Source organism: Pelobates fuscus, chromosome 3 (assembly GCF_036172605.1).
Source record: "Pelobates fuscus isolate aPelFus1 chromosome 3, aPelFus1.pri, whole genome shotgun sequence".
NCBI classification, from domain to species: domain Eukaryota; kingdom Metazoa; phylum Chordata; class Amphibia; order Anura; family Pelobatidae; genus Pelobates; species Pelobates fuscus.
Window position 1 is genome coordinate 199,381,715 of NC_086319.1, and position 72,089 is coordinate 199,453,803.

General features: G+C 38.5%; 1 protein-coding gene across 1 annotated transcript; it reads right to left on the reverse strand.

Moving 5' to 3' along the window:
* Window positions 1-2,973: 2,973 nt before the first annotated feature.
* On the reverse strand, window positions 2,974-48,065 carry CDX1 (caudal type homeobox 1). The gene is made up of 3 exons (XM_063445408.1): window positions 47,579-48,065; window positions 4,306-4,451; window positions 2,974-3,186 (listed from the first exon to the last, which is right to left on the reverse strand). Exons 1-3 carry the CDS (start codon window positions 48,012-48,014, stop codon window positions 2,974-2,976), a joined length of 795 nt encoding a protein of 264 aa, XP_063301478.1. The 5' UTR covers window positions 48,015-48,065.
* Between the last annotated feature and the right edge of the window lie 24,024 nt (window positions 48,066-72,089).

Sequence of the window (72,089 nt, forward strand, 5' to 3'; positions counted from 1 at the left end):
ATTTGTGATCAAAAGTTCCGCACGTTGTCCCAAAAAACAGATGATTCGAAATAAGATAATTGATGGTTAGGGAACAGCCACTACTTGTTGATTTTATTCACAGATCAAGTGAGATGTGGCCAAAAGACGGAAGAACAGTAGGAACAGTAAAAATTATTTTATATATATTATATATGTATTAAATATATAATATGTAAATATATAGTATTTTTACTGCTTATCCTCTTTTTTTCCCTCTATTGCTCACTTTTCTCACCTGACTTGTGAACCAAATGGCACAAAAATGCGTGCACAAGTCTACTGGGTAATATGGCCTGAAAAATGGAATGCAAATGCCGTTCTATTTAGTGGCATCGTGCAAATACATGCACATGCACTTACCCTTTCTAACGAAGATTCTTCAAATAATAGTTCTCTAACCATTCTTCAAATGCCAGTTTTAGGATTTACTCCACTCTGCTTCCATAGTGATAACAATAATTTAATTTACATGCTTTGCCGTATAGATGGAGTACCACTGGTTTAAGGTATACTGCTCACACATGTAAAGGAAAAAAAATTCTCACAATTGCTCAAAAAAGATGAAAAAAATTCTGAATCTTAAAAATAATTATATAATATTTTAATATATCTCTTTGTCATTTTTAATTAGATCAGTCTGAGATCCCTGAACATACTGTGTGTAATGGCAGTGATTGAGCACCATTCAATGTGCATGTCCATAGCAATCAGGTATCTAGAATTGAATTGGACAAAACAAAAATATATCCACCAAAATAGGATACAATAGGGAAACTGTTTGAGAGAAATAACCTATTACCGGGAGCATATTTACCCGTAGGCTGACTAGGCTTATTATATCTAGGGCGGCAGGACACTGACATTACTTTTTAAAACAATATAATTTACTTGCATTTTTTGGTCTGCTGCTTCTTAATACAGTGGAATGTATGCATATTACATTGCTATGCCTCTGTTGTGCATAGTACCTTACCATTACCAAAATTCCAAATAATTACAAAACACACAGGACAGGTGAGTTGCAATTTATACCTCAGTATATTTCTTTTGTTATTTGCTTCTATGGTAATACTGTGCTTTTATTATGAGGTGATTCACTTTAAGGGTGTTGTATAGTGCGGCACCATATAAACATCATCTCATGACAGAGGTCATTGGTGAATTTGTGGACCCATACTACACAGACTGTGGAACTCCTGCTTCTTACAACAACAACAACCATTGACTTTACCATGCTGAGCAGTCTATCTTACTATATAGTAGTGCCATCCCTTTTAAGTAAAGCTGGCCACATTTAATGTTTTCCCGTGGGCACACATAGACATAGGAGGGTATGAAGGATTGCAGAAATGTCTTTGTCAACCCTGCCATCCCAATGGGTTAGCCAGCCATTCAACCAACACACCATTATATACTCCTTCCCCAGCTCTCCTGACGGCTGCAACACATCTGAAATATGAGTCCATTTGCAAGGATTACACTCGTATATATGTGCAGAGAAACACATATACATTTACACAGACATAAATATGCACTTATACAAGATACACCCATATTACATATATTATGTACATTATGTGTGGGCATTATGAAGTGAAGGTGATTTGATGGGATTAGATACATTTAGCTACAACCAGAGCAGTAAAACCTAGACTCTTAAAACAACCAGTGCACATAAAACATGGAAAATAAATGTATTCCTGTTGTTTTTTTGTTGTTGAGGTTTATCCTCCCAAGAGAAATGTGTGTGGTTGTCTGCAAAGGCAAAAACAGGAGCTTTTATGGAATAGTGTGTATTTCCTCACTTAGCACTTTACACCCAGAATAACAACAGTCTTGCCTTGATACATCTTGCCACATCTTGATTCATCATGTCATTTGTTTAGTGTGGTGAACATGAATATGTGGATGTCCTAAAACCATACAGTAACATGTGAAAACATCTAATTTATCTCAAGATCCTCAAAAAAAAAACAAAAAAAAAACACACTGTTCCTCTAGAACATATCCCACATAAGGGTGGAATCATTTTTTTTTTTTTTTTTTTAAAGTTTGAAAGACTGTGGAACCTGACAAGGCTAAGCCTGGTAAATGATGACCATGAATAGTATTTGGGGAAAATTAATGGGAATTATTTCAATGCCTGCCTAGGACAAAGTCGACTCATGTACCCGACTATCTACAGGGGCTAGTTATTATTTAATAGGCTATAGACCACCAGTGTATACATAAAAAAAGATAATATTAATTCTGCGTTCACTTCATATACAAGCAGGGCTAATAATAATACAAATGTTTCTAGTACTGGCATGGTGCTAAGGCTACCTACATCCACATCCTGCACTTAAATAGTTTCATGGTAACATCGGAATAGACCTTCCTGTAAAGAACTTCAACACTTATGTTGCAGGCAGTAAAAAAAATATATTTGTTGTTGTTGTTGTTGGAGGGGGGGGGGGGCAGGGGGAGGTATTACTTTATTTGTAATGGAGATATAAGATTAATTTACGTAAAAAGTGAACTTGCCTACTACGTTCTTTAACCAAGAGGTCAATTAATTCAACTCATCATAAAGATGACATACTAGAAAAAAGTATAAAGAAAAAAATAGTGATTATTTAAAATACAAATATCCCACTGCATGTAAAATATCTCTAGATTTCAACTTTCATTTTAAATATACAATAACACACATCACGTAATACAGAGTCCAATTAGTGTCCGTAAAGCAAACTTTTTCTCTATGAAGAGAGAGATTCATGTTGTATCACCAGTTCTGAAGTGGCTTAATTTCCAGAAAAATGGATAGATCTGCTAATCCTTTAAAAAAAATGTTGCCGTCACCTTTATAACAGTTGCCCCTTCAGAAATCTAAAGATGGTATGGTCCATTCTGGGTAGACTGGTGAGATGTATTTAATATTAAGGTCATATTAACACTCAATTGATGCTCTTAAGGAAGATATTCCTCCTTGATAGTCAGTGCCGACGGTGATACAAGGTTGCTGTTGCTACTACTGCTGGAGCAAATCCCCCCCATCACACCAGTGGTTCCTACAGCAGGAGGTGTCGGTGTTGTGGTGCTTGCCTGTTGACTTTGTTGTTGCATTTTTTTCTTGTTTACTTTCCTCTCTTTTGCTCTTCTGTTTTGGAACCAGATTTTTACCTGTGAAGTGAACAACATCTTTTACAGATTTGCTAAAACAATAAATGTAGCATTTTTTTCAACTTTATTTTTACTTTTTCTATATTTTTAATTCTCTTCTTTTTACTTTGTTTCCTGTATTTGTATATTTCAGTCAGTCAGTATATACCCTTAGTCCATAATAATTTGCTTACCAAGATGTTTTTGTAGGGAAAAAAAAAAGAACTAACATAGGCATCATAGGAAAAGTAAGCAAACTTGTTGATAAAGAAGGAGCTTAGATAAACCGGCAGACCTCATTACCTGGTTCAGTTGATTTTTACATAGATGACTCCTTCCTATTTGACCAAATTATAATTCACATTTCAATGTCAACTTTACAAATAATCAATGGGAAGGGGTGCAGCAGTGTACCCTGTGCTGCAGGTTTAGGGTTGATACAATTTGAAAGGCGTAAGGATTGGGAGGCTACAAGGGCTCAGCTTGGTATGGATGAGGATAAAGGAAGCTACAGTCCACAACAAGTACCCAATAACCCTAAGCCCTGTACTCTAAATTCCCCTAATGTTATAGACTCTCCCAAACCTAGCCAACTACCAGAGCTAACCTTATCCTCTCCTCATTCTAAAGCTCTACTTTAGCTTCATCATTCTTAACATTACTGTTAATAGCCATGTACTGATCATTTGTTCTTATCAACACGTATTGTTACATGAATATGTACAGTTCCTTTATCAAAAGGTGTACATTTTAATATATAGTTATAGTATACAATAATAGTAAATATAAGATATTATTTGAATCTAGATAAGCCATACTTTTCAAGTGTGAAGAATTCATACATTTGCCACACATACTATCAACATCAACACTAAGATCAATAATTACATGAAAGCGTAGTCTGTAAAAAACACCATATGGTAACATACAGTGCTACTGCAAATGGTTAGTAACTACATTTGCCATGATGCTCAGTATGCATCTGCAGTGCCAAGGATAGTAATTACTGCATGTGTAAACCTTTCTTTTCAGTAAAGACCAGGAAAGAACTCTATATTTAAATAGAATAATAATCTCTGACAGTTATGTATCTGATATAAATTTTGGGATTTGCCATGGCATATGATGGCAATTAGTTACCTGTCGTTCTGTTAATGCCAATGTGGCTGCCAGCTCTGCTTTTCTGCGGATTGTAATGTAGCGACTATAGTGAAATTCCTTCTCCAGTTCTAGGCGCTGATGATCTGTGTACACCACGCGGTATTTATCTTTTGTTCTGGTTTTTCCTAGAGAAAATATGTGAAATTGTTTTATTCAGTCTGTACATCTCGGATAATCGACTACCTTGTAAAAATATATTTGTGCTCTGCAAGTTGACAATATACTTAATATAAGGCTTTAACTTCAATGGCATATCTTGTCAGCCCTCTAATATATATATATATTTAGACACAATTAGATTTCACTATATTACTGATACTTACCTTACAGATAACGACATGTAGAAATGTATTTGCTAACACAACATTGGTTTTTACACTTTTAAAAAAATAATTTGTCACACAGTACTGAAAGCAGTAATGTGCCTCTTTCAGGACTAAGGTACATTTAAATGTGTGTGTCTTTTACTAAGTGTGAGTTTTTTTATTGCCATCAGTGATTTATATTTTCAACACTTAAAGTATCTTTGTCAGTTTGCAGATTTTGCTTTTAAATTAAGGCTTTTTCTCCATGTTTGCATTTTTTTTAAATTAACCTTAGTTTTTAAATTATATATAAGAAAATGTAGGGACTCCGTTTTCTTCTGTGGATCCCGATCTTTGTCAATGTTCAGAAATTGGTGGGACTTAAGCAAAGTTTTTCAATTGCTATGCTAATCTACTCACAATCCATCACTTTATAGCAATCCCACATGGCAAACCATAGACAAATGAGGATAAAAAGTGCTTAGGTATTGATTTCCATAATAGGCAAGAAAAGACAGTAAATGTAAATAGAGGCAACTGGCAATGGCAGAGTATAATCCGATTCAAGTGGCATAAGGAAAAAACAAAACAAAACATGAAAGTGCCGCCTTAAAGGAGGCATGTAAAAAGAGTGTGTCCTCTTTTTTTATTTTACAAAAAGTGCAGATTTAAAAATAAATTGGAAATTTTATAAATTAACCATATTACACCCCCTGGATGGCAAGCAGACACCGGGTCATGTTACTTCCTGGTTTGCTTAGCTCAGTGGAACTAAACTTAGCCCCTTAAGGACACAGCTTCAAAAGCGTGTCCTACCCTTAAGAACACAAGCCATTTTTGCATTTTTTGCTGTTTGTGTTCAAACACAATTTTCATCTCTGCCATTTATTGCACCAACACGTATTATATGCCGTTTTTTAGAGAGCAAACAGGGCTTTAATTTTATGTCACATATACATAGATACATTCTCACTAATTATAAAAAAAAATGCCAATAAACGGGGGCAAAAACAAAAAAACACACACAATTTTTTTGTCACAGTTTTGGCAATAATAGCGTGTGCATAAAATGTCCAGCTTAAAAAAAGTAATTCAAAGTAAATTCATTTATGTGTCTTGATTTATAGACTACATAATATGTATAGGATTTCATCTTATTTTGAAAGTTACAGGTCACAAAATACAAGGACTAAAATAAAATTTTAATGTGAAACAATTTTAGAAGTTGGTATGTTTGTCTTACAGGTTTAGTAGCCACCACAGAAAAAAATGGCACACAAATGTATATATTTATATAAAGTAGACATTACAGGCTATTTACCTATGGTTAGTTTGACACTTTTTACATAGCCATTTCATCGCCAATCTCTGCTAAATATTGGAGAAAAATTTAGTTTTTTCTCTATTTTGGCATATACACATATAACAAGGTTTTTGTAATGAGTATTTTGTAAAGCTGGTGTGTGCTATTCCTGCATCCAATATTGTGTTCAGCTACATCTTCTGAGTATAACGATACCCCTATTGTATGCCTTTGGCATTATTCTGTGAAGCTACAATGCCATATAAGAGACAAGGCTATTTCAGTTTCTATAGTTAGAATTTTCATAGATGGATTTGGCAGGCCTATGTCTCATTTTAGGGTATTAAAGCAGTGTGACTGTTCAAATAACCCTGCAAAGGGCTTTCATTTGATAAACACACCCCAGGTGTATATTGTGTCTTAACTTGTCACCATTTTCCACCAAAATTATGTCAATGTTTGTGGTGAGGGGGGGGAAATGGCATTTTTACATATATGTTGCATTTTTGCTGGGTATTTTTTACACTTAATATGTACCACTGTCATAAAACCCTCCAAATTATGCTTAGTTACACCTTCTGAGTAAAACAATATGCCCAATGTATGACCTAGATACTATTTTGTGAAGTTAAAGTGCTGTAAAAGAGACGTTACAAGTGCAGGTTTTTAAGTGTGAATTTTCATGGAGGGTTTTGATGCATCCGTGTCCCACTTTGGAGCACTTGAGCATTTTGAACCTTAGCGTGGGATCATTTTTCCGCTAGCTTGTACCAAGTGTAGTGGTAATAAGCATTTTTTCTTCCTTTTTGACCGACAAAGTTAGTTTGCACAGTATATTTTGGACGACTGTATAATACTTCATATGTTGCTAAGCTATGTCATCTGAGTACAGCAATACCCCCATATGTACCTTTGCCAGGTATATGTGGATGTTAAAGGGGCACATTTGAGACGCAGTCCTTTTTTTTCTATCTTTGAAGTTTTACGCTGTGTCCATGTTCCATTTTGGAATAGTTTAGCTGGTTGGTTATTCAAATTTCCCCACAAACACATACTATTTATTAAAGAATACAACCTGTGGTAATTCAAAAGGCATATTTTGAACCTTAGCGTGGGATCATTTTTTATCTAGTTTGTTCCAGGTGTAGTGGTAATAAGCATTTTTTTATGTATTTTTTTTTTACTTTTTAAAACTTTCTTTACTTTTTAAAACTAGTTTTTAAACTTTTTTACTTATTACATTTTTTAAACTTTTTTAAACTTTCTTAACTTTTTTTACACTTTTAATTTTTTTCTAAACTTTTCTTACCGTTAACCCCCTAACTAGCAGTAAGCAGCACTAACAATACATTCCCTAATTTCCCATAACTCCCACCCACCCTAGCTAGTAAAATGTATAATTTTAAAATATTTAAATTAATTAATGAAATAAAATGAACCCCTTAGGTTTAAAAAAGCAAATAAAAGTTAGTCCTCAGGGGTTAATAATACTGTGTATAATACTGTGATCTGTATTTTGATCACTGTAGACAGTGATCAACTGGCAGGGAAGGGGTTAATTTTTATTCGGACTGGGTAAAAGGGGTGGGATTTTTTTACTTTTTTTAACGTTATTAAAACATTTTTTTAAACTTTTTAAAACTTTTTTTTTTTTAAACTTTTTTAACGTTAACCCCTAGCCAGCCTAAAACCAAATTCCCTAATTACCGACTAACTTCCACCCACCCCAGCTAGCTAAATATATAATTTTTAAATATCTAAATGTATTAATAAAATAAATGTAACCCCTGAGGGTTAAAAAAACAAAACAAAAAAAAAACAGCCCGTCAGAGCGATCACAGGTGCAGGGACAGCGCGATCGGGTGCTCCCGGTCTGCCTTGAATACCGAGAAAGTTTCCATCTTTGGTCAGGAAGAGGTTAAGAGACTGCAATTGCCCAGAGCACCTGCCTTGCAAAGACATCTCATTAAGCTGTATTGGGAAGTCTGTGATTGGACAGTCACAGAAAGTCTGGGTGGGGATAAAAGAGGGGGGGGGTTGAAAAGTCAGCAGACAAGAGATCTGGCTTTTTGTCAAAATGCAACCATTAAATTGATGCATGATCTCATTGGAGGTATATCCATAAATTAGCATTAAAAAAAAATGGGAGGGGGAGGGGGGCAGTGGAGTGTCCCTTTAAGAATATTGATCCATCACAGAGTGCAAGATGGCTAATTCTTCTAGAAACATAATGACTTCTGGAACACCCTTGCAGATCAATATTATTATTATTGGCATTTATATAGCGCCAACAAATTCCGTAGTGCTTTACAATAATATAAGAGGGGGGATTTAACAATAAACTAGACAATTACGACTACTTACAGGAACAATAAGCTGAAGAGGACCCTGCTCAAATGAACTTACAGTCTAGAGGAGGTGGCGTATAAAACACAATAGGACAGGACCCTATTCGTTTAACATTAGATGGTGATGGTACATAAGACATCCTATAAAGACATCTTTAAAGTGTATAACGGAATAAGCCTGGCATATTTACATAGCCTGGTTTTATTTAACAGAATCGTAATTATATAAGGATATGTGTCAATTTCACACTGTATTTTAGTGAAAACAATCACAAGCGATAATTTCACAGAAAAGATTGAGTGCTAGATTAGGTACTTGTTCAGAGTAAATCTTCTCAAACCGTGGTTCATGCTTCCCCTAAATATTTTAATATTAGGAGTGCATGCTACAAGGACTTGGTTAATTCATTCTAGAAATACGCAGAAAACACTGTCCACAAACACTGAACTAAACCCTTAACAGTCTTAGTAACCACAAAGGTAAACCTAACAAAATATCTTCCCACTTCCAACTGAACCTTGTCCATTTCTTCCCATATCCTGTATGCTTTAATGTGTTTTTCACTTGGGTTCCAATTATGCCACGTGCATAAAGTCTTTTCAGTATTAAATGTAGAAATTCACAAATCTTTACCCTGCAAATTGGCACATCCATTTTAGCTCCCTGTCGACCATTGTTATAACCTCTGTCCTTAGCACCTGGCAGTCAGCATGGAGGAGGCATACAGAGAAGAGAATACATTAATTCTATTTTTCCTCTTAATTTGCAATGTTTGCTTTGCCTTTGATATGTGTGAGCTGGATTATGATGTAATTTGCTAAATCTTTAATATAAATTTGAAAGAAATGCATCTCATGAAACATATTAACACAAGTTATAGGTGATTTTCAATTATTTATTCTATTGTTTAAATTCAAGACAAGTGAAATACCCTCTTTAAGCCTTTGCTTTGTCATGCTAGCATCTTTTAGTAGACTAAGAGTCAGTTTCTGCAGAATCATGATTCTGAAGAATTTGGGCTGAAAATGGAATTCAAGGCTCTAAATACTCTAGTCCGAAGTAACGGCCCAGTCAATGGTCAAGCCTTTTGGTTACTATGGGATTTGGGGTTAACTATTTGCCTGCTGGCTGCTATTGCAAATAGTTTAAAACTGCCTTTGGGTGTCACAATAACCCCACATTTGTACAAGGAAGTTTGTACACCTCCTCCATGCCCCCATTTACCATGTTGCGAGTAGGGGCATGTCTCCTACATAACAAGCAGCCAGTGGCTAGTTGCTGTACTAAAAGACTAGCGAATGGTTAGCTACTACTGCCCAGTTGCTAGTAATATACACCAATCATGAATCCACCTGTGGACAGCTATGTAGGCAGGTAACTAGGGCCTAGGGGTTTGACACGGCTGTGGAACCATCAATATGCTTGGCTACGTTAATCATCCCTATGGGAGGGTGTCAAACAAGTCAGTCTTCTCTGGGTATGGGAAGTGAAGCTGAGCTTTGCCTACGTCCATCTTGTTCTATGCACTATTTATATAAAATGAAATTATCCCACCCCCTGACCCCCCCAGAATCCTTAGTACCCTGGATGAGAATAATAAAAAGTTCAGTTTTAATCTATTTTTCTGTTACATGCAAATGAAGCAAACAGATCTACATAGCATCTACACGTTTATATATATATATCCTCATTTGTATGTTTAAGTTCACTTTAAAGACCAAGAAAGGGCAAAACTGAACAAGATTAAAAGGCAACAATATTACAATTACGCAAACTAATAGTTAAATCAATATCATATGGAGAACCTGCCATTCAGCAACTTTGTTCATTTTCCACATTAATCAATTTGATAATTTGGTTTGTACATGTATTCTAGACAGGTGAGACATTTAGGGATTACAAATCCATGACATTACTTATACAAGTGCAGTCTATGTCACATTATGTAGGCGTTTCCATTGTGTTGACATTGATCATGGGTTTTCCAGTTTATGCTGTTCATTCAAGGTGAAAGGGTTAATTACCAGCTTCTGAGATCAAAAGACTATGTTTTAAAGTTTACTCAGTAATTAATTACAGATTTATCTTTCTTCAGCTGCATGCCCTGTTAGTTTACATCAGACTGTCCCTCTTAGTCCTGGAGTCTACCTGTCTGAAGTAAGATCTAAAACATACTATTCCACATATATAAATAACACCTGCAATCAGCATTACTACTTGTTCTGTGTATTATTTCAAAACCTTTAAAAATTATTTTACTTAATCCACCGCAGCCTCATTTGACTCTAAAGATTTTTCATGTCCCTCATATTGACTCTCATACCCCCATATCTTCCCACTCACGTTACCACCCAACCTTCTATTCTAGTAATGCTTTGGTCTCCACCCCTTTTTCTATTAATTTATTGTCCCCACTCTTACATTCCAGTTAATCCTTATTCCACACTCTCTCATCCTCAGTAATTTTTAGATATTAACTTTCATAATCATGTCAATTCCGGGTCTCCATTTTCTGCCTCTTTCTTTCAAATTAAATAGTAGGTACCAAATATCACTCTTTCATCCAAAGCCTCCGATTTATGTAGCATCAAAGCCAATTTGTGATCCTCATTCTCCTTTCCCCAGCCAGTTTTAGGATACCACACTCACTAGTAACTTAACTTCCCCAATACCCATTCTCGGGTATATCCAATAATTCATTTCATCATTTTCATTGACATCCTGATTTCTTCGTAGAGTGCCAGGTGTATGTTTTTTTGTTGTTGTTTTTTTGTAATAACAAAATTCAAACAACATGATATATAGCAATGCTAGGAGAGATACATACATAACAAACCTTTTCAAAGAGAAAGCCTTTATTAACTTACACAAGAAGTTTAATTTATTTTATCATGAAGGAAACCAAAGCGAATGGGCCTGCAAACTTCTGTAGAATGCTGTATTACATCAGGGAACTCAGGGAATCCCTACCTGATGCATTCTGCGAATGACCTATCTTCATGGTGAAGGTTGTATAGTGACATAATTCCTGTCAGATGAAGTAAGAACATATGGTCCTACATAGAAATTTGTGTGCAGCAAGGATTTGCAAGGTTCCCAGGTCTTGTGGATGCAAAACAAGCCCAAATCATCACCCCTCCACCACACATGGTATGAGGGGTTTGGACAACTTTAGTCTCGTCTGTCCAAAGGACATTGTTTCAGAAGTATTGTGGTTTATTCAGATGCAACTTAAACCTAAGCCGTGCTGCCATGTTCTTTTTAGAGAGAAGAGGCTTTCTCCTGGCAACCCTTCTAAACAAACCATTCTTGTTCAGGCTTTATCTAACTGTACTGTCATGAACATTAACATTTAGCATTCTATCTGAGGCCTGTAGAGTCTGAGCTATAACTCTTTTTTTTTTGTTGCAATTTCTCTGAGCATTGCATGGTCTGACCTGGGAGTCAATTTGCTCGGACGTCCACTCCTTGGAAGATTTGCAACTGTTTTGAATGTTATCCACTTCAACTTTTATAGAGTTGGTCACACTTGCTGATGATCAATTAATCAAGGGCATTTGATTAGCAGCACCAGTCTGCTACTTAGACTTTTCATTCCTACAGAAGCAGTAAGGGTATACTTAGTTTTTTACACATGGCTTTGTGTTAAATAAATCATGACACTGTGTAGTATGTCATGTGTAGTTGTTCATCTGAGTATGTATTTACATCATTTTAAGATAATATATATGAAGAAAATCTACATCTTTGAGTAGTTTTCACATCCAGGAGTCAGATTAAGGCAACTGTTTATTTATGCACACTAATGACCCACTCGATGGCAGTCCTCTGATGTTTAATGATTTATAGCTAGCCACCTGATAAGCACAAATATTAATTTCCTATCCCAGCTGCTGACAGCTAGTTATTTAGGACTAGCTTTAGAGAATCGTCCTTAATTGATTTCCACAGAAGTTATAAAAGTGTTGGATGTTACCCTAGCCGTATTGGCTATGGCATGATAGCCAAATAATGCATGGTTAATATCGAGCAAATGGTCTCCAAATTTGGCCCTCCAGATTATACTAATCTTGGGAACTGTAATGTAGACCAACAACTGATTGAAGGCCAAAGGCACAACTGGATTCCACAAGTGGAAAAAGAGTATTGGTAATATAATAAAGAGACAAGACATCCCCTTACAGTGGTTACAGAAAATTATAGGACTGCTTTGAAAAATACAAACTGCACTGTACTCTGCACAATTTTTGTAGGATGCAAACTGACAATGGGTGAATTAGTTCTGGAATATGTTAAGGTGACTTCATGACTTGCTGATTGTCATTTAATCAGGGCTTAAAATTTGAGTCTATACTAATGTTCGAATGGCCCAAATGTTGCCAAATGCTGCAAACCACTTGGCTCTGAACGGGGACAGTCAGACAACAGAATCAGGACTTTGTTCAGTGAACATCACACTATTTAACATTGTCCATATTTCAAACTTCTATCTTCAAACGAACCAGAATAGTGTCTGGAGTTTAGCCTGTCCAACCAAACACTGCTGGACAGTTGACATTCTGGCCCAGATTGTAAATGTCCAAACTATTTGCACACTGGCAGTTCAAGATGGGTGGGGGATGAAGAGGATATATTAATATACCCGCCCACCTTCCACCCTTTTATATTTCAGAGCCAACATCCATGATGGATGGTGCAACATTTTTGTTTATTAGCAGATGCATTCAGTCCCAATTTTGTAATATCTGTGTTATGTAAATGTCTGTATCCTATATAGTTTGTATGTGAAAGTACCGATTTTAAAGCTGACATCAAATGCATCTGGCCAAATGATGCAGATTTAGTCAGGATGACAGAACAACATAATGACTGTAGTAAGTATGAGAAATGGCAAACTGGTTAGAATGTGTTATTTTTTACCAAACTTTGTCCATTCGGACAACATACAGAGTTTAGTAAACAGACCCAATAGTTTTGTGTCCTCAAGTCAGCAATGTTCACAACACCACCTGTTTCTCTGTTTTCAAGATATCACCACTTTGCTTGTTTTGTTCACCATCAGAACTGAATTAAGAGCCAATTGGGCCTGGTGCTGACAATTACAATGGGCTTGATTACAAAATGTTATTGACAGAAAACACTAAAATAGTCATACCTCCCAAGCATCATGTAATTGATTGAGATGGTGCTAGAGGAAACTCACATGATGCAGCTATAAGAAAACACATACCCTATGATGATAACTCGCTTTCATCTCTCAAACAAATCCATACCCCTAACAGCAGGTATTTGTACTATGCAGACAGTACCCTTAACTTGGCGCAAATGCGTCTAATGATGTGCTCGCACTACGCTTTCTCTGGACTGTTACCTAGCACTCACTTGCCCAGTCCTCTCCTTACCTTCTTACTAGCAGCCAAATGCTCCTGGTATGTAGTCTGGGACAGATAAAAGGTGTATGTTGTGAGTTTATAATAAAAGGTACACGCCACAGTACTATAGAGACCGAAGCAGCAAGTACATTTGCGTTAGCTTTACCTTAACTAATTTATAGTCAGCCAGTCCACACAAGTTTTGTTCCATACTTAATTCTCTCTATACAAAGCGCAAAGCACAAAGAGCATGTAAAGAGTAGTTTAAATTTTTTTCATTTATTTTATCAGTGGGCCTATTCCATGAGCATGGGCCTGGAACTTCAGCTCCATTAGCCCCTATGTAAATATGGCCCTACAATGAAGAGGAATTTGTTGGCACTATATAAACTAATAATAATAAACCATTGTGGCACAATGACTTATATGCATGTTCACACATCTAAAAATATTGAAAATGTATCTTTATGTTGTTAAAAAGAGACAGACATGGGAGACTTGACTGTCATGATGAGCAGATGCATCGAAAGAGGGCCTTCACCTAAATTGCCCCCAATTCCTTCTAAAAGTACCTCTGGAAACGACTTCTAAAGTTACTTAGCTGTGTCTAGGAAACCTTGGGCACCTATTAAGTGACTCTCTACAGCAGAGCTCCGATTCTGTGTGATTGTGTGTGAACTGGGAGTGAAGGCCAACCTCCTCAACCTGTCCCGTATCCTAGCCCCTTTGGACTGGTGGGTGTTGTCCTGGTCTACACCTATACTGTAGCCAACACTCACCTATACTCTGGCTCATTTTACTCAGTCAGTGTGCTGAATGTCTCAAGATGGAGGTGGACCTCATGCTTTCACAGGGGTCAGTGACAGATCTGCTAGAGAGATGGAGGGAGACCTTCTGTTCAAAATTTGACCAAGTCTGTGCAAAGTTCTGGCTCTGCTGCCAGATGGGACACAAGCCTACGTACCTGCTCAGCAGCTGATCCCTGGCTATGCTGCTCTCTGGCCCACACATTCTGGGCCGGGAATCCAGAAGGGGCTTTGCCCTGAACACTGTCCTCACACCCAGGAGAACTTCCCTCAACAGGGTCCTGCCTAGGGTTTCGCCCCAGTTATATGGGTCAGTGGATACTGCGCCAAGGTTCTCCTAACTGTCTGGTGCTGACAGGGTGTCTGGTGCTGACATATGTGGTGCATATTCGGCCAATCCGTTCTTAAAGCTATGCATGAAGGCCTATTGCAGTGTATGCATTGGTTGACTTTGACTCTTTGGTGGGCATTCTCACCCTCTTGCTCAATATGTTATATTTCAAATCATTTACACCGCTGCAGATTCGATTATTTATTCCTTTATTTTATTCCATTTTACATATCAGTGCTTGATGCAGTTGCATGTATGCTGAGAGTATTCTATAAATCTATACTTGAATTAGTGAGCTCCTGCTGGGTGCAGCGATGTATTAAGCGCAAGGCTGACAAGGCATTTGCGTTGGGCGGCACTTTTAGGGGAGCGGCAAAAAAAGCTGCCCCCCTAAATGCCTTGTCAGCCTTTTACCCTGGGGGCCCCAAGAGCTGGCTGGCCACCTCAGGCCCCCAGAGGCTGGCATCTGCTGATGTTGGAGGCAGGTGGCGAGGGAGTACTCTCCCCTGAGCTCTCCCTGCTCAGCTCCCTCATGCACACCGCAGTGATGTCGGAGCCGGAATGTGACATCACTCTGTCCCGGCATCACTAAGAGACGCGCAAGGGAGCTGAGCAGGTAGATCAGAGCTCCCTCGCCGCCTAAATTGACCGCCTGCTTGTCAGTCCCGCAATTAAAGGATCCCCACTGGACCCCAGGGAAATAGAGAATCCATTGAAATAAAAAATAAAAAAAATTGTTAGTGTGTGTGTGTCTGTTGGTGAGTGTGTTAGTGTGTCTGTTAGTGAGTGTGTATGTGTGTGTGTCAGTGACAGTGTGTGTCAGTGAGTGTGTGTGTGTGTTTGTCAGTGAATGGGTATGTCTGTCACCGAGAGTGTGTGTCTGCCAGTGAGTTTGTGTGCCTGTCAGTCAATGTGTATGTCTGTTAGTGAATATGTGTGTCTGTCAGTCAGTGAGTGTGTGTGTGTGTTTGTCAGTGTGTGTCCGTCAGTGAGCATATTTGCCACAGTGTGTGTGTGTCTGACACTGAGTGAGTGTGCGTCTGTCAGTGAGAGTGTATGTGTCTTGTCAGTGAGAGTGTATGTGTATCTGTCAGTGAATGCATGTCTATCAGTTAGTGTGTATGTGTGTCTGTTGGTGAATGTGTGTGTCTGTTGGTGGACGTGTGTGTCTATCAGTGAGTGTGTGTAACTGTGAGTGAGTGTAACTACGAATGAGTGAGTGTGTGTTGGTTAAACAGTGTGTGTGACAATGACTGTGTATCTGTCAGTGAGTGTATGTCAGTTTATGCATGATACACAGTGTGTCTGTGAAACAAAGAGTGTGTTGGTTTTTAACAGGAAGCTAAATTTTGAATGCGTTGGGGGGACTTAGTTTTGTCATGCCTAAAGCAGCACAATACCAGAATACACCACTGGCTGGTGGGGGTTCACCTTTATTTTTCTGCTGAAGATATGGCTAAACACTATTTATTATTTTGTTTTTCACATCCTGATTTACCACTCTTGGCCGTTGATTCCTTGCTAGTTTAATTTCTTTACTTTAAATTAAAATGAGGCCTACGAGTTCATTGTGTGACATGCTAGATAATACTATATTCATTGCATAATTGTAGCTTAATTCAAGATAAGTCAGGCTTGTTATACCTATCATTCACGCATCAGTGTCTGACAAGGTCATGTGGCTTTGCTATGTGACTATGCTTTTTTTTCGCTGTGCGACATGCTAGATAGTACTAAATTGTATAATTGTGGCTCAGTTATGTCATGCCTGTCTTGTTTATCACTCAGAAATCGCTGTCTGGAAATGTCACACATGTATGCAGTTTAACTAAATGCCTCAATATAAAATTGACATGTCAATTGATTAATTAAGTATTAACGATTTGGGAAAAAATTAGGTCATTAGTTAAGATATGTTCATGACTGCTTAATAATTTTGTAGTAATTAATACTTAATTAACTTTCCTGGCTATTTTAATCATATTCTGTTGAGCAGATTATTATGGTAATGGTCACCAGCTGGGCAACGTTTAAGGATGGTGGGGCTCCACCTACCTAATCTAAATCCACCTCCTCTCTATGGAAACCCCACCTCCTGATATATCGGACACAGTGAATGTCAAACTTGCTTTAAAAAAAAACTTTATTAGTTTAACCCTTTGAGATAGGGTTAAACTAGGAGATAGGACCTGCACACTATAAACAAATTTGAGTAGCACTAAAATAGATAAAACATATAATTATGTATGAGCTGCTGTAATTTATATTTATTTCTGACTTTAGCACCATATTGGACACACATTCTTCCCAAAAGGAGGTACACTTCACATATAATTATGTATTGCTTAATGTGCATGGAATTGCTTAGGCTAGTGATTTGCACTATTCCATCTCTGATACAATAAAATATGCGAAAATATGAAACTATTACAATTATCATCACAGAAAAAGAAACAAATATATAAAAGAAAACTTGAGGATACAGAGCAATCCAATAATAGTACTGTACCTGGAAACATGGGGTAGTCTGGCAGCATGCTTCAACAGACATACAATGTGGTGGGTCTGGGGGAATAGTTCTACAAGCACACAATTTGAGGAACATTTTCATCAGACACACACAAAGCTGAATGGAGGGAGACATTTCTAGAAGGCACACAGTGTTCCTATTGGATGACACACAACAGCAGACACACATTGCTAGTATTAAAACTATTAAAACTAAGCTCTGCTAACTTCTTCCTAAATAGCCTAGTTCAGGGGTAGGCAACATTTTTGTTTTACTGTACAAAACCAAGATCAAGAAGTCCCTTGGCGTGCCAGTCCTGTTTTTTTAAATTGAGGTCCGTATGTTGCCATATTGTGCTTGTGTTATTTATAAGTGTTGCGGTTGCTTTGTAGCATTGAATTTGTGTGTATATATTGTATATGTTCATGAGTAGTTTGTGGTATTATGCATGATACCTATGAACGTAGGCTGTGTATGAGGGCTGCTTGTGGAATTGTGTCTCTGTATGGCATTCTGTATTTGGCGGTGTGTGTATGTGTGGGGCTGCTTGTGATGCTGTGATGCTTGTGTATTGCATGTGAGAATTTGCTTGTGGAGTTGTATGCATGTATGTGTATTGTCAGTGGTGTTGTATTTGTGGGGATTGTGTGTCTGTTTGTGTGTGGGCTGTTTGTATTATTTGTATGAAAAGGAGGCTTTTTCAGCAGCTTTGTGTCTATTTAGCAGTGTGGTTGACTTCACTGGGGTCCAGTGGGTACCGGGCCGGCCAAGTACAGGTCAACAAGAATAGATGCAATAGCTGCTGCAGGCTACACTTAGAGGACGTGATCTGAGATCTGTTGCAATGCGTAAATAGAGGATTCTCCCTCACCACCCGCAATCACCGCTCGGGTTGTAATAGCAGATATCTGAACTTCCACTTGGACTCCTGGTAGGCCAGAGCCAAACAACCTTGAGTGCCGTGTAAAGGCACCTTGAGTGCCATGCATGGCACACGTGCAATAGGTTGCTGACCCCTGGCCTAGTTGATAAGGTTTCCTTGTTTTGTGCTTATCAATCTGGGTTTGATTCCTGTTGCTTATGCTTTTTTAAAATTGTATTATTACTTTGGCTAAATCAGATAAAAACAAATATTGATTCAGATATTACATGTAGTGAATACAATATTTTACATGGATCAACACATAACATAGTAAACATATTCAATTTTGCATGTTCCCTCTGCAGAAACCCAGTAAGTGAAATTAATGTAGTTTGTCCAATTTTCAATAAGGACATTTATTAAATATATTATTATTGATTATATTTGATAACTGCATGACACTAGTGGAAACATGAGCAGTAAAAATCACAGTGCAGGGATTAAAATCACAGTCCCTACATCTGATGTGAACTGGGAATTGCACATTTACATTACAAGCTCAGTGCCCTACCCGCTCTAGGCCTAGGGTATCTCAAAAGAATGGTTTCCCTTGAGATTTTAAGACTTTTAAGCTATCATATACTGTTTGTCCAATTCAGATGCCCCCTGTTGCGGGTTAAATGGGGCACTTCAAAACTCACCTCTAGGGTCATATAGAGCATGACTGAGGTACTCTCAGATTAAACAAATTACAAGAATGACCTAAATTCTATATATGTCCAGTTGCCCTCAACAGCTTATCCAGACAGCCACCATTCATTGTCAGTTAATCAGTAATCGCTGTAGTAGAAGAAGGGGAGGGGAAATTATAGCATTGCAGTACTGTATGGTGTATGTTTACCATTTATAATGGAAATTTGCAAGTTAGCATTTTGCCAAAAGGAAACAAAGTAATTCATTCTTTTACAACTGGGAATAGATTTTTTTTTTTTACTATTTTGACAACAATTATTTGGTGGGGCGCTGCCCTAAGTACCCCTACGAACGAACCTCCACTGGTTACGGGTCAACTGTCCAAGGCTCAAAGGAAAGGATATTTCACAACACAACAGATCACTACGGTCTGTGCAGCACCAGTTGACCACCACCATGTGTCCACAGCCACCATCCCATAAACACAGGAGCTTAACAGCTGGAGCCTACAACACAAGGTTCCATCAGCATTGACTCTGGAAAATTCCCTGGTTACGGTAGTTCTCATACTGAGATTAGTTCAAGTGCCTAGGTTTCATATAGCCTACTTCAAAACAAATATAATCAAGGTGACCAAACTTTTAGTTACCAAAGTCAATGGTTACAATTCATTATATAGTAAATGATCCCCAAAATGTGTACATTTGTCAACTGCCAGCTGCGCTCTCATTGTTGGATTCATTCATTGAATTAAAGCCCCCTCCAAAGCTTGCCTGGGATGTCTGTTCCTTGTTCTCTGTCTTGGCTCAGCCTGCCTGCGACACCTGCTCCTCTCTGTATGAATGGCTGTCTTGGTCCTGGTGAGAAGGAGTTGGGGAAAAAGAAGGTAAGATATGCAGGTAACATGGATAAAGGGAAAGGGTGTGTGCAAAAGAAGTGTTGCACACTCAGGGTTGGCGGCTAAGCTCACCACAATGGAATAGCAATTTTCTTGCATTTAAAAATATACACTTCTACATGCCACCTACCCCAATACATTAACAATGAGCACAAATGAACAAAACATTTACTACGAGCAGATAAAGAATACAGCTAATGAAATGGCTCCATGATATTTGAGATGCCCAAAAGCAGAGAAACATGACGTTTGGGATGGGAGGGAATTTGGTCAGCATATGGTTATTTCCAGATGCACATCTGTGGGTTGCATGAGAGAAAAAAAGAGACATACAGCACACAGTGCATATAGATCTTGGTCTTTCAGCTTAAAAAGAAACCGTAGAAATATATATATTAGAACCACCAAGAAATATTTGCATACTACCAAGCTGGCATTTAGGACGCCTCTTCCAACTACCACTGCATTATAGAGCTCCAACACTTTAATTATTATTATTATTATTATTGCCATTTATATAGCGCCAACAGATTCCGCAGAGCTTTACAATATTATGAGAGGTGGTTTTAACTATAAATAGGACAATTACAAGAAAACTTACATGAACGATAGGTTGAAGAGGACTCTGCTCAAACAAGCTTACAGCCTATATCAGATTATTCTGTATACATACTACTTATTTTACTTGTTTTCCCTTCCTGCTGCTACTAGGGTATCTATCATCCACAAGCAGGTAGATGCCAAGGTTAGCTTCAGGTAGGGAAAAGCTGTATTTAGTACATCTAGCAGATGTACATATTAAAATATATACTCAGCTGAAGATCACCTCAACATCTTTGAAGATGGCTGTATACAGGGAGTGCAGAATTATTAGGCAAATGAGTATTTTGACCACATCATCCTCTTTATGCATGTTGTCTTACTCCAAGCTGTATAGGCTCGAAAGCCTACTACCAATTAAGCATATTAGGTGATGTGCATCTCTGTAATGAGAAGGGGTGTGGTCTAATGACATCAACACCCTATATCAGGTGTGCATAATTATTAGGCAACTTCCTTTCCTTTGGCAAAATGGGTCAAAAGAAGGACTTGACAGGCTCAGAAAAGTCAAAAATAGTGAGATATCTTGCAGAGGGATGCAGCACTCTTAAAATTGCAAAGCTTCTGAAGCGTGATCATCGAACAATCAAGCGTTTCATTCAAAATAGTCAACAGGGTCGCAAGTAGCGTGTGGAGAAACCAAGGAGCAAAATAACTGCCCATGAACTGAGAAAAGTCAAGCGTGCAGCTGCCAAGATGCCACTTGCCACCAGTTTGGCCATATTTCAGAGCTGCAACATCACTGGAGTGCCCAAAAGCACAAGGTGTGCAATACTCAGAGACATGGCCAAGGTAAGAAAGGCTGAAAGACGACCACCACTGAACAAGACACACAAGCTGAAACGTCAAGACTGGGCCAAGAAATATCTCTAGACTGATTTTTCTAAGGTTTTATGGACTGATGAAATGAGAGTGAGTCTTGATGGGCCAGATGGATGGATTGGTAAAGGGCAGAGAGCTCCAGTCCGACTCAGACGCCAGCAAGGTGGAGGTGGAGTACTGGTTTGGGCTGGTATCATCAAAGATGAGCTTGTGGGGCCTTTTCGGTTGAGGATGGAGTCAAGCTCAACTCCCAGTCCTACTGCCAGTTTCTGGAAGACACCTTCTTCAAGCAGTGGTACAGGAAGAAGTCTGCATCCTTCAAGAAAAACATGATTTTCATGCAGGACAATGCTCCATCACACGCGTCCAAGTTCTCCACAGCGTGGCTGGCAAGAAAGGGTATAAAAGAAGAAAATCTAATGACATGGCCTCCTTGTTCACCTGATCTGAACCCCATTGAGAACCTGTGGTCCATCATCAAATGTGAGATTTACAAGGAGGGAAAACAGTACACCTCTCTGAAAAGTGTCTGGGAGGCTGTGGTTGCTGCTGCACGCAATGTTGATGGTGAACAGATCAAAACACTGACAGAATCCATGGATGGCAGGCTTTTGAGTGTCCTTGCAAAGAACTATATTGGTCACTGATTTGTTTTTGTTATGTTTTTGAATGTCAGAAATGTATATTTGTGAATGTTGAGATGTTATATTGGTTTTACTGGTAAAAATAAATAATTGAAATGGGTATATATTTGTTTTTTGTTAAGTTGCCTAATAATTATGCACAGTAATAGTCACCTGCACACACAGATATCCCCCTAAAATAGCTATAACTAAAGACAAACTAAAAACTACTTCCAAAAATATTCAGCTTTGATATTAATGAGTTTTTTGGGTTCATTGAGAACATGGTTGTTGTTCAATAATAAAATTAATCCTCAAAAATACAACTTGCCTAATAATTCTGCACTCCCTGTATGTGTATATGAGCAGATATGAGCACATGTGCCCCTATGTTTTTTTTGTGTGTGTGTGCGTGTGTGCATGCGTGCGTGCACGCCCAAGAGTAGAGCGAAGCCACCCTTCTCCAAAATAAGGTGATCATCATCCCATAATTTTTACTGTGAGGGTGCCGTAAGTGCTGCTGGTCTGGACCTCTTGTAGTTTGCATTTGCTGATGGCATTGCAGTAAATCCTGAGATAAACCATATTAAATATTTTAAATAAATTTCACCTATATATTAGCTACCAATTAGTCTAGCACAATGTAAATATGGAATGGTATAAGTTTTAAAGTGCCACCAAGTCATTTCAATCATTCCAGGTTCACTTTACAAAGCATTCTCCTCATAGATGCATTATTTCACCGCCCTATAATCCTTATAAACAATATTCCAGTAAACTAAAACTTGGAGATATGCGGTTATCCATCCTGGTGCACAGGTGCCTGAATGACAATGACTAAGACACTGGTTAAACCAACTTTTCTGAAGCATGGTTGGTGGGCCCTTGTTTTAAGGGTTTATTTTTATTGATATTGATAAAATTTGAATAAAAAGGATTTCCATCACCTTTCAACCAGTTTCTAAACCTGCAGCGCAACTTTATCAACAATTTCTAATTTTATGTATTGTACAGAGTTAAGATATGTCAATTCTTTATAAACATTGCATCATTTAGCCTACTATAAAACAAGAACATGAGATTGTTTTAAAGGAACACCGTATTATTATATAAAAAAAAAACTATTTTTTTTAAATATCCATTGTGCTCTTCATCTCTTTAGATTTATGGAAACTTCCTTAAAAAAACAAAAAAAAAGTTTCAACTTGAATTTGAACTTACTGTATTATGCCATGTATAAGACTATGTTTTTTTTCAAAAAAAAATGTTAGTCTTAAATTGGTGGTCGTCTTATACACAGAATGTTACTGCAGGGGTTAAAAAAAAACCTTGTGCACGGGGCCTAAGTTAAGATGGCGCCTGCCGCACTTCAGTGTGCCATGGCCAACACACATACCTGGCCTCCCTCCCTCCGATCCACTTCTGAATGCTGTGGCAAGGAGGAAGCGGTCACTATATGAAGGAGAGCTGCAGCAGGCATCAGCACTTACCACCAACGGAGCTCCAGAGACATGTCACACCATAAAAGCAGCTATATTAAGGTTTGCTCCACCTCGGGTAGATCTTGCTTTATGATTTATATTTATAGGGGAGGAAATGGGGATCAGGGAGCAGAGGGAATACTACTGTGATGTCCCACATGCCCTCACACCACCTGCTGTATTGTGCAAGCTATAGTTTCCCATCATGCACTATAGAGCCAATAACTTCACAGAGTACCACAGCACAGGGGAGGCATGAGAATCAGAAGTATGTTGTTCTCCTCAGAAGTCCCCTCTAAGGGGGGTAGGGCAACCAGGACAGATGCATGGGTCGAGTGCTCCTATTACCAAGCCTCAATTGGGCACTAAACCCTGCTTGTTGGCTAAAAGCTTGTCACTAAGCCCTGAGAACACATTGCCGATACTCTGGCATTCCTTGGCTAGCACCCAGCGGACACAGCTTGTGCTGTCTAAACTTGCAGCCTGCGCCCACTTGAGGGACGGGGCAGCGGCTGATCCTCGACCTTGATTAGGAGTTTCTAAGCCTTGTGCCCTGTCCCCCCCCCCCCTTTGGACCAGTGAATGATATCCCGGTCCCCACTGGTGTCTTGGAGTGGTCACCCAGCCAAGCACTTCAGCCTGCTGGTGAACTGGAGAGTTAAGGCCCAACAAACAAGATGGCCTCCACGCCAATATCTGCCGACATGGGCACCTCCCGGCAGACTTCCACATGCAGGCTTTTGATCACCTCTGTGAAGCCTTCTGGGTGAAGCTCAGTGACAAGGTGCCTACCTCTGTTTCCGCATGACAAACTACAGCATTCCAGTGCCGACCGGCTGAGCGATACCTCCAGTGTGTGCTTCCCCCACGTGTCTTAGGTGATTACCCAGGGAGGAGAAGGCGCAAGAAACTGCTTTTACAAGCAACTTGAATTTGGCAGTCCAACATGCAGATCCGACACTCACCCGGACAGCCAAGCCTCCAAATTGCGTTACGGGAAGTACAAAATCATGAGTCTGCAGATCTGCACACCCGCCACGAACCAGAACACCATCCTAGGAAAGCATCAGCCGGACTGTCTGGAGACTTGGGCTCAGTGGAGGGGCCCCACCTGGGTATCTGGCAATGAGGACAGCCAAGACTCTCCTACTGTTGGCATCTGTTAGATGCCCCATGATGCTCACCTGTAGCTTGGTCATTTTAATATTGCTAATGCAGTGCACAATATTTCTTATGCCTAAACTATGCTCCTCTATTATAACAGTGCTCTCATTATCTACATGCAACAAGTGGTCAACCAGTGTCTTAATCTATCTTATCTATTACTCAGAGAACTATGCTCATGCAATCTCTTTTATATACTTTTATTATAAAAAGTACAGTACCCTCAACATTTCATTATTAGCTAACTCTTCTCAGTCGATCTGTGTATTCTCAAGTGAAATGTGTCGGCAAGCTTGTATACTGTTTACTGCACTACTAAAATAAAGAATGTAAAAAAAAAAAAAAGAATTCACCTCTAAAATATCAAAGTTGTTCAATTTGATGTTTAAAATATTAATTTCTTAATTTGGGGATCAAAAAATAGGGAAAAAATAGTCGTTTTAGACATGGGGGCGTCTTATACACGGAAAAATATGGTACTTGTTATCCTCTTCAAAACAGCCCTCTAAGCTTCTAAGCTTAAGCAACCCTTGTTAATATAATCAAACTTGATGACACTTGTCCAATCAAATACTTCCCAGAGAAAAACATTTGTGAGACATGAGAGAATGCTTGGCTATCACCACAATTCACCAAATACAAGGCTTCCCAATGAGAAGCATTTTAGACACAAGCAGTATCTGGCATCGCCACACTTTGCATGCTGACACCAGACATGCAGGGTTATTCACTATAGTGAGAATTATTGGGAATTCAAAGAGAAGTCTAAATTAAAGGCCAAATTAGCCAAAGTGGAAGAAAGTTTCCAGTTTATATTTCAGAGAAAGCTCCTAGTTTGACTGAGTGATTGGTTGCCTCTGCAGGCATAGGGAATGAAACAGGAAAACTACAATTTTTCAAGCACTGTTTTGAATCATAAATCTGCAGGGGCAGGATTGATGCGCTAAAATCACATCACTGAGATAAATTGATTTTAGTGCTTACACTGTCCTTTTGAGTTCGCTTAATGTGTGGGCACATGGTATTTATTCAAACCCTTTTCTGAAAACCTTGTGTTTATATGAAGTTAGTTTACTTCTGCACTGTTGATCACTACAAAACATAAAAATGTTTGGTATAAGAATACAAAAACAAACAAAACAGCGCTATAAATGAAGAGAATAGGATGCAGCAAACCTAAAGATATTAACAAGTCCTATTAACAAGGATAGTACAAAAGACAAGACAAAGAAAGGTTGCGCCAAAACAGACTGTAGTACAGCTGATGGTAAACAAAGTCCAAAATATGGTGGTAAATCTTAAGAAAAACCTTAAAAACGAGAGATACCAAAACAAAGTCCTTAATTATGCCAGATGGACAGACAACAGCCTGTATGTTAAAAGTAGCCAAAATACCTTTATTGGACTACAGAATAAAATTGTAAAATATCCACTTGAGAAAGCCCTCATAGGTGAAACGCGTTGTGAATATTTTACAATTTTATTCTGTATTCCAATAAAGGTATTTTGGCTACTTTTAACACACTTTGATTGTGCCATTTTACTTTTTTATATATATTTTTTTTTACTTTTTATTCTTACTATTGCTGCTTGAGCATTACCCCAAAGAAATCCTAGGTGGGGATTATACCACTCACGCCTGAGTCATTGAGTTGCTCAATCATATGCGAGTACATATTTTATTCTTATATTCCTAAGATATATTTTTACAGCGAGCACTATTAGTTGTCTCTCTTCTTTCTAACACTCTCTATGGTCTACACATCGATACGATACTTACCACTCTCCACGTATTCTATAAGTGGGGATTGTACCGCTGTATGCCATTCAAACAATAGCTAGTTCAAGCTCTACTACACATGAGTAGGACTACAATAGACCCTGTTGTCCAATTATTTATCCATCTGTAGTAGACGTATTGCACCATAATTTTTCTATTTTCTCCACATACGGATTAAAAGACCTATACCTCTCTATGTATCCTATAAGTGGGGATTGTACCGCTCTATGCCATAGATACTAGAGCTAGTTCAAGCTCTACTACACGTAAGTAGGATTACTATAGACCTTACTTTCCTGATATTCACCTTCTGCACTAGACATATTGCACCATTATTTTCTCCTCTCTCCACATACGGATCCAAAGAAGCCCTCTCCCTTTGGTCCACACAGAGAATATTCCCCCATAAAGGCTGTTGGCTGTCCTATCTGGCATAATTAAGGACTTTGTTTTGGTATCTCTCTTTTTTAAGGTTTTTCTTTAGATTTACCACCATATTTTTGACTTTTTTTTACCATAAGCTGTACTATAGTCTGTTTTGGCGCAACCTTTCTTTGTCTTGTCTTTTATAAAAGTGTTTGGTGTTTGATATTGGTCTTTATCTTGTGGAGAAATAAACATATGTCAAATATTACAGGTACTTTGTCTAACTCTTGTAAAGTGTATGTTCACAACATCACCCAGAAAGGTTAAAATGGGGGAATGTTTTAATAACATGTCAAGGTATTCACCAAAACCAAAATACCAGCTTGAAGTGTCCCTTAGATATGACATATTATATGTGTCAGAAAACCTTTTGGGAGTCTGTAAAGGCAGGAGTCAAAATTATTAACATTACTTATACTAAAGATACATAATTTCCTTGTCCACAAGCAACAAGCTGCAATAAATATATTCTTCCTATATCTCCCATGTTTTAGATAAATTACTATTTATCATACTGACAGCTACTAGAGGCACATCCTCCTGTAAAATCCAAGTAAAACGTTACGTGACATTCTACGTCAAGGAGGATATCAAACTTCATCAAATGCAGCTCACAGGAGAGCACCGAATTTAATACTTTCCTATGAGAAGCATTTGATTGGATGCGTGCTGCACTCGTCATGGTAGTATTGGACCAGTGACAAGGAAGCAACACCTCCTCGAAAACGTGGCAGGAGAAGAGATCGGGCTGCAATGCAATGAGTCTTGGCATTGGAAAAAGTAAAAACTTTATGTTACTAATTTTTGGTGCAATCTGGTTCGGGGATAAATATAAGTAAAGACAGAGGCAATATAGCGGTTGGAATAGAGGTTTGTACGATTTGTGCGTCTCTAAAATTCTACAGACTGTTGCACAGTGGCTTATACAGATATATTTATTGGTTTCTTTTAGATAGGTAACTTTATTCAAATTACTTCATTGTCCATTAAAGGGCATGTATCATGGGTAAATTCATGAGGATTTTTCAAGTCAATTTGTTTACCAGTGTGCATTATCATCTTGAGCTCTGTGTGAGGAGTTTGTGCCCCGTAAGGTAAACTCAGTGGCTTGCCCTTCGGTTAGTCACAGCTCAGGTCTCAAAAATGTTTTGACTTGTGCCATTACAAACAGGACCTATGCAACTTGCATCCCACTGATGAGGAAGGTCCAGAACTGAAATGCTGGCAAGCTCTCACTGCACAAGAGATACAGCAATCTCCGGATGAAGGGCAAGATACTGAGTTTCTCTAAACTTTTGCCACTTTTCAGAGTTTTCATATTCTGTTTTTGTTCCAATGCATTTTCTTTGGCTTTTCCTAATCTAAAAGGGTACTCCAGATGTGGGCTACATGCCCATTCTGCCTAGAGCTACATGCCCATTCTGCCTACTACACCTCGCTGACAATGCCCAAAGAAAGTTGAAATGATCATCTGAGGTTGCTGTATCTCTCATGCAGAGAGAATTTGCATTTCAGTTCTGGACTGCCCATATGGTTTGGATCAGTCTGATATGCAAATGGTATAGGTTCTCTTTGCAAAGGTATTACTGAGCAAAAACATTTTTGAGAACCCGAACAGGGACTAACCGAAGGGCAAGCAACTGAATTTCCAATTCTAAGAGTTTTCATGTTTACCCAAAAATTCATTATATGCATATTTTATTTGGTGTTATATCCACATTATATATAATTTGAGCCCTTTGACTTAAAGTAAATAGCTAGAGAGTGTTTACAAAGTTATAGCCTTTTTTTTTCTTAAACAGTTCCGCCTTTAAAAGGACATGAGGTCATCCGATCTTATATTGATAATATAATGAATTTGTGTTACGCCACGTAATACTTGATACAGTATGCTTGACTTTAATATCAGTTTTATTACAATAACAATGTTGAGTTACATTAAACTGAAATGTGTAAGCTGTTTCTTTTTTGTTTTTTTAAAAAATACTTGTGGTTAGATCTCATTATCTCTTTTCTCTCTAATAAAACTAAGAGCAAAACCTGATCTATGACTCTGGTTCTGCAAGGGGCTTTAACAGATGACAATGAGTCAATGGTACTGGGCTGGCCAGCTCGTGGACAAAAAGAATCATCAAAGAGATGCTGTTGATTACACAGTGTTACCTCCAAGATATACAAATAAGATGACAATGGCTTTTATTTTTTAACCTAAAAGGCATATTTAAAGAGAAGCTATTATGAATGTAAACAACAATCAATGTTATAATCTAGCATAAAATATGATATTTATAAACATTATGCTAAAAACTAGTTATTGTTTTGAAAGTTAAATTGAACAAAACATTTTAACAGTGACATTTTAACAGTTCACACCAAATGCCCATAAATATACTGGTTACTTGATTTCAAGTCTTCATAAGACTGTGGCACACAGAAATATGCAACACCGCTACAAGGCCGATCCACTAACTCTTTAGTAGAGTCTATAGTAGAAGTCCATTCTTCCATTCTCCCTTGGGGCACAGATAGCTGGAAACTGGGCAGAACCTCCATGAATTAGAATGCTGCCTGTCTAAGCACAGAAACCAGTGACCTATTGACGCAACAGAATGCTAACTGTCCACAAAAGACAGTTAAGGCTTGGAACCATGTGCCACTATCCCAGGTAACGTCTTTGATGTCTTTATTTGCAGAAACACCAGATGGGAACATAGACAATGGAAAAAGATGTTCCTTCACATGTATGATCCTTTACAGACCATAGTGCATTCAAGGAGCACATTATGTGAGCAGAAGTGGCAGCTGGCTACCATCAGGCACCTGCCTCTTCCTAGACCACCTTGACCAAAAGTTTTGAAGAAAAGTCACACAAAATAAACAATATCATAAGGTGAATATGTCAATGCTTACTGCCAAAGATATATTCAGCAGAGTGAGCCTGAAAGTGGAAACCATTTTGGTAGAATGACTTAGAAAAAAGGGGGTAGGAAAAACTGACACTCCAGAAACTATGGTCGCTATGTATAAGAAGTGTTGCACATTACACCTTTTCATGTATAGAACGGTTTCTGCTCCCTTTATTGGTGCATTCTATTTTATATAAATAATCCATCTTTTGTACATTCACAATTTGAAGGATTTTTTATACATTAAAGCTAAAAGGGAGAACATGAAAGTTGCTTACCCATCATGGAAAACCTGTCAATCTGAAAGTGGTGGTAAAATCAGGAAAATCCAATTCAGTAGAATTCAATGTGAATTTAACATTTTGGCCACAATCGCAAAGCAGAAAACAAATCTCCAAATCAGCTTGAAATTAATTTTCCAGCAATTCCATTTTTATACAGGGTTATTCACTAAAATGAGAATTCAAGGTGAATTCAAAATGAATCTTAAATTTAATGTCAAAATTGTTGCAAAAAAAGTATTATACTCATGCTTTCAATTCACTTTCTAAATTACCATGTACAGTGAGAATTGTTGGGAATTCAAAGTGAATTTCAAATTTAAGGCCAAAGTAGCCAAACTGGAATTATAGCTAACTTGGAGAATTTTTCCAGACCACTTTGAATTCACATTAAATCCTTACATTTCTCACTGGTGAATATCTCTGTTTGAAAATGTTATATTATTATTGTATTGTGAATAAACTGGATTTAAACTGGATTTGGTTAACACTTGCTCAATATCAGCAGTATTGTCAAAGTTCCATGCTACTTTCTCATGTAATTTTTCTGGGTAATAGAAACCTTCTGAATTTAAAATGTAAGAATGGAAACCCTAAAGATCAAAGGCTTTCCATTCTCTGTCACTCCGCCCCAGAACAAGACAGAACAAAGCTTGAGAGCAATTACACGTATCAGGGTCCTTGTCTATCTCCTCCTACTTCCTCAGAAGGGGCATTTGGGAGATGTCTCTGCATCTCATTTACATCACAAAAAGGAATTCGTAGCATTATGATTTCTTCAAAGTCAAACTTAAGGCAATCTACAAACTTGGTAGCAAATTACAGAAATCTCACTCTGCATAGACTGTAAAAACATAAAAAAATTATTTAGTCCATCCACAGACATTATTTGAGAATATGGGCTTTTTATAAATAAATTATGTTAAAACCCGCAATAAACATAGCTCTACATTACTTTTCTCATTGCAGTTTGTTCACTTTACAGATAAAATATAAAGTGGTATTACAAAAATCACAATAATAATATTGGAGTGGAAAAGGCATATTCCTTACTTTGTAAATTGTAGAAAATTCTAAGTGAATTTAATATTTGAGAACAAAAAAGTCAGATTGGAAGCATAGGTGACTGGTTGAATATTCCTGATTTGGATATTGTGGCCACAAATTTAAAATCTTGCCAATTCACACTTTAGTGAATAACCTAGTTTATGTTAAGCAGGGCTTTCCCAGGAACTGAGCTCTGCAAAACATGCTTTTTTAAGTTTTTAATGTGAAGTTACTTTCTGCTTCTTCACAATGAAATACCTTTCACGCTGCGTGTCTTAAATCACAATCAAGTACTCAGTATTACTCATTGAAATGGGCTGATCATCAATGTTGATCTCATCAAGGGCAGAACATAACAGCAGCTGCAAGAGATCTCAGCGCAATATTACATGTAAATGTTCACATATATTTTTATCATTATTGGCATTTATATAGCGCCAACGTATTCCACATCGCTTTACAATATTATATATTATTTTAGTATTTATATAGCGCCAGCAAATTCCGTAGCCCTGTACAATGGGTGGACTAACAGACACGTAATTGTAACCAGACAAATGGACGCACAGAAACAGAGGAGTTTGCATGTTAGAGGGAGTGGGGTATAGTGACACAAAGGGTATAAGTAGGGGTAATGAGCATGTTCCTCATATACTGTAATTGTCCAAATACACAAGAGAAGCTATTCTGTGAATTTGATACAGATGAAGATGACATTCTGATTAGTCATGGCTTCAATGCAGCATAGGTAAGTTAAATCTAACATCTGCAGCAAAAAAAAAAAAGAATTGCCACCTTCTAGAGATAGCATGATCCATTTGTCTTGCCACAAGCACTCCCTAGTAGATAATTTTTGCCAAATGCCAAAAGTTGATTTTTTTGTGGCATGTTTTCATAAAGATTTTTCCACGGTTTGAAGTGCTGCCAATTTATTTTTTACTTTTTTATATTAGCGTGGGTAAGCACCTAGGTGGATTTTTGCTTGTATTTAGCTACATCTTTCCTGGCTGTGACTCACACAGCCTGTGTGAAATAAAGGAAGTTTAGACATTAGATCTCTCTCACAGGAAGTGAAGAATGGCTGTGCAAGTCACATGCAGGCAGGTGTGACTATGGCTGTATAGGTAAAGTGATTTAACTTCTAAATGGCAGAAAACTGAGCAGTGAGACTACATGGGCGCGATCTATACACCAAAACTGCTTCATTAAGCTAACATTGTTTTTGGTGCCTATGGAATCCATTTAATTATACCAATCTATGCATGCAACAGACAGCTGTTGAGAGTAGTCAGTTAACACTCTCAGACTATCATTGGCGTCCATTACTGCTCAAGTTTAGCATTAGCCAAAGCAGCACATTAGCCCCATGCCAGGGATTCAGTTTTATGCTGTTTTAAAATGGCTTAACAGTGAAAGAAGGTGTGGCACCGGAGGAACCCCAAGCAATCTAACCACTTCAATGAAATGAAGTGCCTAGAGTGTTCCTCAAGGCTAAATGTAACAGGACTCCTAATCATTCTGATTGCGACAGAACAGTCCCAAGATTAGGATCCACTCCCACCATCCTGCGGTTGTTACCTGCTATCCCGCTTTTGGCATGCATTCATGCTGATCTTCCAGTTATTTGAGCGGACCCACCAGTCCCCTTTTGGCATCAGCAGTGATGTAATTTGCATCACTGGCCCACCCCCTATTAATCTGCCTACCGGCTTCCTGGTTCAAAGCATGTCAATGTTAGGGAGTATGATGTCATCATATAAAATCTTTCTACATTTATACTTTGTCTGAACATATGAATTCTAACCTCTAGCCATATAATACAAAGAGAAGAAAAGGAAGTGATGATTGCCTTTTATACTGTAACACTACCTAAAGCTTTGTAAAACTCTTGTGTGCTACGTGTAAGTGTTTTGCCCAACAGGGCATTATTCATTTTAATAATATATATTTATAAGGGTTGGTATAATACACTATACCCATTTAAATACAATACAAAGTGTATATGCCAATATGAAAATTTCTCTTATAGTACAACACATTGTGTATATGCCAGTATGAAATATTTATTTAAGTATAATGCACATTTTAATATCAAATAATTGGTGTATGGAATGTGATTGAATGGTTGAGGGTGACGAGTTTGAGGTATGTGATTGGATGTGTGAAGGCAACTAGTTTGGGGTCTGACTGAATGGTGAATGTGACTAGGTGGGTAATTGGATGGTAAGTGGTAAATGTTTGGGGGTGGTATGTGTGTAGGAGTGTTTCTGTGGGGGAGACTGTTTTTTGGGTTACATTTGTGGGTTTGGCTGTTTCTTGTGTTGCTTTTTTGAGGGTACGCTACTTGTGTTGTTGCATTTTTCTGAGGATGGTGCTTGTGGTGTTGTGTGTGTGGGAAGGCTGCTTGCAGAGTTATGTGTGTTGAAGGGAGGCTATTGTAAAGTTGTGTGTGGATGGCCTTTTAGAAGGGCTGTATGTGTGTGTGTACATGTAAATACGGGCTGTGTTGTGTGTTTATGTGACAGGGGCTTTAGTGTGTGTTTTGGGGGTACATGGGCTTTAGGGGGTCATAGACTATAGTGTGTGTTCTGAAGGAAGTTGTGGCTGTAGTCTGTTGAGGAAGTATTGGTATTAGGTATTGGGGATGTAATTTGTGTGTGGGAGAAATTTGGGCTGTAGTGTATGTGTGCAGAGGGATAAAGGTTGTAGTACTTGTATACAATATAGGGGCTGTACGGTGGGAGATAAAGGCTGTAGTGAGGGGAATAGTGTATGTGTGTGGGATAGTCATTGTAGGTCAAAGAGATAGAGTGCCCTTCAAAGGAAATGACTCCTCAAATTATCTATATATAGGCCCCACAATGAATTCCAAGAAATATCCACTATTTTCACTTACTACTTCTCACCCTTCATAGTTTCTGCTTCCTTTATAGTAAACCTTATCTTAGCAGTCTATGAAAGCGTTCTAAAGAGCCCTATCCTTTAGCTCCAAATCTCCTCCTGCTCCCTTTTTCCTTGAGTTCCCATAACAACTTTTAGATTGTAAGTTCACGAGCCATCTAGTTTAGTCATTTGTATAGACAGGCTCTAAATACTAGATCTCAACTCACAGCCAGGGTCTTCGATTCCTTCTGTATTGGTTTATCTATACTGTACTGAATGTAGAGCACTGTTGAATATAATGGCATTTTGTAAATACCAGTAATAAAAATAATAATAATATGGGAAGTCTACATATCCTATAAACCAAATACCTGGCCTCCCTATAAGTAAAGTTACCATATCCACTATGTTTTCAGGGACACAAATAATGTTGTCATATTTATAAAAACACATGAAAAGGGTTGCCCTGCAGTATGTATAATGCATACTCTGCAGGATTCTTCATTGCCCAATTACTTAATATTATACCCCGTCTTCTGAATTCTACATAATACCGGGCAACCCTTTTCTTGTGCTGCACATCAATATGTATATGTGATATGTGTTCCTGAAAGCATTGTGGATCTGGTAACCCTACCTATAAGTCTGTAACACTTACTCTTGGATATAGTAGACAAGTAAATGAATCATAGGTGTTGAAATTTGAAGAGTCAGGACTGACTGCGTGAATTATACCAGTCCCTGGGTGATATTATATGCACTGGAGGAAAGTCAGAGCCCAGGGATGTTTTATACAAAGGGATTAAATATATTTTTCCGATGTTGATCATACATTATATTGAAGGTAGAATCATTTGCCTGGCATAAATTCTCAAATACCAATATGAGATCTAGTCATTTCCAGGTCTGTAGAGACACCCAGTGTACAGTATTACACAATAATCTTAAATATATTTTCTGATTTAATTACTCTTTTATTTACAATGTATTTACACAATCTACAATAGTGCCAGATTTATTTCATGCATTACAAATCCAAATTAGAACAAATGTAAAATCGTTCCTCAAGCTTGCACAAAGTGTCAACAGAGTATGCTTATACTTTTCACATTTCAAGATCTGTTTATATCCTACAGTATGAGTAAAGCAATTGTGGCTTTGTCGCATTAATTTACAATGTTAAAAAATAAATACAAGATTGTGTTTACTTTTCCTATAAGAAGATAATACACTACCTATATAAACCCAAACACACACGTATGTATGTTCACGGAAAATATATACTATGATTTTCAGCCAAGATGTCTTTATTAATCAATTATTTTAACCAGCTACCAATCATTTCTGTAACAGTTTTTACTTTATTTCTTTCCCATGTGAATGGATGGAGAGAGACACAGACATAAAGACAGACAGACAGACAGACAGACAGACAGACAGACAGACAGACAGATAGATAGATAGATAGATAGATAGATAGATAGATAGATAGATAGATAGATAGATAGATAAATAGATAGATAGATAGATAGATTAGAATAAACAACGCAAAGAATCATTCAGCAAATTTTGCAGGAAATATAGTACTATTGAAAATTTACATCCTCAACTTTATCTGCGTTGTTTAGGAAAAGCAGCTGAAATACTCAATATATGGAACTGAAACTCATATATCTCTACAAACTAACATAATTATAACTTTTTACTATCACCTTACATCACAATGCTACCAGAGAAAAATAGCATACTAAAGTAGTATAGTTGAGTAACTAAAAAAAAAAACTAAAAAAACTAAATACTTACGTAACATGAAAATGTCATGTAAAATAATAACAAATTATTTTACACGACTGAGCTTTTCAGTTTCTCAGATTTTATCATGATAAAGGGATCTGTGCAATGAACTGGTGGCTTGAGGGAAACAATGCGAGAATTTTTGACAAAAGAGAAGATCTCTTTCTAACTTGGCAACTTGTGCAGGTCGGTTCTCAAGTCAAAAGAACACTGAGACTATGTGGGCACCTTTTAAATAATAATAATAATAATGTGTAAATAGAAGCCAAAAAGGAAAAATTCACAAAAATGTAGTACTCTGTAGAATCTGCCTAACAAAGGTAAAACCCCTCCTAAGTAGAATCTTTTAAATGTAATGGCAAAACAATATAAAATAATAATAACTTTTTTTAAACAAGATCCTAAAGTAAAAATGTCAAGAGCTATTGACAAAGGCAGGATTTACTGCCGAAACGCGAGTTGAGCTACTTAGTGTGCCGATGCACTTATTCTTTTAGTTCATGTTTCTATGGAGGAGAGAATAGTTTGTCTATCCATTTGTGTTAGCTGCAGTTCTTTATGTTAAACACGTAGGGCAAGCTACATAGAATCTTTTAGCTGCCATGAAGCAGCGGATAGCCTGGGTGATTAGGTTTGATAGCTCTAGCCATTTCTCTGGATAGCCTCCTAGTTACAGAGGGTTATTAGCACGGCTGGTTTGGGAGTGGGGTTTGGCTGCCATTGGTTTTATTGTGGGGTTATGCCTCTATTCAATTAGATGCATGTCTACTACCACTACTCTATCTGATGGGTCTTATTCATAGAACCCCACTGGCTATTACCTATCTCCAGGGCTCGAGTCCTGCAGGAACGCATGGGAACGGCGTTCCTGCACTTTTTCCAAAGCAGGAACGCCGTTCCCGCTAGTGATCCTGCAGGACCTGCCATGCGACCTGCACACAGGGGCCATCACACACGGTGCTCCCTCTCCGGCTCTAACTCTCGCGAGACCACGGGTTACCATGGCAACGCTCCGCACAGGCGAGTCTCGCGAGAGTTAGAGCTGGAGAGGCAACACAGCGTGTGATGGCCCCTGTGTGCAGCGGCTGCCTCCCTCCACCGGACCACCAGGCGATGTCCCCCCTCCCTGACAAGGTAAGAAGCAGCGAGGGGGGGATAAAATAAAAAAAATTATACACATAAAGTTAAAAAAAAAAATGCTTCACCCCCTAGCACCCCCCAATCATCCAGCACACACACACATCATCCAGCACACACAAACACACACACACACATCATCCAGCACACACAAACACACACATCATCCAGCACACACACACACACACACACACATCATCCAGCACACACAAACACACACACACACATCATCCAGCACACACAAACACACACACACACATCATCCAGCACACACAAACACACACACACACACATCATCCAGCACACACACACACATCATCCAGCACACATACACACATCATCCAGCACACACACACACATCATCCAGCACACACAAACACACACACACATCATCCAGCACACACAAACACACACACACACATCATCCAGCACACACAAACACACACACACACATCATCCAGCACACACACACACATCATCCAGCACACACACACACATCATCCAGCACACACAAACACACACACACACACATCATCCAGCACACACAAACACACACACACATCATCCAGCACACACAAACACACACACACACCATCCAGCACACACACACACACCATCCAGCACACACACACACACACACCATCCAGCACACACACACACACCCACATCATCCAGCACACACACACCCACATCATCCAGCACACACACACACACACACATCATCCAGCACACACAAACACACACACACCATCCAGCACACACACACACACCATCCAGCGCACACACACACCATCCAGCACACACACACACACATCATCCAGCACACACACACCATCCAGCACACACACACACAATCATCCAGCACACACAAACACACACACACACACATCATCCAGCACACACAAACACACACACACACACACACACATCATCCAGCACACACACACACATCATCCAGCACACACACATCATCCAGCACACACACACACACACATCATCCAGCACACACACACACACACACACACATCATCCAGCACACACACACACACACATCATCCAGCACACACACACACACACACCATCCAGCACACACACACACACACACACCATCCAGCACACCCACACACACACACACCATCCAGCACACACACACACACATCATCCAGCACACACACACACACACACACATCATCCAGCACACACACACACACACACACATCATCCAGCACACACACACACACACACACATCATCCAGCACACACAAACACACACACACACATCATCCAGCACACACACACATCATCCAGCACACACACACACACACATCATCCAGCGCACACACACACATCATCCAGCACACACACACACACATCATCCAGCACACACACACACACACACACACTGCATTCATTATACACAATCTGCACTTGCTACAAACACACTACATTCACTATACACACTCTGCACTCACTACAAACACACTACATTTACTACACACACTGCATTCATTATACACACCCTGCACTCACTACAAACACACTAAATTCACTATACACACTGCATTCATTATACACATTCTGCACTCACTACAAACACACTACATTTATTATACACACTGCACTCACTACAAACACCTCATTATACACACTCTGCACTCACCACAAACACACTACATTTATAATAAACAATCTGCACTCACTACAAACACACTACATTCATTATACACACACTGCACTCACAACTAACACACTACATTCATTATACACACTCTGCACTCACTACAAACACACTAAATGTATTATATACACTGCACTCACTACAAACACACTACATTCATTATACACACTGCACTCACTACAAACACACTACATTCATTATTCATACTCTGCATTCACTACAAACACACTACATTCATTATACACACTGCACTCACTACAAACACACTACATTCATTATTCATTCTCTGCATTCACTACAAACACACCACATGCATTATACACACCCTGCACTGCACTATATGCATAGGAGTGTAATTTTTTTTTTTAACAGGGGGGGGGGGGGGGGGGAGGGGCAGGAATCTTGGGTGAGTTCCCACACTTTTTTCCCCAGGACTTGACCCCTGCCTATCTCTGACTACCTTTTCACCTACTGTCCTACACAGGCTACATGTTCTGTATGCTGCCTGCTGTGCAACTGATATCCTGAGCACCTCGGACGTTTGTTTCTTCTCAGGCTATACTATACATATTGTTTTGTGCGTGCAGCGAACTTTTTTTTTTATAGGTATTTTTTATACCCTTATTGGGATTTTTCAATACCCTTTATACTTGTTGATTATTACAAGACACTTTCTCCTGCTCTCCTTTTTTCACTTTACTCTATCTATTGTATTTTAACTTTAGGATCTTGTTTAACCCCTTAAGGACACATGACATGTGTGACATGTCATGATTCCCTTTTATTCCAGAAGTTTGGTCCTTAAGGGGTTAAATAAAGTTTATTATTATTTTTTTGTTGTTTTGCCATTATCTTCGAATGATTCTACTTAGGAGGTAATTTCAGTAAGGAGGGTTTCTACCTTTGTTAGGCAGATTCCTTTACCTTATATGTATCTTTTTTCTAATTAACTTGGGTCATGCCCACATTACCTCTCTGACCATATTTATGACCGCGTATTAGGTTTTTCGTGATATCATTGTCTTCCTCTTTTTCTTTACTGTACAACATGCTTCATAAATTACAGGTAACATTATATAATTAAGTCAGTTGCCTAATTAATTAATTGAAATTAAATGAATATATTTTAAAGGGAGTTATTACTTAAATTCCAAACTTGTAACACCAAATTTGGAAAACAAATCATTCAGGGCAAAATAAAGATTATACCTGAAATTTGTGACGTGCAGAACTTTGCAAATTACCCAGGAAGAGTGAAAATAATTGTTGTTTTTTTTTTTTTTTTTTTTGATTCTTTACTTTTGTTGCGCAGGTGGGTACATAAACATTGACATTCGCCACAACAGCGTACACGTGTCTATCATATGTCATAACAATGGCTTAGATACTTGCGCTTTTTTGTTTTTAAGAACAGGCTTTTGGTAAGCGCAGCACCAGCATACATATAGGTAGATACATATTGACTTAGCTTTGGCGTGAGTGTGCGCACAGTTTTAAACGTAAATTAGCTTAATGATAACAGGTTGTACATGAATAATCAATTATTGCGTTGCTATATGTTGCTGCAGAATAGTAAGTGCCTGAGTACACATGTCGGTTGGAGAGACAAGGCAGCAGTTTCCCAAATGACAGCTGACATGTTGACTATGACATAAATAAGTAAGCGAGATAACGAGGCAAGGTAAGGTTGTCGTTTGGTAGCCGCTGGATGGTTAGGTTTACGGCAGCCGGTGGGTGAATCTCCTGAGCCTGGTGCCCAGCAGTGTGAAGTAACATGTCACATAATGCATTTCTAGAGTGGCTGATTTTAAGATTATTGTCGGTTTCAGTAGGTCACTGGGGATAGGGACAGTCATATAGTGTGGTCGTCCAATGTTGTCATCCGCGTGAAGACTTCTGACTAGTCCGCTAGTGTGGTTCTGTGAGAGTCAGTCATGCTTGTGAGGGTGGTTGCTGTTTAGAACTGGCTATGTTAGTGAGTGTAAGTCGTTGCAGTCTGGGGCTTCAAATAATGTATGGTATATACACTTTAAGTCCTACACATGGGGAAAATAGGGTAAACAATACTGTACAAAAATTAGGCAAAAGGCAAATTAAAGTGATCGAATGGCAAACAAATGGCATCCACAAGGCATACCATAGTACATGTGAGGTCTCACTGTTGCGACCTTGAAAATAATTGTTAATGCCAAACATTATAAAATGTAGTTAATATGATAAAATATTTATATTATTTATAATATTTTCTAACACATGACAAATTAGAAAGTTTCAACAGACAAAAAGGCAATTATTCGAAAAAAAATAGTGTAACAAAATCCAAAATGTGTATATGTTTCACTTACTATTTTACTGATCAAATAAAATGCAAGTATTTAATACTACTAAAAGCATAATAAATGAAATAGCATTATTCTACAATTATGTTTTTTATTCTTTAAATACGGTATAATTGCTTAGGCAAGTCTGTCAGAATAATGGTTAGCTTTATTTTAACCATTTCTTATTTGCAAAGATATATATTAATGTATATTAAAAGAAAAGTAAGAAAATAATTACTTACGCATTATCCTAAATCCCTAGTGCGCAATTAACTATTTTTTATTTTTTTATTTATTTTGTGTGTGTGTGTGTGTGTGTATTGGGACTGGTGTGTACTATAGTCATTGCTGGATTTTGAGCGAAGGACTTAATTTTGTACTTATGTTAATATATGTCTATAGATTATACATTTGGTAAAAGGTAATCCTAAAACTACTGTCCTTTTTTGTTTCTGCTTTGTAAAGTAAGTTCTCCTATGTCCCATAGTCAAGTGCACCCAGCACTGCAGAATTTGTAGAGAAATCAGAGTTCCAATACTAAGTCAATAAATCATTCATTTTAAAAATGCTTGTTTAAATATGGAAATGTGTTATTTCCCTCCCCTTGATTAAGAAAATAATAGCTTGGTCTTATTCAGGGGGCGTACCTAGAGCATTTGGCACCCGGGGCGGACCCTGAGTGTGGCACCCCCCCCCCCCCCCCCCCCCCCGATCACATAAATTTCATACACTCCCTACACATAAAAACCCTGCACCCCGATCACATAAATTTCATTCACTCCCTACACATAAAAATCCTGCACACCCCCTTAATAAAAAACAAAAACGTGCACAAACCCCTCTTAATAACAAAAAACCTGCACACACCCCTTATAAAAACCCTGCACACCCCCTTATAAAAACCCTGCACAACCCCTTAACAAAAAACAAAAATCTGCAGTGCACATCCTCCCTTAATAAATAGAATACTGCAACCCCCTTAATCAAAAAACCCCTGCACCCCCATTATTTAAACCTCCCCCTTTAATTCTTTAATCCACAGCCCCCTTTAATTAATCCTCACTCCCCCCTTAATTAATACACCCCCATTAATTAATCCACACACCCCTTAATTAATACACCCCCCTCAATTAATCCACACACCCCTTAATTAATCCTCACTCCCCCTTAATTAATACACCCCCCTTAATTAATACACCCCCTTAATTAATACACCCCTTTAATTAATACTCACCCCCCTTAATTAATCCACACCCCCTTAATTAAAACACCCCATTAATTAATCCTCACTCCCCCTTAATTAATACACCCCCCTTAATTAATCCACACCTCCCCTTAAATAATACACCCCCCTTAATTAATCCACACCCCCCTTAATAAATATACCCCCCTTAATTAATCCTCACTCCCCCTTAATTAATACACCCCCTTCATTAATCCACACCCCCTTAAATAATCCACACACCCCTTAATTAATACACCCCCTTAATTAATACACCCCCTTAATTAATACACACACCCTTAATTAATCCACACCCCCTTAATCAATACACACCCCTTAATTAATCCACACACCCCTTAATTAATCCTCACTCCCCCTTAATTAATCCACCCCCCCTTAATTAATACACCCCCCTTAATTAATCCACACACCCCTTAATTAATACACCCCCTTAATTAATCCTCACTCCCCCTTAATTAATACACCCCCCTTATTAATACACCCCCCTTAATTAATCCTCACTACCCCCTTAATTAATCCTCACTACCCCCTTAATTAATACACGCACCTTAATTAATCCTCACTCCTCCATAATTAATACACCCCCCTTAATTAATCCTCACCCCTCTTAATTAATCCTCACTCCCCCTTAATTAATACACCCCCCTAAATTAATACACCCCCCTAAATTAATCCTCCCTCCCCCTTAATTAATCCTCCCTCCCCCTTAATTAATCCTCACTCCCCCTTAATTATTACACCCCCTTAATTAATACACCCCCTTAATTAATCTTCACTCCCCCTTAATTAATATACCCCCTTAATTAATCCTCACTCCCCCCTTAATTAATACAGCCCCCTTAATTAATCCACACCCCCTTAATACACCCCCTTAATTAATACTCACCCCATTAATTAATACACCCCCTTAATTAATACACCCCCCTTGATCAATCATCACCCCCCTTAATTAATCCTCACTCCCCCCTTAATTAATACAGCCCCTTAATTAATCCACACCCCCCTTAATTAATACACCCCCTTAATTAATCCTCACCCCCCTTAAAACACCCCCTTAATGAATCCACACACCCCTTAATACACCCCCTTAATTAATCCTCACTCCCCCCTTAATTAATACACCCCCTTAATTAATCCACACCCCCCTTAATACACCCCCTTAATTAATACTCACCCCAATAATTAATACACCCCCTTAATTAATACACCCCCCTTGATCAATCCTCACCCCCCTTAATTAATCCTCACTCCCCCCTTAATTAATACAGCCCCTTAATTAATCCACACCCCCCTTAATTAATACACCCCCTTAATTAATCCACACACCCCTCAATCCACCCCCTTAATTAATCCTCACCCCCCTTAATTAATTCACACCCCCCTTAATACAGCCCCCTTAATTAATCTACTCACATTTTGATGATGCCTTGACCGACTGGGTGCCTCACCGCCCGGATATTGGAACCTTCAGCTGGATATCCGTGAAGGCGGGCTGACGGCGCTGCGCACGACGTCATCACGGTGCGCGACGCCGCGGCCCGCAACACTCCTCCCCCTTCTCCTTCAAGTAAGTCCCGCCGGGCCGCAAAGGTGCTGCGGCTGTGCGCAGCCGCCGCAGCGTAATGATGGGGGGTGACACATGACACTGGACGTCATGGCACCCCCCTAGTCAGTGGCACCCGGGGCGGGCCGCCCCCCCCGCCCCCCCCTTAGTACGCCACTGGTCTTATTATTACGTATTTGTTATTGAATTTCTTTTAATGAAAAGAAGATTAATACAAGTGGATGTACAATTTAACCCCTTAAGGACACATGACATGTATGGCATGTCATGATTCCCTTTTATTCCAGAAGTTTGGTACTTAAGGGGTTAAAGGGACGCTTTAGGCATCACAACCACTTCACCTCATTGAAGTGGATATGGTCCCTGGAGTCTCCTGATACCATTCCACAGTACACTTTTCGATTGTTTTCACACTGTTTGACCATACCCAGGCTTCCTTGGCTCTGCCCCCTGCAGGAGATATAGCTTACACTCTGCGTATGCCGTACCAATTCATACCAGTGTTGGGCAGAAGTGATAGGCTGACATTGGACTGCTGATGCCTATCAATTCTAGGAGTAATGCAGAAGCATTACCCCAATCGGAAAAGAGTGGGGTCAGGCTGTTAGGGACTCTCATTCATTGCTAAACACTATTCGAAAATGTTTTAACACTGAAATGAGGTTCACTATCACTGCCGCACATCACAGCTCAGATCAATGCGGAAGCATCAACACAAGCAATAGAAAAGTTCTGAGCCACAGGCGCTCAGGTAACCTTATTCATTGTTAATTTTCTGAAATATTGTTTATGGAATATTGCATTCTATAGTAGCCAGAGAAAGATTTTAGCACACTCAACGCACTACAGATTCTTGGCAGACAAGAATAGTTATGTTTAGCTTAACTGTACTTACTTTCTGCATTATGTCTTCAATGGCATATTTAGAAAGCTGCATGCCCGAAATGAAAATCAAATTTCTTATCAATATCCATAAGATGTGATTATTGTTTTATTTATCTCATACCTACTGCTTGAGACAAAACTCTATTTCTACTTCTAAGCATTTATTCAGACCCTGATATAACGAATACCAGACAATTGTTAAAATGTTTGAGACCATTAATATTTCTCTTATGCATTATGAATAAATTTAAATAAATTATTTGTGTAAACTTTTATCATGTAAAAATGTTAGGTATCCTTGAACTGCAAGCTATTCTACCCTACATTTCAAATACATTCTATGCACATTTGTCTAAGGCAGGGGTGGGCAATCTGCGGCCCTCCAGATGTTTTGGACTACATCTCCCTTGATGCTTTATGGCCCTAAGAGAATTATGTGAGATGTAGTCCAAAACATCTGGAGGGCCGCAGATTGCCCACCCCTGGTCTAAGGGAAAATACATTGTGTAGATGGTGATAATACATTTTTGGGGAGGCCAAGAGTAATTGGAAGAATAATCCAGGCCTTTGATGAGGGAAGACAGAACTGCTGGCAAGTCATTGAGCTATTTTTACTATTTTAGTTATTTTTACGTGGGATTTATCTTTTGGCCTTCCATGATCTAGGGTCCCCCAAACTCTGGCCCTCCAGATGTTGCTGAACTACAACTCCCATGATTTTTTGGATATCTATTTAATTTAAAGAATTGTGGGAGTTGTAGTTCAGCAATATCTGGAGCGTCAGAGTTTGGAGAGCCCTGATTCTAGCATACACAATGCCTACAGATCTTAGTCTACTGAAAAGAAAGGAAAAATTAGTTAATTATATTGCATCTAGGTGCACAATATATTCAGTTTTCTACAGCTGAATGACCTTATCCAAAGCAAAAGTATTATTAGTGAGTTTTAGAAAAAACATGTACTATTTCCAAAGATTGTAGTCTATATTTATACATGCCAGAATAGTTATAGTCTAATTGTGTTAACTCTTATGAATCACATAATGCTTGTTATGTATCAGAGCAGAATTAAACGAGTTTTGCAACAGCATTTCATGATAGCATTGAGAAGTGAAAGACCTTTGTTTAGGAAAAGTATTGGTTGATAACACTAAACTATAACCCTAAAGTCTTTAATTTGATTATATTTTCTTCTTGGCCCTTCACACAGTTTATCTAAAACATGTTTGTATTGTCTTTGTTTGCAATAACTATTGTTGTCCCACCACCACACTCAGACAATGGAGGGGCCTTCAGTGTCAGAGTAACAATGCATCCAAGGACAAAATTGCACTTGAAACCAACATGAAAGTATCTGACGAATAAAACCGCTGAAAGAACATAATGATCAATCTATTAAACATGTCTATTTTTCATTATTCTTGTTAACCGGTCCAAAATGAAAAAGCTCCTTTAGATCGAATAGAATTAAAATTAGTTGACAATTGCGTAATGAACTAAAATAGCGTGAGTTAAACAAAATGTATGCTCAGTGCATTAATAAATGGGAAATCTAAATTAATATTATTTATATTATATGAGATAGGTGCAGAGGGAGAGACAGCGGATTTAAAAAAAAAAATGCAAAACAAAGTTGAGCAAAGTCTAAGGAGACAGATTTAGCAACACCAGGTATTTTCTTGTTTCAAACTCTCTATAAACTAGGAACACTTTTTTTTAAATATGTGTGTCGCGTTGGAAAAAATATAGACTCCAAGATACCATATACATTTTACCGATTACTGTCCTGGAATATGTTTTTAAGCATGTTTAATTCAAATCGCAGTGAAATACTACTTTACACTTTTATAAAGTGCCAGATTATCGCTAAAAGGTGCTCACAATATGAAAGAGTAAGAGACATCTCCTATTACATTTTACAAGCACTATCAGGTGTCTTCACTAAGTAGTAACGTTGGGTTGTTAATAATCAGTTTGTAAAAACTGGCAGAGTTGGAAAGAAATCATCAACTCTGTTGAACTGTAATTTTTGTTTAAGCTATTGATTGTGCTCTTTGTCTAGCAAGTGGGCTCTCAAGTTTTCAGAACTTACTGTTCCAAGAGTTAAAAAAAATATTTTTAGGCATTATTAATGATTAGATCTAAAAAAAAAATCTCTATATTATTAAGCTATATAATTGATGCCATAAAAAATAATAATAATAATAATAATAATAAATTGGCAATACATGAAAAAAAAAACTATATTACAGTTAATGTACATAATATACTAAATTGCACAAGGCAGCTGCCAACTTGCCAAAACTCCCTACCTAGTAAACGCCAGATTTTTTACAATTTACATTTACATCTACATCAAGCTCAAAATAAGTAAAACCATACATAATGGTATTGATAGCTTTATGCATTTAAATTACCATCATATTTAGTCATGTTTAATGGTAGGCTAGGCGAATAAATTGCATTAAACAGCACTGCAGCATATATTAGTGATTTATAAATAATGAGCAAATATATAGAAATTTAAGTGATGTAAATATCTGCATGATCTTGTTCATTAAAAAAAAAAAACCTTACTGCAATACTAATTGTGACAATTTTTTTAAACATACTATTTCTATAACCTGTAAACTACTAAACAAGATTAATCGCTAAGCTTCAAATTGTGCAAATAATTCTGCCCAGTCCTATTTAAATAAAAAAACACAATTGTAAATGTTTATCCTAAATTACAGTAACTGCTGAAAATGGATTAGTCCATAATATATCTGTAATATCTGTAATGCCTTAAATTCTTTCCTATCATAACATCTGACCTATAAGGAAGACAAATCTGCCAATCATATTTACATCAGTTCCTAACCCACCAGGTTAAGTTTCGAAAAAGGGGGACAACAGAGAAATCTGTGTTGTCTTAAGGCCAAAGGCCATTTGTCAAATATAAATATATTGGAAAATCTCAAATTTTGCTAAGTATATTTCTATATTTATTCATTTTTTTATTAATAACTAAAACGGTTGATTTTTTTTTTTTTTTTTTTTTTACTGTTACTAACTAAAACTAAAAAATATATTGCCCCCCACATACAGCCAGGATGTATTAATTTCTTGAAATACACCATTACATTTTAATTTTCCGGTCCCAGCTCTTCCCCCAGTCCCCCCTCTCTTTGCATACCCCTCTACTCACCATTGTTGGGGTTGCTGGCGGGTATTCCACTGCGCCTCATCCACTCATAAGGGTTGCGCCTTTGCGCATTGGGTGAGAGTGGGGGCACTGAGCTGTTCATGGCAGGTGGGATAAGTCCGGAACCTGGTGGCTGAACTGGATTAAAATCAGTGGGGCCGAATCCTATCTGAGTGGGGTTATTTGAAGAGGTTGCAGGTCCTGGGCCATAGGAGTGCCAATCCTCTCTGCTTGGCACATAAGGAGACCCCCAGCTGCTCCCAGGCTGGCCATGGTGAGGGTCACTGTTAATCCCTGGGACGTGGTGATAGGTGGCAAAGTCTGAGTACTGAGGGGGAGCAGGGACATAATTCTGGGGGTTAAGGTTGAGTCCAGGGTTAACCCTAACAGGGTTGGGGTACATGTTGTTGTCCTTATCCAAAAGATAGCCCACGTACATCTTTCCCAATGGGTCTTGTGCACATAATTTGAATTGCTCAGTTGTCTTGTGTATCCTGGAGTTTCCTTCAACTCTGCTCTATTTCTTCCTGGCTGCCTGCTCCCTTTACCTTCCTTGGCAGATCTCACAATCAATTTGAAAGGCACCTCCCTGTCCACAGCCTTTTTATTGGGCCACCAGTCAAACGATTTGCATTGAAAGGCACGTTTGCATTTCAAAGGGTTACACAGACAAAGTGCCAGAATCAAAGTGGAAGCCACGAGTTAAATTCAAATGGTACAAATTGCTCTCAACAGATAGCTCTGATGTGTGTATGTATGACTTGTCTCCAGGAAAAAAACAAAACAAAAAAAAAACGACATCCTAAGAACAATAATGTAAACTCAATTAGCAAAGCAGGGCAATCGAGATTTAGACCAAACACTACAGATTTTAAGTATGTTAAACTTTAAAACAACCTCTCTGGCCACCATACCACTTTCTGTGGGGGATAGGTGTATATTTCACCGGCACAAATACTAAAAATAATAAGTATTTTAGTGCCACAGGGGCAGGGCAACAAACAGCTCTCTGACAGGAAATGTATCAATACAGCCAAGGAAGCTGACGCACAGCAATATGGAACATAAATGGACTTCAATTTATTTATTTATTTATTTGGAGTGGGGGGAGAGGACACAACAAGCATAGCTTAGTTTGGTTTAATTATTTCTTCATGTTATCTCCAAGTCTTGCTAATACTCACATCTCCTTTGGCCTTACACAGTGCCTACTGTCCATTAACTTGCATTGCATAATGCTGGAGCATCTATACAATACCACAAGTACAGTATTGGGTAAAGTTTTTATTGGGGGACTGCAGGTGCCTACTGTTTGGTCAACATTTTTAAAAAAAAAAGCAGCAACCCATAAACAAGTTGTCAATTTAACTACCAGTTATATTTACATTCAAATAGGTTTCTGATGTATTTCTAATCTTTATTTTTAACTCTGCTCTTTCAGTGTAATAGGGTTATTACCTAAAGCGAGGATTCATAGGAATTTAACCCCTTAATGTGTGCCCAGAGGAAAGCACTTAAACATTTTTATTTAAACATATACATTTTAAATTATTTGAAAACCTGTATCAGCTGTGCATTGAGATAGTCAGGACTAGTTTGTCTTCAAAAATATAACATGCTAACCCAAACTCAAAGTGTCGAAGACCGAATCAGGGAACCGTATGAACAATATGGCCCTGCATTAGGATGTACCTAGTCATGCCCCTTACTTATGACGTGCATACGTATGACTTTTCTTGACATATTATGGCATTAAAACATTTTTTTAAATAGAAAACTATTTTATCCAGGCAAGCCCCTACCACAGCGCATTACAATATATGCAATCGACTATTATTATACAAAAAGAGGCAACATTTTCTGCAGTGTTGTACAACAGGGGGACTAACAAGCAAGTTGTTGCAGCAAGACCATTTGGACGTAGAGGGACATAAATTGGAGTGGGCCCTGCTCATACAGCTTGCACGGGGAGTGCAATATGTGTGCTCCTCTTGTCAAGATTCTATGTGTCCTTTCTGTATCCTGGGATCCTTTACTGGTGAAATTGCTTTCAATTCAGTGTTGTAAAAGTTTGGTAAACTTCATTAAGAAGTTTCAAATTGGGGGGAAAATAAATATGTAAGCTCCCTTGAAAGTCTGATGTGAGGGCATATAAGATTTTGCCGAGTTGAAAGCTTAAATTGTTTCACTAGCTAATCTGCACTGGTTAATGTCAGCAAAGCTCTGTAATAAACAAAGCTCCCCAGGAGTTTTAATTGCAGTAAATAGATATATGGATTAGTATGTGTAAATATACTTTGTGCTTGTTCTAAATGACTTACTGAATTACAAAAATGACATTGTTCTCCAATAGTTTGGGATATTGCAGTATGACACTCAGTGGAGCAGAAATGCTTAAATGAACACTCCATTGAAAAAGTTTTTTGTTCTTTTTATTTTTAACGTTATTTTAGTAGATATGCCCCAAAGAAAACATGCTGTATTTTTGTCTGCATGTCTTCTTTAAAGGATATTTTAAAAAAAAACCTGATTGCTCAAGCTGCGGACCTCCTGCCTCCTGCAGCCTTTGCAAACCCTCCCTCTTTCTCCAACGCTGATTTTCAGTCTGTGCTGGGGAATACACCAGTTACAGGCTTGTCATTGAGAAGCCTCTGTACTGAGCCCCAAAAGCTCACACACGCACGATCATGGCTCTCCTATGCTTCTCAATGAGCTGTAACACAACTCATTGAGGACGTGAGGAGGCAGGCACGTTCTAACCCTGCCCACCTGCCAATATGGTCAATTCTGTGGTGCTAACCAAAGTGGAAGAAAACCTCTCTGGCTGGCTCAGTTTCTCTGCTCCCAATTGTGAAAGTGCCTATTTCTTTTTAAATCAGCACTTTTATAAACTGACTGACAAGGTATCAAAACCACCACCAGTATATAAGTGGAGTACGCAAATGTATGCATTTACCCTACATTACTCGGGGGTGTCTACATTCATACAGATACCAAAACGACAAAAATAAACTCAATAATCTTAGCCCTAAACACTACTAATTCCTAAACTGCTTGTACTGCCCAATAATCACCATAAAAACTCCTAAACGTAGCACTAACAGAAACCTAAATTGTGTAATGAATCTGTAGTTGTACTCTTATAAACACTTCAGCAGAATCACTCAAACATTTTAAAGGGGATTTTATTATTAATACATATATTGAAACAGCACAACCCTTTTTGACGTTTTTGCCACATTGTGATTTTAGAATCTTTTAAAAAGATGAAACAACATGTAATAATATCCAAGGATTTGCCTAACACCCTCCCCTGCCTCCCCGCCACCCCTTCCCCATCGCTTTAACTGGTTAGTTATGGATGCTTCTTAAAAAGAATATTAAAAAAAAAAAACATCCTTCAGGGATGTAGGATGTGGTCTGAACCGTGCATTTCAATTGGTGGTATAGCAATCCTAATTATCCTATCTGCTTTCTCAAACTTTCTCAAATGTGATAGACGGGGGGCTGGGCAGGGGTCTTAGGAGTCAATTGAGAGAATTGTGGTATCAGTTTTCATTGAGAAAGTACAAGTAAATCCTCAATTGGATGACAAAACATGTAAATAAAGGATTATGTGACAACAAGATGATTAGGCTTTAAGCAAATTAACAAATGACTAAGGGCTAACAAAAACAAAAACACAGTTAGTTAAAAATATTATTGCGATGTGCATAGATACAACATTAGAGTGGACACCCCATTGACTAAACACACTATAAGTTAAAGATGATTTCTCTTGAATCACTAATTAATTAATTTCAATTTCCATCTTGCTTTGGAAGCCTTCAAGAAAATGTGGATCTGGAAATAACCAAACTAGCTGAGCCAATGCTTTCAAAACCAATATTTCTGTTGGTGGGCATCTATGATTTTGTATCCAGCAAATTAAATTGTTAGTGTCCAATATTACAAAATCCCTACCATCTGTATATAAGTTCTTCATTAAATTTACCAGGTAATTAGTGGGAATTTGATCATTAACAGTTCATAATAGAATACACTTTTACAGAATTTTGAATGCATTATTAGTTACAAAATTGGGTGAAAATGTGTGAAACTCATTGCTTCAGAGACAGTTCTAAAAGTAAAATAAATATTTACTAGCTATTTTTTTTTAACTATTGGCTATAAAACAGTGCACTATTGTTTGTTTTATACAGTCACTTTGAAACCATCTGTCAGTGACTTTTCAGATTAAATCAGATCAGAATGTTCCTGGTGGCATATTTTTGCTGCTTGCAAATATGCTACATAATTTTGGCCACTGAGGGTGTCTTTTTGAAACATCATACTCATGTGCTTGGAGGTAACAAAATGCCTTTAACCCCTTAAGGACCAAACTTCTGGAATAAAAGGGAATCATGGCATGGCACACATGTCATGTGTCCTTAAGGGGTTAAAGTTACCGCAATTCATTTGCCCTCAAAGAGATCATCAGGCACAGAGAAGCATTGGGGACTTACTGCGCATGTGCCGCAAGCAATCATTGCTCCCCGCCAGTCAGATACTTCTCATAATGAAGGATTGAATCTAATGCGTCTCTAAGACTCATTAGCAGTTTCTTGCATTATGCATATGATGCAGATTTTCAAAGGTCTTTATGAGGAAGTGCCACTAGTGGCTGACATTAAGATGGAGTATTAGTGCTTAGAATGCCCCTTGAGTATCTAATACTCAGTCTGTAACTGAGAAAGAAATACCTTTCTGCTATGGGACCTTACAGGAATTAGAATCTTAAATCTTTTTGCTCTATCTGCTATCTATCTTATTGCTATGATACCCAGATACCCTCAGCAGGCGGGATACAAAGGACAGTAATATATATTACTAGGCAGTCATCTGACTTTTCTGCTCAAGGACTTGATATTGTGTTTTTCAGCTCCCTGAGCATTTCCAATGCTTGTAACGTTTCAAAGGTCAGCCCTGAGTGAAAACAGTTTTTTTTTTATGTCGAGTTATACTGTTCTAACGTGTGGTTAAAGCTCATCTACATTTCTTTTCAAATTGTTTTTATTAATACATTTTGATAAAACATAACAATTTAATTTTTGTAAACAAATAGGTTGTGAACATAGTACAATTAAGCAAAATAAAAAAAAGTAGAGTAATAAAAATAAAAATGAAATAAAAATAAAAAAAAATATAAAAGTAACAAGAAAAGAAGGGAGAGGGATCCATCATTTTTGCTGATAGTAAAAAAAAAAAAATTTGTATTGTGTATACTATTCAGCTGATCTGCAGAAAATTTACACCAGATACCTTACAATATCATCTCTACGGGGTGTGCGGTAATCATATATGAAGGCTTTTTTCCCTTCAGTTTCCCAAGTATTCCATTGAAGTTTTAATGCATCAGAGTGTGGAAAAGGTTGTCTTAGTACCTTATCGTATCTTTTATTATTAAGTATTATATTTATGACTTCTTTAATAAATGGAATAGTTGTATTTCTTTGTATAAATCTGTGATTATCTACACCATTCAGAAAGTAGTTTTGTCTCAAATTCTGAAAAGTTTTGTTTGATTACCTTATGCTTAACCCCTTAAGGACCAAACTTCTGGAATAAAAGGGAATCATGACATGTCACACATGTCATGTGTCCTTAAGGGGTTAAAGGGATTCTGTAGTGCCAGGAAAACAAACCCATTTTCCTGGCACTATAGGTCCCCACAGTGCCCCCTCCCTCACAACCCTCCTCCCACGGGGCTGAATGGGTTCTCTAAAACTGCAATGTTTTACATTGCAGCACTAAGTGCAATAGGGAGACACCACCCAGACCACTTTAATGAGCTGAAGTGGTCTGGGTGCCTACAGTGTCCCTTTAATATATTTAGGGAAGAGGCATACATTGGTTACCTGGTACCTGGGGTGAAAATGTATATAGGCAAACCCCCCCGGACTGTAGACTCTTTTTGTGTCTCTCTGTAATGCCACTAAACACCATATTTAGGGAAAATCCAAACACAGAAGCTCATATTTATATACATATACCAGGGATATGCAATTTGTATCGCCTGGCACCTGGGACATGCAGTTCTGGGCAATGGACAGAGAGCTTTTTATGGTCTCTAGCCCTGCCACGTGCAAGCTGCAGGGCTGCTTAGAGTAGGACCATAGGCGTGTGCAGCCTATTGCATTAGGGTGTGCACCCTAAAGCACAAACACACATGCCACGTGTACAGGGTCGGCTTAGGCTTTTAGACGCCCTGTGCGAAAAATCTTCACAGCGCCCCCGTCATCCATGTATGATGTAATGTTTGTGTTGTCTGTATATGTGATAGATGTGATGACTGTGTGTGATATGTATGCTGTGTGATGGCTATGTGTGATATTTGCCATGGGTGTATTAACAGTGTGTGATATGCGTGTATTTGTTGTATGTGATATTTGTGCTGGGTTTATTGGCTGTGTGTGATGGTTATTTAATTCAGATAAAAACATGCATTTAAGCCTATGTGTGAATGCAGGTGTATATTTCTGCAGAGTTATGTGCACACATTCCCACAGTCAGATGCACATAGTTATACATATACACTGTCAAATCCACCACATGCACATAGTCGCAGGCAGATAGTAACATACACAGGATCAGACAGAAACACACAGGTGAAGACAGTAACACACATACACAGTTACAGGTAGATAAACACACTCACACACAATTACAGGCAGACAGCCACACACACACAGCCACACATACAGTTTTATACACACACACACACAGCCACACATACAGTCTTATACACACATACTTACATGCAGACTATCTCACACACACACAGGCAGAAAACCACACATGCAGACAGCCACACACATACACACAGACAGGCAGCCACACACACACACACACACACACACAGAGGCAGGCTGCCATCCACACACACACAGGCAGACAGCCACACAAACACACACAGGCAGACAGTCACTCTCACACACACAGGCAGACATTCATGTGCACACAGACATACAAGCAGACATACACACAAACACAGGCAGATAGTCATACACACAGACACACACACACAGTCCCACACAGGCAGACAGTCATACACACACACACACAGACACACACACACGTGCAGACAGTCATACACACAGACACACACACAGACAGACAGTCATACACACACACAGGCAGTTACACACACACACACACACACACACACACACACACAGGCAGACAGTCATACACACACACAGACACACACAGGCAGTCACACACACAGGCAGACAGTCACACAAACACACACAGACACACAGACAGGCAGACAGTCATACACACAGACACACACACAGTCAGACAGTCATACGCACACACAGGCAGTTACACACACACACACACACACACAGGCAGACAGTCATACACACACACATACACACACAGGCAGTCACACACACAGGCAGACAGTCACACAAACACACACAGACACACAGACAGGCAGACAGTCATACACACACACAGACACACAGACAGGCAGACAGTCATACACACACATACACAGACACACACACACAGGCAGTCACACACACAGAGGCAGACAGTCACACACACACACACACACACACACACAGGCAGACAGTCATACACACAGGAAGACACACACGCACACACACACACACACACACACACACACACACAGGCAGGCAGACAGTCATACAAACACACACACACAAAGACACACAGAGGCAGACAGTCACAGAGATACAGCCAGTCACACTCACTGACCTGTGAAGTTCATTGTGAAGGCAGTGCAGCTCCTGGAGACTGTTTGGTGGGGGAAGCAGTGACTCCTTCCTGCTGCGCCTGTAGCAGTTATCCTGCACTTAGCTACGCCCCCGCCGCACGGGAAGCTCCGCTCCGCCACAATTTATTTTTTTTAATCCCGTCCGGCTGTGCGGCCGCAGGGTTCCCCCTGCTCCATGGCGCCCTGTGCGGCCGCACAGCTCGCACACCCCTAAGGCTGGCCCTGCGCGTGTATATGTATATATATATATACACATACATATATATATATATATATACACATACATACACACACATATATATATACAGAAATATACTCTTGCATACATACATACATACACAGACCCGCAGACACACTTCCTTGCCCCTCCCGGACCCCCTCTTCACACCGCTCACTGAGAGGGGGTGAAATTTTTATCATAGAACGGCTATTAAGGGATAATATTCAGGAATTCATTGGGAAGAACTGTGTTATTAGCAATAATCAGCATGGTTTTATGAAACATAGGTCATGTCAAACTAACCTAATTGCATTCTACGAAGAAGTAAGTAGAAATATAGATCAGAGTGTTGCAGTGGATGTGATCTACTTGGATTTTGCCAAGGCATTTGATACGGTTCCTCACAATAGGTTAGTCTTCAAACTAAAAGAAATTGGTCTAGATGAATATTCTTGTTCTTGGGTAGAACATTGGCTTAAGGATAGAGTACAACGAGTTGTCATAAATGGTAAATTTTCAAGCTGGACAAAAGTGGTAAGTGGTGTCCCTCAGGGTTCTGTTTTGGGACCGCTTCTATTTAACATATTTATAAATGATCTTGAAATGGGCATTGAAAGCCATGTATCAGTGTTTGCAGACGACACAAAACTTTGTAAAGTAATAAAATGTGAGCAGGATATTGCCTTGCTGCAGAGGGATTTGGATAGATTGGGGGACTGGGCACTAAAATGGCAGATGAAATTTAACGTAGAAAAGTGCAGAAAATTTAACGTAGAAAAGTTATGCACTTCGGGGTTAAGAATGCACAAGCAATTTACACCCTAAATAGTAGTGAACTAGGGATAACCACCATAGGCGTGCGCACGGGGTGTGCCGGGTGTGCCTGGGCACACCCTAATCCCCGCGGCACGCCTATGGATTGAGTCCTGCAGGAACGGAGTTCCTGCACTTTTTTTGAGCAGGAACGCCGTTCCTGCAGGCACTCAGCGCCCCAAATGCCCCCCTTCCTCCCCCTGTCATGGAGGGGAGGGGGGGCAAGAGGTGATGGACCCCAACACCCCCCGGTCGGGCGGCTCTCTCCATATCAGCCGCGGCGAGGGAGCTGTGTGCTCTCTGCTCCCTCTCGCCGCGCGCTGTTTGCTTATGCCGGGAGCCGGAATATGACGTCATATTCCGGCTCCCAGCTACAGCAGACAGCCCGCGCAGCGAGAGGAAGCAGAGAGCACACAGCTCCCTCGCCGCGTCTGAGATGGACACAGGCACCCGACCCACTGGACCCCAGGGACAAGTCCACGCCAGCACTCCAGGTAGGGAGGCTGGGTGGACATTTTTTTATTAAAAAAAATAATAATGTGTGTGTGTGTGAATGTGTATGTGTGTGTGTCTGTGACTGTGTTTGTGAATGTGTGTGTGTCTGTGAACGTGTGTGTGTGTGTCTGTGACTGTGTTTGTGTATGTGAATGTGTGTCTGTGAATGTGTGTGTGTGTGTCTGTGAATGTGTGTGTGTGTGTCTGTGAATGTGTCTGTGACTGTGTGTGTGTGAGTGTATCTGTGTATGTGTGTCTGTGAATGTGTATGTGTGTCAGTGTATGTGAATATGTGTGTCTGTGAATGTGTGTGTGTCTATGAATGTATGAGTGTGCGTGTGTCTGTGAGTGTATGTGTGTGTGTTTGAGTATGCGTGTCAGTTTGTGTGTGTGTGTGTGTGTATATAATATATATATGTGTGTGTGTGTATATAATATATATATATATATATATATATATATGTGTGTGTGTGTATATAATATATATATATGTGTGTGTGTGTATATAATATATATATGTGTGTGTGTGTATATAATATATATATATATATATATGTGTGTGTGTGTATATAATATATATATGTATATGTGTGTGTGTATATAATATATATATATATATATATATATATATATATATACACACATATACATACACACACTGGAGTGTATATTATCTTTTTGGGGGGGGGGTGTGAATCTTGGTTCCCACACTTTATTCCCCAGGACTTTATTCTCCCCTGTCGGCTCACGCAGAACCGGCGCTGAGTGTCGGCTCTGCTCTAAGCCTCCATGGGCCGGCGGGGAGATCAAAGATCTACCTCACCGGCTCACAGCAGCATGAAGGGAGGCAGGAGAGGACCCGGGGAGCTCTAGACAGCAGCTCCGCCAGGTTCCTCTCGCGAGATCTGAGCATTGCCGCGGCAACGCTCAGATCTCACGAGAGTTAAGTCTAGCCCCGCAGGCTAGAGTTCACTCTCCACTGGACCACCAGGGATGGCACATGGCAGCAAGGATCCCCCCTCCCTACATAAGGTAAGAAGGGAGGGGGGGTATTTACTAATCTGCCCCCACCTCCACAATCTGTCCAAACATACAGCACACACACACACATACAGCACCCACACACAAAAAGCACCTACAGACATACAGCACTCTCACACAAAAAGCACAAACACAGCACCCTCACACACACAGCACCAAAACAGCACCCACACACATACAGTACACATACAGCACCCTCACACACACAGTACACTAACCGCACCCTCACAAACACACACAGCACCTTTACAAACACACAACACCCTCACACACAGCACACTAACAACACCCTCAGAAATACACGACACCCACACACATCACACAAACAGCACCCTCACACACACAGCACCATCACACACACATCACACAAACAGCACCCTCACACACACAGCACACTAACAGGACCCTAACAAACACACACACAAACACCCTCACACACAAACAGCACCCTTACAAACACCCTCACCCACATAGCACACTACCAGCACCCTCACACATACACACACACAGCAGCACCCTTACACACACCACCCTCACACAGCACACTAACAGCACACACACACACACACACACACACACACACACACAGCAGTGTATGTATGTGTGTGTGTATGTGTATATATATACATACATATACATGCGGCGTGTGTTTGTGCTTTAGGGTGCACACCCTAATGCAATAGGCTGCGCACGCCTATGATAACCACACACGAGAAGGATTTGGGAATTGTTATAGACAACAAATTAGGTAGCAATATGCAATGTCAATCTGCCGTTGCTAAGGCCAGTAAGGTTTTGTCATGTATAAATAGGGGCATAAATTCTCGAGATGAAAATATAATTTTGCCTCTTTTTAAATCGCTGGTAAGACCACACCTTGAATATGCTGTGCAATTTTGGGCACCTGTTCTAAAGAAAGATATCATGGCACTAGAAAAAGTGCAGAGACGAGCTACAAAATTGATAAAAGGAATGGAGCATTTTAGTTATGAACAAAGGTTAAAAAATGTAAATATCTTCAGTTTGGAAAAACAGCACCTGAGAGGGGATATGATAACATTATACAAATATATTTGGGGCCAGTACAAACCATTATCTGGAAATCTATTCATAAACAGGGCTATACATAGGACACGAGGTCACACATTTAGGCTTGAAGAAAGGAGATTTCATCTAAGGCAAAGAAAAGTTTTTTTTACAGTAAGGATATGGAATATGGATATGGAATTCTTTGCCTGAAGAGGTGGTTTTGTCAGAGTCTATACAGATGTTTAAACTGCCATTGGATAAATACTTGTAAAAACATAACATACAAGGATATAATTTCTAATTAGTGGGGTAATAGCTGCTTAATGCAAGGAGACATCTGACTGCTATTTTGGGGTCAAGAAGGAATTTTTTCCTAGTTTGTTGCAAAATTGGAAGCGCTTCAGACTGGGTTTTTTGCCTTCATGTGGATCAACAGCAAAAGCATATGTGAGGAAGGCTGAACTTGATGACGCACGTCTCTTTTCAGCTATGTAACTATGTAACTATGTAACTAGTAGTCTCCATCCCTACTATATCTCTCCCCCATCCATGTCTCTCTCCCCTCTATATCTCTCCCCTATCCATGTCTCCCTCCCTTCAATCAGAATGTTTACATCTATGTCCCCCCATCCATACCTCCCTATCCCTTACATCTATGTCCCCCCATATCCATACATCCCTACCCCTTACATCTATGTCCCACCTATCCACCTATCCATACCTCCCTACCCCTTATATCTGTCTCCCCCCATATCCATATCTCCCTCCCTTACATTCATCTCCCCTAATACCTACCTCCCTAAACCTTACATCTATGCCCCCCATATCCATACCTCCCTAAACCTTACATCTATGTCCCCCTATCCATACCTCCCTTACCCCTACATCTATGTACCCTTATCTATACCTTGAAATCCTTTACATTTATGCCCCCCCTATCCATACCTCCCTACCCCTTACATCTCTCTCCCCCATATCCATTCCCCCTACCCCTTACATCTCTCCCATCCCATCTCCATGTTTCCCTACCCCTTACACCTTTCTCCTCCCATATCCATACCTCCCTACCCCTTAAATCTCTCTCCTACCATATCCATACATCCCTACCCCTTACATCTCTCTCCCCCATATCTATACCTCCCTACCACTTACATCTCTCTCCTCCCATATCCATACCTCCCTACATCTTACATCCGTCTCCTCCATACCCATACCTTTTACCCCTTACATCTTTGCCCCCCCATACCCAACTCCTTCTACCCCTTACATCTTTGCCCCATACCTTCTACCCCTTACATATCCCTCCCTATACCTGCTACCCCTTACTTCTTTGCCCCCCATACCTTCTACCCCTTACATCTTTCGCCCCATCCTTCCCCTCATATCCATATTTCCCTCCTTCCCTAATGCCTAATGGCAGGCAGCTGTTTCACTCTGCTCTGCCATGTCCATACATACTGTTGGCTCCTACAGCCAGCACACACCACACACATTACATAAAGCCAAAATACACACTTTACTTACAGCCAGCACACACCACACACATTATACACAGCCTGCAAACACACTAAACACAATAAACACATAGTAAATACACCAGCACACACCACCCAAGCTGATATCATTGAGCAAAAGGTGTTCTTGAAATTGTAAGTAGATTTTTTATATATATATATTTTTTAAATTACGATTGTTTGAAAGAGTGAGCACTATATCTTGTTTTATTCCTTTCATATGCCGTTTACATTGTGAACATCAAAAGAGGACAGCTTCAGATTTATCCTTGAGCGGGGATTGTACTGCTCAGAGCCCTATCTAAGAGCTGAATAGAAGCTCTCTCCTTGTGAGTGTATTTTATCTTAATTTTACCTAAAACATTGTATATACTGGATTACACTATTGGTTATTTATTTTGTGTTTTATTTCATATGAGACACCTACAACAGTAATCCTCATCTGCACTAAAGTTTTGTCTACTTGAACACTAAGGGGTATAACAGACTGACCTTCAAAAGGTTCTTATCTCCAAAAAAATACTTTTTCTGCTGGGACTCTTTATTATTGTTTTATCTCAATATTTTTTATATATAAGAGTGTGTATATATAACTGTATAAGATTATCTAGTATTTATTACTCAGGCATATATAGATGATCTGGAAAAAAATCTGCAACTCAACTATAGCCTCGGTTTTGGCCTTCAGATTTTGATAGCATTTGGGGTCTAGTGTCTCACCCTCTGTACTTTCCCATAGTGTGTAGTATGTAATATATGTGTTTGCTGGGTCTCTTGTTGTTTGAAATTTTTCTTATACTAATATTTTGGATATTTAGGAAATTTTGACCTTTTTATTTTATACCATAATTTAAGATCATACAGTTGTAAATTGTAATGTAACATAAATGGTACCCAGCAGCTCCCCTGCTGTCCATCATGTCTGCTCAGAGAAGACACTTTCCATATAGCAACTGCCGTTGGAAGGCATATGCTTATACTACATAAAGGAGGGGTTCTCTGTGCACCGGAAGTATCGAGTTTTATGCGCCCCCATTGCACCTGGGTTAGTATGCTACTGTTAACGAGTCGAAGGCCCACAGGATTTTTAAGGTTAATAGATGCAATTTTTGCATTTGCATGAAGTCATGGTATATGTATCTAACCTTGCATTGTTGTATATGTCTGTCTATCTGTATGTATGATTGGGTATGGGTGTAGGTATTTATCATTGTGTGCAAGTTTGTAAATTTGCAAGTTTGCATTTGTGTGTATGTATGTGTTCACTTTTTAAAGTCTGCCCCAAACTCCAGCAGTGCACCTTCCGAGTTCAGACTCTTGATCCATGTCTGTCCCGAATCAAGTAAATAGCATTTACATTGACAAAATGCTTGTGCCCGAAAAGTTTGCCATATTACTTTGTCCTTCAATAAATGCTTGGTAGCACCGTGGTGTCCACACTCTATCTGGTTGCGTAAACCTCACTTTCTTTGTTTTGTTTAAGTAAATAGCATTAGCTTTCAAAATTTGTTCAACTGCTAAATTATTTTAATCGCCTTAATGACTTTAATTATCAATGTCATCTACACTGCAATACCTTCAAAATAATGTTTCAAACATTTTTCTCTAAGCATTTTTTTTTTTTTACATAGAGCATACTTGCAAAATAGCCTTTCTTGCCAATAACCAGCCAACAGCAACTGGGGTGTTGGGAACAGGATGTTAGAAGAGTCTAGGACAGTCACATTTTATTATAATTTGGATTACAGTAATTTAAAAATAAGCTAGGAGTAACAACAGTGAGCAAAATAATTTATGTATATAACGGGGATGTATTTACCACAAGGCAAACAAGGCATTTGCCTAGAGCGGCACTTTCATAGGCGGCACAAAAAAACGCCACCCCAAGCTCCCAGGCAAATGCCTTGTTCGCCTTGTGTTCTGGGGCTGTCCACCTTACTGTGAGTGAGTGAGTGTTGCTGTCAGTGTGTGTCTGTGAGTGGGGGAAAGTGTGTGTGTCTTTCAGTGAGAATGGGTGTGCCTGTGAGTGGGTGTGTCAGTGTGTGTCTGTCAGTGAAAGTGTGTGTTGGTTAAACAGGGTTTGCCAATGACTGTATGTGTGTGCCAATGACTGTTTATCTGTCAATGAGTGTATATCAGTGCATGTATCAATGAGGGCATGTATCTGTCAGTCAAAAAAGTGGCCTTGACACGAATTGGGGGGGCAAATTTTGATTTTGGGGGGGCCCGAATTTAGTCATGCCTAGGGCAGCACAAATCCAAAATACACCACTGTATATACATATATATATATATATATATATATATATATATATATATATGTGTATTTTATTTTTTTTATAACAATAAAATATTCAAATGTGTGGCCCACGCTTTTATTAATCCCTCGAAGAAAGCAGATGATAATATTAAGAAAACACATCTACAAATTATGATGCTTTACATATGTTGGTCTCGTCAGATGAAATACAAAAGAGCACATGCCATATCAGTCCTGGATAAGTAGAGTGAAGTATTCTTGTATTATTATGTTGATATATGGCCACAATATGGTCTAAACTTACTGAGCAAAAGAGCATAAAATGGCGTCATAACACAAGTGAATTGGCCATAAAGTTTCTTAGTTAAGATAGGGCTCGTTATGTCATTATAATACAACATATGTAAAAGGTTTAACCAGGACAGGTTTATGACAGCTTTATGTTCTTGAGACCTCTGTCGCCTATGTTTAAACCTTTGTGATTCACGACCATTATATGCTGCCCTGCAGATATGTACAATTAGAGAGTTGGAATATTTCATGTCCACCGTGGAAACCACTGCGAAGTGCTAGAGAGAACAAGTTATGCCTGTTCAATCACCAGTGAATTGTAGCAAAGTGAAATACTAATTGCAAAATGTATTTCAAAATAAAATAAAAAAATACAATGTTGAATAATTCCACACGTAATCCATAGTCAGAGCTTGACTGTTTAAGCTTGGATTTTGCAACATGGTTTTAGATTCGCCACCATTTGCTGTTTAGCGAGATAACCTCTATGATCTTAAATAATGGTATAAAATTTGAAGGTCATAATTTCAAAAAGTTTCAAACAATATCACAAATATCAGTATCTGAAAAATTTCAAACAAAAGAAATATTCAAGGCAGATGAAAAAAATAATTTTTTTATTGGATACTTTAAAATGCAAGCTTTTCTGTCTTATCCGGCCAAAATATGGAATTTATGTTAAATCACAATTTACTACTATTTACTATTTTTGAAAATAAACTTAAAATAAAAATGATTTATGCTGTATAAAATGCTAGATGAAATATAATATATATATATACATACGTAATATGTATATATTACATAATACGTAATACATAATATGTATATACATACCTAAGATAAACATTAACTATAAACAATTTCAAGTAATCTTATTAATATTTTAGAAACTTTGACTACTGTTTTCATCCTATATTTTGCGATTTAGTGTGGGATAGGAGATTTATTTTCTTTTACTCAGAATTAGATTCAGAGGCACAGACTATAGTAATATAATTACTAGCTATAACCATAAATTTCAGACAAGCAATTTGTTTTAATCAATGCAATGGCAGCAATATACACCTTAAAATCAGATACAGAAAGAAATGACCATAGCTTTATGAGCAAAGGAACCTATTTATGTAATTATCTTGGTTATAAAACTGTAGCGTAAACTGCAGTGAATCCATTCATTTATTTATCAAGTGCTTTGATTTTTAAATATGTTTTATTTGTTATGTTTATAGGTAATAATTAGCATAACATACGAATATGAGTTGCATTTATATTTTACATTTATTATTATCCAAGGAAAACGCATGCCTCAACATAATTAAATGAACCTTGATTTAATAATAATATCAGGTGGGTTGCTCACTAAACCATACATTTTTGAGAATCGAAAAAGCTAATTTTAGATCAAAATAATTTAGTTGGAAAATTGTTCCAGCTCAGTTATTTTGGCATACATTTGCAGTCCTTTTCTCAGTTATCCATAATTTCATGTTAAGTGAATATCCCCAAACTTACGTACACAGCACACTACATTAGTAAACCTCCCACGTACCCCTGGGTCCTGTTTTGGGCCCAAATCCCTCTGTCCCACGTTTCTATTATAATGTCCCTTTTTTCTGGAAGCTCCATGTTGTTGGTGCCGTCTGAGTGTATAATAGAGTTCCACAGCAAAAAATACTCGCAGTAATGTCTTTAATTACCATAAATGTGCTAAGAAATCAGTTTGTGTACATAAGATACATTTTTCTTATTCTAAATTATACTCCTCCTAGAATGTAAGTTAATTTGCAATAAATACATTTACTTTGCAATAGTTTACCTTATGTATACACAACTGGGTGTATGGCTGCATACCTCTGCACAATTGTATAGATAAGTGACAGCGTGAAGGAGTTAAGTGAATTTGAAATTTAAGGCCAAAGTAGCTAAACTGAATAAGAGATTTTTTGACTTTGCCATTAATTGGACATTCACTTTGAATTTTCACTTTAGTAAATAACTCTGAAATCTAACCCACTAAGCTCTTAATGGACACCAGTTGTCCCCAAAACACTTTTTGTTCTTTTTATGGATTATCAAATTTAAACTATACATTATTCTAGCAATTTTGCTAGCAAATGTACAGATTGGAAGAAAAATCATTTCTTGGAATTGTGGAATTGCTGAGAAATTAAATGGTAAGGTAGAGCAGAACAGACCTCCCACAGGCGGTCCTTCTACTCTCCACCCATAGCAACCACACACCATGTGCTGTGGTTGCTAAAAATAACTCTCTAGCTAGCACTGGTAGAGCTAGCAAGGAAGTATAGGAACAGAATGACTCACATCACCCTGTTGAGATGCCAGCATGATGGCAATGAATCAAGCATGGCGGCGACATGGAGGAGGTTTGCTCTGCTTGGGTAAGTGATGACAGGTTCCTATTAAATCTATCTGGCAGACTGCTACCACTAAAGAGACATCAATAAAAATATAAAAGTTAACCGAATGTTACTTCTCCTTACAACCTTCACTTCTACACAGAACTTCCATTGAGGTTTATTCAATAAAACACTAAATCTCAGATAATTTTCATATATTAACATGTATGGTCTTACTTGTAGAAGAATCCCATCATTAAGGAAATCATAGTGTCCAACTAGGCCCTGTCTTGGAAAGGAAGCTTAGCTGCAGGCCCATATCGTTAGGGCCCATCTTGATTTCAGGGTCCTGCCCCGCCATCCCAGATTGGTTCTTTGTGAGGGCACTAGGACAATGCTCAGACTGCTTTAGCAACTCTCTCTACACAGTCTGCCCTGAGTGGGAGCGACCAGGAAGGTTATCAGACAGCCTGTCATGCATTCACACCAGACTGCCAAGACTCCCTTTCCAGGCAAGAGTGTCTGTTTTGGACATCACTGGCGTGACCCCATAGGTTTATCCACCCTGTATCGATTTCATACCAGCCAGTGTTGGGAGGAATGTATACATGATCAGTATTTCAGAAGATCTCCAATAACAGTTTTCAGATTTATTTTGTATTTTGTGCAGACATGAACATATTGGATTATTAGACTTTTTTTTTTTTTTTGAGTTTTTAAAATCATAGCGAGAGTGACCTCTGGTAGCAGCCAAGACTGCAGCTGTATCTCTGTTTAGTTACAAAACGCATAATGTTGATAGAATTAGCCATCTGTCTCAGAGCTCAGAGATTGTGTGACCATCCACTTCAGTAGCACATCAGATTAGATTTTTTAACCCAGCAATGCACAGCCTCAGATCTGCTCACAGAAGGGATTTCTGTGACTTACATTTGTTATCGGCATTTCTACTTATGAATGTAGTTAGCTGAGTAACAACTCACATAAAGCTTTGTTATTCTTCCTGATGGCATATGCAGGAATGCAGGTTAGGAGCGAGTGACAATTTTCTTTTTTACAATGGTGGATATAGGACAGAGGAGAAAGTGTTAAAGGGACACACCACTGCCCAAATACAAAATAAATTTAATTTTGCATTTTTTCATTGGAGTTATATCGAAAAACAGTTTGCAAAAACTGCAGATCTCGTGTCTGTTACCTTTGCAAGCCATCCCCTTCTAACCACACCCAGACTTTTTGTAACTGTTCAATCACAGACTTCCCAATGCAACTTAAAGAGAAGTCTTCACAAGGCAGGTGCTCTTGGCAGTTGTTGCCTCTGGAGTTCAATGCAAATAAGCTAACCAAACCAGGAAGGAATAGGACCTGTTGTCTGTTTCTATTGAAATCTGCACTTTTTCCAAAATGAAAAAAGGACACACTCTTCACACATAAAGCTTTTCAACAAGATAACGTGCTTTACTGGTCTGGAGTGTCCCTTTAAGATACAGAATTCTGTAAAACATTTTTATTTGTTTATTAAAATAAAGTACAGAATTGTGCGTTCCAAAATATAGGTAATTTTTAAGGCCATAAGTGATACAATTAACAAAAAAATTCTGGCGTTATTGTCCCTTCTCTGCCACTGTCCAATCCAGGGTGCTATGATAAGGCATTACCACTCTGTGCTCTCCTACATTCTAGCAATAAACCGGCTTTGAGGAGGGTTGGTAGATTACCATGTTTGCCTCCTATAGTACTGAATTAAAAACTGAATTACAAAATGTATGCTATAAAGGCTGTTGTGGTGTTTTGAAAACATCTTGCAACACAGCTATAGTCACAGATTGGGTCAAGTGCAGAAAAGGTTAAAAATTACCTGGGTCCAGCGCCGATGTCCCTTGGTGCTGGCTTGGATCCGCCTTTGCTCCTCTCCCGCCACTTAACATCGGCAATGCCATGCTCGCATTACGATTTATCCATAGAAAAGCACTATACAATGCTCTCCTATGGGGCTGGACGTCCCCATGCATTTCTCAAAATTTGCAATAATTAGTTTTGCACGGTTAAAGGACTTGGGACAGTGCCCCCAGACCACTTCAATGAGCTGAAATGGTCTGGCTGCATATAATGTCCCTTTAATGCCAAATGTCACTATTTGGATATCAGTTTGCCATAATTCAAAGTTTAGTTAATAACCCCCTATGTCTGTACCATTTCTCTCTCTCAGAAATTTGAAACCAGGACACACAAAATAAAAACAGATTATTATTTTTTTCAGTTCAGTTATTTTGACTTCATATTTGAAATTCACTTTGAATTCACACAATTTACATAATTCACTCAATTCACCCTTCATGGATGACCCAACCTAAGTGATAATGCTTCAAATTTGTAAATCTATCTTTAATTTGTTTTCTATGTCAGACCTGTCAGTGCTACTTTGGGACAAGACTTCATTGATGCTGCTTAAAAAATTATTTGCAATGCATTTTATTATAATTTAGCACAACTAACAAGTAGGTGTGTACATCAGGATATACTCTGAAAAACCTTGCATTTTAAGCACCTGTTAGATTCAAGTGGGTTTTAAAGTGGGTTACACTAACACATTAACCCCTCAAGGACACATGACATGTGTGACATGTCATGATTCCCTTTTATTCCAGAAGTTTGGTCCTTAAGGTGTTAAAGTGAATAATTCATAGGGAGATTCCAGTATTTTTCCCTGTCACTAAGTGTTAATGTTCCAAGTATAGTAAATTGTATTAATAAAATATCATAGTTTATGAACCAAAAGATTATTGTCTTATCTTTAAAGGAACCAGACGTCACTTGCATTCGTCTCTCGATGTTTAACTTATTATTGCAGTTCAAATTTCAATCGTAAATTGCATGATGGGGAATCTAATACGTTTTGATATGAGTTTGGTTAATATGTTTGGAGATGATGACGCAAATTAAGTAATAAATATTTTTTGTGTTTTTATTTTTCTTTAGTACAGCGAACATGGTAAGTCTAAACATTGCATGTCATAATATAGAATATTAAAACGTTTACAAAAAGTCAAATAATTTAAAAATGTCACTTTAAAAATATGTATATATTTATTCTAACATATGTCTGATATATAGGAGAATGTGAAAATAAATGTATATTTATTTCTAAAGTGCCCCTTTAAATTCTCTTTAAATTGTGTTAACGATTTGACATTTGCTTTTTGTCTAATCTATAATATTGAATAATTGTTAAGCAAATGCTAACTCAATCTAATAGTATCAGCACTTATTTATTTGTAATTGTTATTATTTCATTTATGAAAACTAAAACAACAGCAAAAAAACGTATGAAAGAGGTTTCTATGTGTTCTCTTTTCATGTTATCTTTATTGGAATTTAAAAAAAATAATCCAATCGATTTTATGACCAGGGGTTATTATTTAAACATCACACCTACTTGCATTTAATACTACGTTTAGCTATCATGCTGACACTTAAATATGACTATTGAGCATGCAGTATGAATAATCGTATGCAGAGAACTCGGGCAAGGAGCTTGCAATCCATTTTCGGTTGCATTACTGTCAATGCCTACATTGGGGGTCTATACCTTTAACAACGCTGAGTTGTTTGAACAGCCTGCAAAGTTAAACCAGTATAATCTATATCAGTTTGAAAAGATTTATTTCGAAATAGCTAGTTTACTTTTTACTCAGGTGACTGTTTGGTGAATAGACCCTTGCTACACATATTTAAACTGCACAGTTTTTTTTTAGTAAAAGCAAAAATGAAGACTGTACATACAGAGGTAGAATTTCAGATAAAGACTCTGGTCTCATGTAAAGACTCTGGTCTCATATGAGGGATTTGGTCTCACATACCGACTCTGATCTCATATAAAGACTCTGACCTCATATACAGACTCTGGTATCATATATAGACTCTGGTCTCATATACAGACTCTGACCTCATATATAGACTCTGGTATCATATATAGACTCTGGTCTCATATACAGACTCTGACCTCATATATAGACTCTGGTATCATATACAGACTCTGGTATCATATACAGGCTCTGATCTCATATACCAACTCTGATCTCATATAAAGACCCTGGTATCATGCACAGACTCTGACCTCATATACAGACTCTGACCTCATATACAGACTCTGACCTCATATACAGACTCTAAGCTCATATACAGACTCTGACCTCATATAGAGACTCTGACCTCATATAGAGACTCTGGTATCATATATAGACTCTGGTCTCATATACAGACTCTGACCTCATATATAGACTCTGGTATCATATATAGACTCTGGTCTCATATACAGACTCTGACCTCATATATAGACTCTGGTATCATATACAGACTCTGGTATCATATACCAACTCTGATCTCATATAAAGACCCTGGTATCATGCACAGACTCTGACCTCATATACAGACTCTGACCTCATATACAGACTCTGACCTCATATACAGACTATAAGCTCATATACAGACTCTGACCTCATATAGAGACTCTGACCTCATATAGAGACTCTGGTATCATATACAGACTCTGACCTCATATACAGACTCAGACCTCATATAGAGACTCTGGTATCATATACAGACTCTGGTATCATATACAGGCTCTGATCTCATATACCAACTCTGATCTCATATAAAGACCCTGGTATCATGTACAGACTCTGACCTCATATACAGACTCTGACCTCATATACAGACTCTGACCTCATATACAGACTCTGACCTCATATACAGACTCTAAGCTCATATACAGACTCTGACCTCATATAGAGACTCTGACCTCATATAGAGACTCTGGTATCATATACAGACTCTGACCTCATATACAGACTCTGACCTCATATACAGACTCAGACCTCATATAGAGACTCTGGTATCATATACAGACTCTGACCTCATATACAGACTCTGGTATCATATACAGACTCTGGTATCATATACCGACTCTTATCTCATATAAAGACCCTGGTATCATGTACAGACTCTGACCTCATATACAGACTCTGACCTCATATACAGACTCTGACCTCATATACAGACTCTGACCTCATATACAGACTCTAAGCTCATATACAGACTCTGACCTCATATACAGACTCTGGTATCATATACAGACTATGGTCTCATATAACGACTCTGATCTCATATAAAGACTCTGACCTCATATACAGACTCTAAGCTCATAAACAGACTCTGGTATCATATACAGACTCTAAGCTCATATACAGACTCTGGTATCATATACAGACTCTGACCTCATAGAAAGACTCTGACCTCATATAAAGGCTCTGGTCTCTATAGGGGATCTGGTCTCATATAAGGGCTCTTGTATCATTTACAGACTCTGGTATCATATACAGAGTTTGGTATCATATACAGAGTTTGGTATCATATACAGACGCTGAACTCATAGAAAGACTCTGACCTCATATAAAGGCTCTGGTCTCTATAGGGGATCTGGTCTCATATAAGGGCTCTGGTATCATATACAGACTCTGGTACCATATACAGAGTTTGGTACCATATACAGAGTTTGGTATCATATACAGACGCTGAACTCATATAAAGACTCTGGTCTCTGTAGGGGATCTAGTCTCATATAAGGGCTCTGGTATCATATGTAGTTTGTGGTGTTATATATGGGACCCGGTTTTATTTATGGCATCTACTTTCAGATCTCTGGTCTACAATGAGTGGCAGAGAGTAAGACCTATTTGGGATTACCTCATATAGAGGGGGTAGGGGCTGCCACGTGCCTAGCTGTACCTTTCTTTTATGTCGTGTTTAGCCCCTTCCTCCCCCATGAAGTCTGGTGTCCATTTGACCCTCCTGTTTTTTGTTTGTTTTCTTCCCACCTTCAGAGACTACCAGGCTCCTCTGTATCTGTATCTGCCCGTGAGACAATGAGGTCCAACCTTTATTCCTCGGGGACAATGCTTTCATCCTTCCAGTTCCACCTCACACCTCAGTCCTGGGACCTGCTCCTGGCCTATTGTCCCATACATGCAAAGAATAGAAAATACAGAATACAAAGATCCAACAACATCTTCCCAAACCATAAAATGCTAAACACTCTTACTTCCCATTCTCTAGTCTGAATCCCAAACCCAGCCTGCTCTTACACACACAGTGAATAATATGCTCAGTACTGGACATGTCATCTTTTTATATATATAATATATACATATTGACTTTATACATATATATATAATAGATATATTGTGTGTGTGTGTGTGTGTGTGTATATTGTGTGTGTGTGTGTGTGTGTGTGTGTGTGTATATATATATATATATATATATATATATAGTGTAGTGTGTGTGTGTATATATATATATATATATATATATATATAGTGTACGTGTATATATATATTTATATATGAAAATCTTTTGTCAGTGCTTTAGCATAGAAATACACAAATATACATTATTTGTTATATTACTTTAATGTAATTAGATAAGGTTAATTAGACATTATTATAAAATATAAATGAAAGTGAACATTATAGTAAACCTTACCTATGAAATTGTTAGAAATTAAGAAAGATTATTTGTACAAAAATAGGTAAAGGTGCCAGCAGTGGAAGACATTTTATTCATAGCAACTTATACATTTATAAGACAAAAGTAAAAAAAAAAAAAAAAAAAAAAACGAATAGAGAAAGAGAAATTATATAATTTGAC

What these genes read in the sequence shown, in the direction of transcription:
- CDX1 (XM_063445408.1), bottom strand. Translation starts at nt 48,014, where the DNA reads ATGTACGTGGGCTATCTTTTGGATAAGGACAACAACATGTACCCCAAC. An exon ending in CGCCAGCAACCCCAACAATG is followed by an intron (nt 4,452 to 47,578) that starts GTGAGTAGAGGG and finishes TATTTTCTCTAG; the next exon opens with GAAAAACCAGAACAAAAGAT. An exon ending in TGGCATTAACAGAACGACAG is followed by an intron (nt 3,187 to 4,305) that starts GTAACTAATTGC and finishes TTCACTTCACAG; the next exon opens with GTAAAAATCTGGTTCCAAAA.